The 72,089-nt window shown below is 51.3% G+C and overlaps 1 protein-coding gene across 1 annotated transcript; it reads left to right on the forward strand.

The window, feature by feature from the left end:
• Positions 1–10,978: 10,978 nt before the first annotated feature.
• ACADVL (acyl-CoA dehydrogenase very long chain) lies at positions 10,979–57,275 on the forward strand. Its single transcript, XM_073654629.1, has 20 exons — positions 10,979–11,104; positions 24,000–24,042; positions 24,122–24,199; positions 38,762–38,834; positions 38,932–38,996; positions 39,331–39,465; positions 53,235–53,379; positions 53,463–53,592; positions 53,825–53,947; positions 54,875–55,073; positions 55,160–55,264; positions 55,345–55,431; positions 55,550–55,612; positions 55,734–55,835; positions 55,937–56,034; positions 56,345–56,417; positions 56,512–56,584; positions 56,661–56,733; positions 56,902–56,977; positions 57,046–57,275. Exons 1-20 carry the CDS (start codon positions 11,046–11,048, stop codon positions 57,184–57,186), a joined length of 1,941 nt encoding a protein of 646 aa, XP_073510730.1. The 5' UTR covers positions 10,979–11,045; the 3' UTR covers positions 57,187–57,275.
• Positions 57,276–72,089: the final 14,814 nt, after the last annotated feature.

Consider the following 72,089-nt stretch of genomic DNA (forward strand, 5'->3'; position numbering starts at 1 on the left):
CGTCTCCTCTCCTGTCAGGTGTATGTTATGTCAGTGTACACGGTGACTGCAGCCCTCACACACAGCACAGCCGTCTCCTCTCCTGTCAGGTGTATGTTATGTCAGTGTACACGGTGACTGCAGCCCTCACACACAGCACAGCCGCCTCCTCTCCTGTCACGTGTATGTTATGTTAGTGTACACGGTGACTGCAGCCCTCACATACAGCACAGCCGTCTCCTCTCCTGTCAGGTGTATGTTATGTCAGTGTACACGGTGACTGCAGGCCTCACACAAAGCATAGCCATCTCCTCTCCTGTCAGGTGTATGTTATGTCAGTGTACACGGTGACTGCAGCCCTCACACACAGCACAGCCGTCTCCTCTCCTGTCAGGTGTATGTTATGTCAGTGTACACGGTGACTGCAGCCCTCACACACAGCACAGCCGTCTCCTCTCCTGTCAGGTGTATGTTATGTCAGTGTACACGGTGACTGCAGCCCTCACACACAGCACAGCCGTCTCCTCTCCTGTCAGGTGTATGTTATGTCAGTGTACACGGTGACTGCAGCGCTCACACACAGCACAGCCGCCTGCTCTCCTGTCAGGTGTATGTTATGTCAGTGTACACGGTGACTGCAGCCCTCACACACAGCACAGCCGTCTCCTCTCCTGTCAGGTGTATGTTATGTCAGTGTACACGGTGACTGCAGCGCTCACACACAGCACAGCCGTCTCCTCTCCTGTCAGGTGTATGTTATGTCAGTGTACACGGTGACTGCAGCCCTCACACACAGCACAGCCGTTTCCTCTCCTGTCAGGTGTATGTTATGTCAGTGTACACTGTGACTGCAGCCCTCACACACAGCACAGCCGTCTCCTCTCCTGTCAGGTGTATGTTATGTCAGTGTACACGGTGACTGCAGCCCTCACACACAGCACAGCCGTCTCCTCTCCTGTCAGGTGTATGTTATGTCAGTGTACACGGTGACTGCAGCCCTCACACACAGCTCAGCCGTCTCCTCTCCTATCAGGTGTATGTTATGTCAGTGTACACGGTGACTGCAGCGCTCACACACAGCACAGCCGCCTCCTCTCCTATCAGGTGTATGTTATGTCAGTGTACACGGTGACTGCAGCCCTCACACACAGCACAGCCATCTCCCCTCCTGTCAGGTGTATGTTATGTCAGTGTACACGGTGACTGCAGCCCTCACACACAGCACAGCCGTCTCCTCTCCTGTCAGGCGTATGTTATGTCAGTGTACACGGTGACTGCAGCCCTCACACACAGCACAGCCGTCTCCTCTCCTGTCAGGTGTATGTTATGTCAGTGTACACGGTGACTGCAGCCCTCACACACAGCTCAGCCGTCTCTTCTCCTGTCAGGGGTATGTTATGTCAGTGTACACGGTGACTGCAGCCCTCACACACAGCACAGCCGTCTCCTCTCCTGTCAGGCGTATGTTATGTCAGTGTACACGGTGACTGCAGCCCTCACACACAGCACAGCCGTCTCCTCTCCTGTCAGGTGTATGTTATGTCAGTGTACACGGTGACTGCAGCGCTCACACACAGCACAGCCGCCTCCTCTCCTATCAGGTGTATGTTATGTCAGTGTACACGGTGACTGCAGCCCTCACACACAGCACAGCCATCTCCCCTCCTGTCAGGCGTATGTTATGTCAGTGTACACGGTGACTGCAGCCCTCACACACAGCACAGCCGTCTCCTCTCCTGTCAGGCGTATGTTATGTCAGTGTACACGGTGACTGCAGCCCTCACACACAGCACAGCCGTCTCCTCTCCTGTCAGGTGTATGTTATGTCAGTGTACACGGTGACTGCAGCCCTCACACACAGCACAGCCGTCTCCTCTCCTGTCAGGTGTATGTTATGTCAGTGTACACGGTGACTGCAGCCTTCACATACAGCACAGCCGTCTCCTCTCCTGTCAGGTGTATGTTATGTCAGTATACACGGTGACTGCAGCCCTCACACACAGCACAGCCGTCTCCTCTCCTGTCAGGTGTATGTTATGTCAGTGTACACGGTGTCTGCAGAACTCACACACAGCACAGCAGTCTCCTCTCCTGTCAGGTGTATGTTATGTCAGTGTACACGGTGACTGCAGCCCTCACACACAGCACAGCCGTCTCCTCTCCTGTCAGGTGTATGTTATGTCAGTGTACACGGTGACTGCAGCCCTCACACACAGCACAGCCGCCTCCTCTCCTGTCAGGTGTATGTTATGTCAGTGTACACGGTGTCTGCAGCCCTCACACACAGCACAGCCGTCTCCTCTCCTGTCAGGTGTATGTTATGTCAGTGTACACGGTGACTGCAGCCCTCACACACAGCACAGCCGTCTCCTCTCCTGTCAGGTGTATGTTATGTCAGTGTACACGGTGACTGCAGCATTCACACACAGCACAGCCGTCTCCTCTCCTGTCAGGTGTATGTTATGTCAGTGTACACGGTGACTGCAGCCCTCACACACAGCACAGCAGTCTCCTCTCCTGTCAGGTGTTTGTTATGTCAGTGTACACGGTGACTGCAGCGCTCACACACAGCACAGCCGCCTCCTCTCCTGTCAGGTGTATGTTATGTCAGTGTACACAGTGACTGCAGCCCTCACACACAGCACAGCCGTCTCCTCTCCTGTCAGGTGTTTGTTATGTCAGTGTACACAGTGACTGCAGCCCTCACACACAGCACAGCCGTCTCCTCTCCTGTCAGGTGTATGTTATGTCAGTGTACACGGTGACTGTAGCCCTCACACACAGCACAGCCGTCTCCTCTCCTGTCAGGTGTATGTTATGTCAGTGTACACGGTGACTGCAGCATTCACACACAGCACAGCCGTCTCCTCTCCTGTCAGGTGTATGTTATGTCAGTGTACACAGTGACTGCAGCCCTCACACACAGCACAGCCGTCTCCTCTCCTGTCAGGTGTTTGTTATGTCAGTGTACACAGTGACTGCAGCCCTCACACACAGCACAGCCGTCTCCTCTCCTGTCAGGTGTATGTTATGTCAGTGTACACGGTGACTGCAGCCCTCACACACAGCACAGCCGTCTCCTCTCCTGTCAGGTGTATGTTATGTCAGTGTACACAGTGACTGCAGCCCTCACACACAGCACAGCCGTCTCCTCTCCTGTCAGGTGTATGTTATGTCAGTGTACACGGTGACTGCAGCCCTCACACACAGCACAGCCGTCTCCTCTCCTGTCAGGTGTATGTTATGTCAGTGTACACGGTGACTGCAGCATTCACACACAGCACAGCCGTCTCCACTCCTGTCAGGTGTATGTTATGTCAGTGTACACGGTGACTGCAGCATTCACACACAGCACAGCCGTCTCCACTCCTGTCAGGTGTATGTTATGTCAGTGTACACGGTGACTGCAGCATTCACACACAGCACAGCCGTCTCCACTCCTGTCAGGTGTATGTTATGTCAGTGTACACGGTGACTGCAGCATTCACACACAGCACAGCCGTCTCCACTCCTGTCAGGTGTATGTTATGTCAGTGTACACGGTGACTGCAGCATTCACACACAGCACAGCCGTCTCCTCTCCTGTCAGGTGTATGTTATGTCAGTGTACACGGTGACTGCAGCCCTCACACACAGCACAGCCGTCTCCTCTCCTGTCAGGTGTATGTTATGTCAGTGTACACGGTGACTGCAGCCCTCACACACAGCACAGCCGTCTCCTCTCCTGTCAGGTGTATGTTATGTCAGTGTACACGGTGACTGCAGCCCTCACACACAGCACAGCCGTCTCCTCTCCTGTCAGGTGTATGTTATGTCAGTGTACACGGTGACTGCAGCGCTCACACACAGCACAGCCGCCTGCTCTCCTGTCAGGTGTATATTATGTCAGTGTACACGGTGACTGCAGCCCTCACACACAGCACAGCCGTCTCCTCTCCTGTCAGGTGTATGTTATGTCAGTGTACACGGTGACTGCAGCGCTCACACACAGCACAGCCGTCTCCTCTCCTGTCAGGTGTATGTTATGTCAGTGTACACGGTGACTGCAGCCCTCACACACAGCACAGCCGTCTCCTCTCCTGTCAGGTGTATGTTATATCAGTGTACACGGTGACTGCAGCCCTCACACACAGCACAGCCGTCTCCTCTCCTGTCAGGTGTATGTTATGTCAGTGTACACGGTGACTGCAGCCCTCACACACAGCACAGCCGTCTCCTCTCCTGTCAGGTGTATGTTATGTCAGTGTACACGGTGACTGCAGCCCTCACACACAGCTCAGCCGTCTCCTCTCCTATCAGGTGTATGTTATGTCAGTGTACACGGTGACTGCAGCGCTCACACACAGCACAGCCGCCTCCTCTCCTATCAGGTGTATGTTATGTCAGTGTACACGGTGACTGCAGCCCTCACACACAGCACAGCCATCTCCCCTCCTGTCAGGTGTATGTTATGTCAGTGTACACGGTGACTGCAGCCCTCACACACAGCACAGCCGTCTCCTCTCCTGTCAGGCGTATGTTATGTCAGTGTACACGGTGACTGCAGCCCTCACACACAGCACAGCCGTCTCCTCTCCTGTCAGGTGTATGTTATGTCAGTGTACACGGTGACTGCAGCCCTCACACACAGCTCAGCCGTCTCCTCTCCTGTCAGGGGTATGTTATGTCAGTGTACATGGTGACTGCAGCCCTCACACACAGCACAGCCGTCTCCTCTCCTGTCAGGCGTATGTTATGTCAGTGTACACGGTGACTGCAGCCCTCACACACAGCACAGCCGTCTCCTCTCCTGTCAGGTGTATGTTATGTCAGTGTACACGGTGACTGCAGCGCTCACACACAGCACAGCCGCCTCCTCTCCTATCAGGTGTATGTTATGTCAGTGTACACGGTGACTGCAGCCCTCACACACAGCACAGCCATCTCCCCTCCTGTCAGGCGTATGTTATGTCAGTGTACACGGTGACTGCAGCCCTCACACACAGCACAGCCGTCTCCTCTCCTGTCAGGCGTATGTTATGTCAGTGTACACGGTGACTGCAGCCCTCACACACAGCACAGCCGTCTCCTCTCCTGTCAGGTGTATGTTATGTCAGTGTACACGGTGACTGCAGCCCTCACACACAGCACAGCCGTCTCCTCTCCTGTCAGGTGTATGTTATGTCAGTGTACACGGTGACTGCAGCCTTCACATACAGCACAGCCGTCTCCTCTCCTGTCAGGTGTATGTTATGTCAGTATACACGGTGACTGCAGCCCTCACACACAGCACAGCCGTCTCCTCTCCTGTCAGGTGTATGTTATGTCAGTGTACACGGTGTCTGCAGCCCTCACACACAGCACAGCAGTCTCCTCTCCTGTCAGGTGTATGTTATGTCAGTGTACACGGTGACTGCAGCCCTCACACACAGCACAGCCGTCTCCTCTCCTGTCAGGTGTATGTTATGTCAGTGTACACGGTGACTGCAGCCCTCACACACAGCACAGCCGCCTCCTCTCCTGTCAGGTGTATGTTATGTCAGTGTACACGGTGTCTGCAGCCCTCACACACAGCACAGCCGTCTCCTCTCCTGTCAGGTGTATGTTATGTCAGTGTACACGGTGACTGCAGCCCTCACACACAGCACAGCCGTCTCCTCTCCTGTCAGGTGTATGTTATGTCAGTGTACACGGTGACTGCAGCATTTACACACAGCACAGCCGTCTCCTCTCCTGTCAGGTGTATGTTATGTCAGTGTACACGGTGACTGCAGCCCTCACACACAGCACAGCAGTCTCCTCTCCTGTCAGGTGTTTGTTATGTCAGTGTACACGGTGACTGCAGCGCTCACACACAGCACAGCCGCCTCCTCTCCTGTCAGGTGTATGTTATGTCAGTGTACACAGTGACTGCAGCCCTCACACACAGCACAGCCGTCTCCTCTCCTGTCAGGTGTTTGTTATGTCAGTGTACACAGTGACTGCAGCCCTCACACACAGCACAGCCGTCTCCTCTCCTGTCAGGTGTATGTTATGTCAGTGTACACGGTGACTGCAGCCCTCACACACAGCACAGCCGTCTCCTCTCCTGTCAGGTGTATGTTATGTCAGTGTACACGGTGACTGCAGCATTCACACACAGCACAGCCGTCTCCTCTCCTGTCAGGTGTATGTTATGTCAGTGTACACAGTGACTGCAGCCCTCACACACAGCACAGCCGTCTCCTCTCCTGTCAGGTGTTTGTTATGTCAGTGTACACAGTGACTGCAGCCCTCACACACAGCACAGCCGTCTCCTCTCCTGTCAGGTGTATGTTATGTCAGTGTACACGGTGACTGCAGCCCTCACACACAGCACAGCCGTCTCCTCTCCTGTCAGGTGTATGTTATGTCAGTGTACACAGTGACTGCAGCCCTCACACACAGCACAGCCGTCTCCTCTCCTGTCAGGTGTATGTTATGTCAGTGTACACGGTGACTGCAGCCCTCACACACAGCACAGCCGTCTCCTCTCCTGTCAGGTGTATGTTATGTCAGTGTACACGGTGACTGCAGCATTCACACACAGCACAGCCGTCTCCACTCCTGTCAGGTGTATGTTATGTCAGTGTACACGGTGACTGCAGCATTCACACACAGCACAGCCGTCTCCTCTCCTGTCAGGTGTATGTTATGTCAGTGTACACGGTGACTGCAGCATTCACACACAGCACAGCCGTCTCCACTCCTGTCAGGTGTATGTTATGTCAGTGTACACGGTGACTGCAGCATTCACACACAGCACAGCCGTCTCCTCTCCTGTCAGGTGTATGTTATGTCAGTGTACACGGTGACTGCAGCCCTCACACACAGCACAGCCGTCTCCTCTCCTGTCAGGTGTATGTTATGTCAGTGTACACGGTGACTGCAGCATTCACACACAGCACAGCCATCTCCTCTCCTGTCAGGTGTATGTTATGTCAGTGTACACAGTGACTGCAGCCCTCACACACAGCACAGCCGTCTCCTCTCCTGTCAGGTGTTTGTTATGTCAGTGTACACAGTGACTGCAGCCCTCACACACAGCACAGCCGTCTCCTCTCCTGTCAGGTGTATGTTATGTCAGTGTACACGGTGACTGCAGCCCTCACACACAGCACAGCCGTCTCCTCTCCTGTCAGGTGTATGTTATGTCAGTGTACACAGTGACTGCAGCCCTCACACACAGCACAGCCGTCTCCTCTCCTGTCAGGTGTATGTTATGTCAGTGTACACGGTGACTGCAGCCCTCACACACAGCACAGCCGTCTCCTCTCCTGTCAGGTGTATGTTATGTCAGTGTACACGGTGACTGCAGCATTCACACACAGCACAGCCGTCTCCACTCCTGTCAGGTGTATGTTATGTCAGTGTACACGGTGACTGCAGCATTCACACACAGCACAGCCGCCTCCTCTCCTGTCAGGTGTATGTTATGTCAGTGTACACGGTGACTGCAGCCCTCACACACAGCACAGCCGTCTCCTCTCCTGTCAGGTGTATGTTATGTCAGTGTACACGGTGACTGCAGCCCTCACACACAGCACAGCCGTCTCCTCTCCTGTCAGGTGTATGTTATGTCAGTGTACACGGTGACTGCAGCCCTCACACACAGCACAGCCGTCTCCTCTCCTGTCAGGTGTATGTTATGTCAGTGTACACGGTGACTGCAGCGCTCACACACAGCACAGCCGTCTCCTCTCCTGTCAGGTGTATGTTATGTCAGTGTACACGGTGACTGCAGCCCTCACACACAGCACAGCCGCCTCCTCTCCTGTCAGGTGTATGTTATGTCAGTGTACACGGTGACTGCAGCACTCACACACAGCACAGCCGTCTCCTCTCCTGTCTGGTGTATGTTATGTCAGTGTACACTGTGACTGCAGCCCTCACACACAGCACAGCCGCCTCCTCTCCTGACAGGTGTATGTTATGTCAGTGTACACAGTGACTGCAGCCCTCACACACAGCACAGCCGCCTCCTCTCCTGACAGGTGTATGTTATGTCAGTGTACACGGTGACTGCAGCGCTCACACACAGCACAGCCGTCTCCTCTCCTGTCAGGTGTATGTTATGTCAGTGTACACGGTGACTGCAGCCCTCACACACAGCACAGCCGCCTCCTCTCCTGTCAGGTGTATGTTATGTCAGTGTACACGGTGACTGCAGCGCTCACACACAGCACAGCCGTCTCCTCTCCTGTCAGGTGTATGTTATGTCAGTGTACACGGTGACTGCAGCCCTCACACACAGCACAGCCGTCTCCTCTCCTGTCAGGTGTATGTTATGTCAGTGTACACGGTGACTGCAGCCCTCACACACAGCACAGCCGTCTCCTCTCCTGTCAGGTGTATGTTATGTCAGTGTACACGGTGACTGCAGCACTCACACACAGCACAGCCGTCTCCTCTCCTGTCAGGTGTATGTTATGTCAGTGTACACGGTGACTGCAGCCCTCACACACAGCACAGCCGTCTCCTCTCCTGTCAGGTGTATGTTATGTCAGTGTACACGGTGACTGCAGCACTCACACACAGCATAGCCGTCTCCTCTCCTGTCAGGTGTATGTTATGTCATTGTACACGGTGACTGCAGCCCTCACACACAGCACAGCCGTCTCCTCTCCTGTCAGGTGTATGTTATGTCATTGTACACGGTGACTGCAGCCCTCACACACAGTACAGCCGTCTCCTCTCCTGTCAGGTGTATGTTATGTCAGTGTACACGGTGACTGCAGCCCTCACACACAGCACAGCCGTCTCCTCTCCTGTCAGGTGTATGTTATGTCAGTGTACACGGTGACTGCAGCCCTCACACACAGCACAGCCGTCTCCTCTCCTGTCAGGTGTATGTTATGTCAGTGTACACGGTGACTGCAGCCCTCACACACAGCACAGCTGTCTCCTCTCCTGTCAGGTGTATGTTATGTCAGTGTACACGGTGACTGCAGCCCTCACACACAGCACAGCCATCTCCTCTCCTGTCAGGTGTATGTTATGTCAGTGTACACGGTGACTGCAGCCCTCACACACAGCACAGCCGTCTCCTCTCCTGTCAGGTGTATGTTATGTCAGTGTACACGGTGACTGCAGCCCTCACACACAGCACAGCCATCTCCTCTCCTGTCAGGTGTATGTTATGTCAGTGTACACGGTGACTGCAGCCCTCACACACAGCACAGCCGTCTCCTCTCCTGTCAGGTGTATGTTATGTCAGTGTACACGGTGACTGCAGCCCTCACACACAGCACAGCCATCTCCTCTCCTGTCAGGTGTATGTTATGTCAGTGTACACGGTGACTGCAGCCCTCACACACAGCACAGCCGTCTTCTCTCCTGTCAGGTGTATGTTATGTCAGTGTACACGGTGACTGCAGCCCTCACACACAGCACAGCCGTCTCCTCTCCTGTCAGGTGTATGTTATGTCAGTGTACACGGTGACTGCAGCCCTCACACACAGCACAGCCGTCTCCTCTCCTGTCAGGTGTATGTTATGTCAGTGTACACGGTGACTGCAGCCCTCACACACAGCACAGCCGTCTCCTCTCCTGTCAGGTGTATGTTATGTCAGTGTACACGGTGACTGCAGCCCTCACACACAGCACAGCAGTCTCCTCTCCTGTCAGGTGTATGTTATGTCAGTGTACACGGTGACTGCAGCCCTCACACACAGCACAGCCGCCTCCTCTCCTGTCAGGTGTATGTTATGTCAGTGTACACGGTGACTGCAGCATTCACACACAGCACAGCCGTCTCCTCTCCTGTCAGGTGTATGTTATGTCAGTGTACACGGTGACTGCAGCCCTCACACACAGCACAGCCGTCTCCTCTCCTGTCAGGTGTATGTTATGTCAGTGTACACAGTGACTGCAGCCCTCACACACAGCACAGCCGTCTCCTCTCCTGTCAGGTGTATGTTATGTCAGTGTACACGGTGACTACAGCCCTCACACACAGCACAGCCGTCTCCTCTCCTGTCAGGCGTATGTTATGTCAGTGTACACGGTGACTGCAGCCCTCACACACAGCTCAGCCGTCTCCTCTCCTGTCAGGTGTATGTTATGTCAGTGTACACGGTGACTGCAGCCCTCACACACAGCACAGCCGTCTCCTCTCCTGTCAGGCGTATGTTATGTCAGTGTACACGGTGACTGCAGCCCTCACACACAGCACAGCCATCTCCTCTCCTGTCAGGTGTATGTTATGTCAGTGTACACGGTGACTGCAGCCCTCACACACAGCACAGCCGTCTCCTCTCCTGTCAGGCGTATGTTATGTCAGTGTACACGGTGACTGCAGCCCTCACACACAGCTCAGCCGTCTCCTCTCCTGTCAGGTGTATGTTATGTCAGTGTACACGGTGACTGCAGCCATCACACACAGCTCAGCCGCCTCCTCTCCTGTCAGGTGTATGTTATGTCAGTGTACACGGTGTCTGCAGCACTCACACACAGCACAGCCGTCTCCTCTCCTGTCAGGTGTATGTTATGTCAGTGTACACGGTGTCTGCAGCACTCACACACAGCACAGCCGTCTCCTCTCCTGTCAGGTGTATGTTATGTCAGTGTACACGGTGACTGCAGCCCTCACATACAGCACAGCCGTCTCCTCTCCTGTCAGGTGTATGTTATGTCAGTGTACACGGTGACTGCAGCCATCACACACAGCTCAGCCGCCTCCTCTCCTGTCAGGTGTATGTTATGTCAGTGTACACGGTGACTGCAGTCCTCACACACAGCTCAGCCGCCTCCTCTCCTGTCAGGTGTATGTTATGTCAGTGTACACGGTGACTGCAGCCCTCACACACAGCACAGCCGTCTCCTCTCCTGTCAGGGGTATTAATGTTTTGGCTGACTGTCTCCACAGCGGCCTCGTCATGTGACTGCCGCAAAGCGCGGGGAACTGCTGCGGAGAATGACGGCGTTCACCGGGTTAATAATAGGCGAAGTCTCAGCCAGTGGAGGACTCGCGCACCCGCCTCCTGCTGCTGAAACTACAACTCCCACAATGCTCAGGGAGCAGACGTCACGTGGTGCCGGAAGTGGGGTGACCTTGCTGGACGTACAATATGACAGCTATGTTACTGGCCGTTGTGTCCCGAGGAGTCCTCCGTCATATCGGCCGGGGGTAAGTGACTGCCGGTACCTGGGCAGGAAGGTCGCCGAGGAGTCGCTGTCTGCTCATTGTGTGACCCACAGATAGTGTACAGTGGTACAGCCCGTGTGATGTGTGATGTGGACTGTACCATCGTCCTGAGGGTGGTGATGAGATTTGTAGAGCCCTTATTACTTACCCCTGTAATTATATATTGGCTGATCCGCGAGTGTACAGCGTGTACGGAGGGGCAAACCAATATACAGCGTGTACGGAGGAGCAAACCAATATACAGCGCGTACGGAGGACCAATATATAGCGCGTACGGAGGGGCAAACCAATATACAGCGCGTATGGAGGACCAATATATAGTGCGTACGGAAGGGCAAACCAATATACAGCATGTACGGAGGAGCAAACCAATATACAGCGTGTACGGAGGGGCAAACCAATATACAGCGTGTACGGAGGAGCAAACCAATATACAGCGCGTACGGAGGGGCAAACCAATATACAGCATGTACGGAGGAGCAAACCAATATACAGCGTGTACGGAGGGGCAAACCAATATACAGCGTGTACGGAGGAGCAAACCAATATACAGCGCGTACGGAGGACCAATATATAGCGCGTACGGAGGGGCAAACCAATATACAGCGTGTACGGAGGAGCAAACCAATATACAGCGTGTACGGAGGAGCAAACCAATATACAGCGCGTACGGAGGACCAATATATAGCGCGTACGGAGGGGCAAACCAATATACAGCGCGTACGAAGGACCAATATATAGTGCGTACGGAGGGGCAAACCAATATACAGCATGTACGGAGGAGCAAACCAATATACAGCGTGTACGGAGGGGCAAACCAATATACAGCGTGTACGGAGGAGCAAACCAATATACAGCGCGTACGGAGGGGCAAACCAATATACAGCATGTACGGAGGAGCAAACCAATATACAGCATGTACGGAGGAGCAAACCAATATACAGCGTGTACGGAGGGGCAAACCAATATACAGCGTGTACGGAGGAGCAAACCAATATACAGCGCGTACGGAGGACCAATATATAGCGCGTACGGAGGGGCAAACCAATATACAGCGTGTACGGAGGAGCAAACCAATATACAGCGCGTACGGAGGACCAATATATAGCGCGTACGGAGGGGCAAACCAATATACAGCGCGTACGGAGGACCAATATATAGTGCGTACGGAGGGGCAAACCAATATACAGCATGTACGGAGGAGCAAACCAATATACAGCGCGTACGGAGGACCAATATATAGCGTGTACGGACGGGCAAACCAATATACAGCGTGTACGGAGGACCAATATATAGCGTGTACGGAGGGGCAAACCAATATACAGCGTGTACGGAGGAGCAAACCAATATACAGCGCGTACGGAGGACCAATATATAGTGCGTACGGAGGGGCAAACCAATATACAGCATGTACGGAGGGGCAAACCAATATACAGCGTGTACGGAGGGGCAAACCAATATACAGCGTGTACGGAGGGAACAATATACAACGTGTATGGAGGGGCAAACCAATATACAGCGTGTACGGAGGAACAATATATAGCACGTACGGAGGGGAGGACCAATATACAGCGTGTACGGAGAACCAATATATAGTGCGTACGGAGGGGCAAACCAATATACAGCGTGTACGGAGAACCAATATATAGTGCGTACGGAGGGGCAAACCAATATACAGCGTGTACAGAGGACCAATATATAGCGCGTACGGAGGGGCAAACCAATATACAGCGTGTACGGAGGACAAATATATAGCGCGTACGGGGGGGCAAACCAATATACAGCGTGTACGGAGAACCAATATATAGTGCGTACGGAGGGGCAAACAAATATACAGCGTGTACAGAGGACCAATATATAGCGCGTACGGGGGGGCAAACCAATATACAGCGTGTACGGAGGAGCAAACCAATATACAGCGCGTACGGAGGGGCAAACCAATATACAGCGCGTACGGAGGGGCAAACCAATATACAGCGCGTACGGAGGGGCAAACCAATATACAGCGCGTACGGAGGGGCAAACCAATATACAGCGCGTACGGAGGGGCAAACCAATATACAGCGTTTACGGAGGAGCAAACCAATATACAGCGTGTACGGAGGGGCAAACCAATATACAGCGTGTACGGAGGGGCAAACCAATATACAGCGTGTACGGAGGAGCAAACCAATATACAGAGTGTACGGAGGACCAATATACAAGCGCGTACGGAGGGGCAAACCAATATACAGCGCGTACAGAGGAGCAAACCAATATACAGCGCGTACGGAGGAGCAAACCAATATACAGCGCGTACGGAGGGGCAAACCAATATACAGCGCATACGGAGGAGCAATATACAGAGTGTACGGAGGACCAATATACAGCACGTACGGAGGGGCAAACCAATATACAGCGCATACGGAGGAGCAAACCAATATACAGCGCGTACGGAGGGGCAAACCAATATACAGCGTGTACGGAGGACCAATATATAGCGCTTACGGAGGGGCAGACCAATATACAGCGCGTACGGAGGACCAATATATAGCGCGTACGGAAGGGCAAACCAATATACAGCGTGTACGGAGGAGCAATCCAATATATAGCGCGTACGGAGGACCAATATATAGCGCGTACGGAGGAGCAATCCAATATATAGCGCGTACGGAGGACCAATATATAGCGCGTACGGAGGGGCAAACCAATATACAGCGTGTATGGAGGACCAATATATAGTGCGTACGGAGGGGCAAACTAATATACAGCGTGTACAGAGGACCAATATATAGCGCGTACGGAAGGGCAAACCAATATACAGCGTGTACGGAGGAGCAAGCCAATATACAACGTGTACGGAGGACCAATATACAGTGCGTACGGAGGGGCAAACCAATATACAGTGCGTACGGAGGGGCAAACCAATATACAGTGCGTACGGAGGGGCAAACCAATATACAGCGCGTACGGAGGGGCAAACCAATATACAGCGTGTACGGAGGAGCAAACCAATATACAGCGTGTACGGAGGAACAATATACAGCGTGTACGGAGGACCAATATATAGCGCGTACGGAGGGGCAAACCAATATACAGCGTGTATGGAGGACCAATATACAGTGCGTACGGAGGGGCCAATATACAGCGTGTATAGAGGACCAATATACAGCGCGTACGGAGGGGCAAACCAATATACAGCGTGTGCGGAGTAGCAAACCAATATACAGCGTGTACGGAGGAACAATATACAGCGTGTACGGAGGACCAATATATAGCGCGTACGGAGGGGCAAACCAATATACAGCGTGTACGGAGGGGCAAACCAATATACAGCGTGTATGGAGGACCAATATACAGCGCGTACGGAGGGGCCAATATACAGCGCATACGGAGGGACAAACCAATATACAGCGCGTACGGAGGGACAAACCAATATACAGCGCGTACGGAGGGACAAACCAATATACAGCGCGTACGGAGGGACAAACCAATATACAGCGCGTACGGAGGGGCAAACCAATATACAGCGCGTACGGAGGGGCAAACCAATATACAGCGCGTGCGGAGGGGCAAAACAGTATACAGCGTGTACAGAGGGGCAAAACAGTATACAGCGCAAACGGAGGAACAATATACAGCGTGTACGGAGGGGCAAACCAGTATACAGCGCAAACGGATGAACAATATACTGCGTGTACGGAGGGGCAAACCAGTATACAGCAAGTACGGGGGAACAATATACAGCATTTACGGAGGGGCAAACCAATATACAACGCGTACGGGGGAACAATATACAGCGTGTACGGAGGGGCAAACCCATATACAGCGCGTATGGAGTGGCAAACCAATATACAGCGTGTACGGGGGAACAATATACAGCGCGTACGGAGAAACGATATACTGCGTGTATGGAGGGGCAAACCAGTATACAACGTGTACGGAGGGGGGACCAATGTACAGCGTGTACGGAGGGGGGACCAATGTACAGCGTGTACGGAGGGGGGACCAATGTACAGCGTGTACGGAGGGGGGACCAATGTACAGCGTGTACGGAGGGGCAAACCAATATACAGCGTGTACGGAGGGGCAAACCAATATACAGCGTGTACGGAGGGGCAAACCAATATACAGCGTGTACGGAGGGGCAAACCAATATACAGCGTGTACGGAGGGGCAAACCAATATACAGCGCGTACGGAGGGGCAAACCAATATACAGCGCGTGCGGAGGGGCAAACCAATATACAGCGCGTGCGGAGGGGCAAACCAATATACAGCGCGTGCGGAGGGGCAAACCAATATACAGCGCGTGCGGAGGGGCAAACCAATATACAGCGCGTGCGGAGGGGCAAACCAATATACAGCGCGTGCGGAGGGGCAAACCAATATACAACGCGTGCGGAGGGGCAAACCAATATACAGCGCGTGCGGAGGGGCAAACCAATATACAGCGCGTGCGGAGGGGCAAACCAATATACAGCGCGTGCGGAGGGGCAAACCAATATACAGCGCGTGCGGAGGGGCAAACCAATATACAGCGCGTGCGGAGGGGCAAACCAATATACAGCGCGTACGGAGGGGCAAACCAATATACAGCGCAAACGGAGGAACAATATACAGCGTGTACGGAGGGGAAAACCAATATACAGCGCGTACGGAGGGGCAAACCAATATACAGCGTGTACGGAGGGGCAAACCAGTATACAGCGCAACCGGAGGAACAATATACTGCGTGTACGGAGGGGCAAACCAGTATACAGCAAGTACGGGGGAACAATATACAGCGTGTACGGAGGGGCAAACCAATATACAGCGCGTATGGAGTGGCAAACCAATATACAGCGTGTACGGGGGAACAATATACAGCGCGTATGGAGAAACGATATACTGCGTGTATGGAGGGGCAAACCAGTATACAACGTGTACGGAGGGGGGACCAATGTACAGCGTGTACGGAGGGGGGACCAATGTACAGCGTGTACGGAGGGGGGACCAATGTACAGCGTGTACGGAGGGGGGACCAATGTACAGCGTGTACGGAGGGGGGACCAATGTACAGCGTGTACGGAGGGGGGACCAATGTACAGCGTGTACGGAGGGGGGACCAATGTACAGCGTGTACGGAGGGGGGACCAATGTACAGCGTGTACGGAGGGGGGACCAATGTACAGCGTGTACGGAGGGGGGACCAATGTACAGCGTGTACGGAGGGGGGACCAATGTACAGCGTGTACGGAGGGGGGACCAATGTACAGCGTGTACGGAGGGGGGACCAATGTACAGCGTGTACGGAGGGGGGACCAATGTACAGCGTGTACGGAGGGGGGACCAATGTACAGCGTGTACGGAGGGGGGACCAATGTACAGCGCGTACGGAGGGGCAAACCAATATACAGCGCGTGCGGAGGGGCAAACCAATATACAGCGCGTGCGGAGGGGCAAACCAATATACAGCGCGTGCGGAGGGGCAAACCAATATACAGCGCGTACGGAGGGGCAAACCAATATACAGCGCGTACGGAGGGGCAAACCAATATACAGCGCGTACGGAGGGGCAAACCAATATACAGCGCAAACGGAGGAACAATATACAGCGTGTACGGAGGGGAAAACCAATATACAGCGCGTACGGAGGGGCAAACCAATATACAGCGTGTACGGAGGGGCAAACCAGTATACAGCGCAACCGGAGGAACAATATACTGCGTGTACGGAGGGGCAAACCAGTATACAGCAAGTACGGGGGAACAATATACAGCGTGTACGGAGGGGCAAACCAATATACAGCGCGTATGGAGTGGCAAACCAATATACAGCGTGTACGGGGGAACAATATACAGCGCGTACGGAGGGGCAAACCAGTATACAACGTGTACGGAGGGGGGACCAATATACAGCGCGTATGGAGTGGCAAACCAATATACAGCGTGTACGGGGGAACAATATACAGCGCGTGCGGAGGGGCAAACCAATATACAGCGCGTACGGAGGGGAAAACCAATATACAGCGCGTACGGAGGGGCAAACCAATATACAGCGTGTACGGAGGGGCAAACCAGTATACAGCGCAACCGGAGGAACAATATACTGCGTGTACGGAGGGGCAAACCAGTATACAGCAAGTACGGGGGAACAATATACAGCGTGTACGGAGGGGCAAACCAATATACAGCGCGTATGGAGTGGCAAACTAATATACAGCGTGTACGGGGGAACAATATACAGCGCGTACGGAGAAACGATATACTGCGTGTACGGAGGGGCAAACCAGTATACAACGTGTACGGAGGGGGGACCAATGTACAGCGTGTACGGAGAGGGGACCAATGTACAGCGTGTACGGAGAGGGGACCAATGTACAGCGTGTACGGAGGTGCAAACCAATGTACAGCGTGTACGGAGGGGCAAACCAATAAACAACGTGTACGGGGGAACAATATACAGCGTGCAGGGAGGTGCAAACCAATATACAGCGTGTCCGGGGGACCAATATACAGCGTGTACGGAGGGGGACCAATATACCGCGCGTATGGAGGGGCAAACCAATATACAGAGTGTATGGGGGAACAATGTACAGCACGTGCGGAGGGGCAAACCAATATACAGCGCGTACGATGGAACAATCCAATATACAGCGTGTACGGAGGGACAAACCAATATACAGCATGTGCGGGGGAACAATATACAGCGCGTACGGGGGAACAATCAAATATACATCGTGTACGGAGGGCAATCCAATATACAGCGCGTACGAGGGAACAATCCAATATACAGCGTGTACGGAGGGGCAAACAAATATACAGCGTGTACGGAGGGGCAATCCAATATCCAGCGTGTACGGGGGAACGGTCCAATATACAGCGCGTACGGGGGGGACAGTCCAATATACAGCACATACGGGGGGGGGGGATCAGTCCAATATACAGCACGTACGGGGGACGACAGTCCAATATACAGCACGTACGGGGGACGACAGTCCAATGTACAGCACGTACGAGGGGGATCAGTCCAATATACATTGCGTACGGGGGGGATCAGTCCAATATACAGCATGTACGGGGGGGATCAGTCCAATATACAGCACGTACGGGGGGGAACAGTCCAATATACAGCGCGTCCAGGGGGGGACAGTCCAATATACAGCGTGTACGGGGGGGATCAGTCCAATATACAGCATGTACGGGGAACGACAGTCGAATATACTGCACGTATGGGGGGGAACAGTCCAATATGCAGCACGTATGGGGGACGACAGTCCAATATACAGCGCGTACGGAGGGGGGACAGTCCAATATACAGCGAGTACGGAGGGGAAAACCAATATACAGCGCGTACGGGGGGGGAACAGTCCAATATACAGCGCATACGGGGGGAGCAGTCCAATATACAGCACTTACGGGGGAACAGTTCAATATACAGCTTGTACGGAGGGGCAAACCAATATACAGCTTGTACGGAGGGGCAAACCAATATACAGCGCGTATGGAGGGGAAAACCAATATACAGCATGTACGGAGGGGCAAACCAATATACAGCGTGTACGGAGGGGCAAACCATTATACAGCGTGTATGGGGGAACAATCCAATATACAGCGCGTACGGGGGGGAACAGTCCAATATACAGTGCATACGGGGGGGAACAGTCCAATATACAGCACGTACGGGGGGGAATAATCCAATATACAGCGGGGGGGGGGGGACAGTCCAATATACAGAGGCTTGTAAAAGTATTCACCCCCTTGGCTTTTTTACCTATTTTGTTACATTACAACCTGTGTTTAAATACTTTTTGTGAGGACACGGCTCTTCTTCTTAATTGTGCCAGACATATTCAGTAAGCCGGGAGCCGTATGCTTTTATCTTCAGGTGACTTTTGCATTGGTGTTCTTCTTCTTTGGTTGATAACACAGACTATTGTTTGAATAATCCTGAATGTTGACACTTGAGTTGAGATGTCCTGTAACATATTGTCTGCAAATCTTGCAAGATAGAGACATGGAGCAATACTGTGATAATATGCTGATTACGTATTATACCAAATCATGCAAGTTGATTAAATGCTCAAACAATGAGTCATGAGCTCTTTCCACCTTGATCCCTGACCCTTGACCTGTGAATGATGGCTGCAAGGAAAACTGTGATCTATAAAAATGGGTCTCTGCCTTTATTCTGGGTCATTCTACAGCATGTCAGCTTAGGGGATTTCGGCCCCCAGCTGGGGGAATACAGATCGTCTTCATTGACCATTGCTGAACCCTCAGAGACGTCTTGAAGAATCCAGGTTGGGACAGTCAGGTCACCTGGCCCCAGACTTCACTGCCCTCGGCTAGTTTCCTAAGGTTGTCGTTACCTTCTCTCTTTGGGGGCCCGCCAAAATCGGCGGGCCACTGGTGGGGGTAGTCGGCCCTAGAAGCCCCGAAAACGCAGCTACTCTATTCTTGGCGGGCCAGCGGAATCCGGATAAGGACTGTGTAATGTTGCACCACGTGAGTAATTACTGGGACTGTTCTGTGTTTGTCACTTTGTGGTTCAATAGTATTGCCGCACTGTTTTACCTGCACCCTATGTTGTCTGAGTAGCGTTACGCCCACGGGAGATCCCAGGTCTTCACACTTTTGTAATCCGATTTGTGGGATGCATCAGCACTAGTGATGAGCGAGCGTTAGACAGCTGTCTAACAGATGTGACACATGCAACCGCGGCCGCTGCAACTGAAATGCCTAGCACGCCGAAACTGCTCGTCAAGTATCCGAGCGTGCTCGTTTAAAGGGTTAAATGAGCACGCTCGCTCATCTCTAATCAGCACTAAATAGAGTAAGTTGGTGAAGTAAAGTGAGAAAAATATAGGCATAAATTACATTTATGGGATCGAATAACTAAAAATTGTCATGTGCATATGTATTCACCCCTTTTGCTATGAAGCCCCTAAAAATTTCTGGTGCAAGCAGTTCCCTTCATAAGTCCCATGCTTAGTGATAGATTGCATACAGGTGGAGTGGATTTCCTAAGTGTCACATGTCTGTCAGGATATACACTTTACCTTGTCTGAAAGGCTACACCGCCGTGAAGGCCAAGGAGATCTCCAGAGGCCGCCGTGAAGGCCAAGGAGATCTCCAGAGGCCGCCGTGAAGGCCAAGGAGATCTCCAGAGGCCGCCGTGAAGGCCAAGGAGATCTCCAGAGGCCGCCGTGAAGGCCAAGGAGATCGCCAAACAAGTCAGGGACAAAGTTGTTGAGAAGCACAAGTCAGGGTTGGGTTATAAGGAAATCTCTCAATCTCTGATGATCCCCCGGAGCACCATCAAATCCATTATCATCAAGTTGAAAGAACATGGTACCACGACAAACCTGCCAAGAAGAGGGCGCCCACCAAAACACTCAGCCTGGGCAAGGAGGACATTAATTAGAGAGGCAGCACAGAGGTAACCCTGAAGGAGCTGCAGAGTTCCAAAGCAGAGACTGGAGTATCTGTCCATACGACCACAATAAGCCGTACACTCCATAGAGGTGGCCTTTATAGAAGAGTGGGCGGAAAAAAGCCTTTACTTCAACACACAAAAATTGTAAGGCTCATTTTGAGTTTGCAAAAAGGCATGCGGGAGACTCCCCAAATGTATGGAGGAAGGTGCTGTGGTCACATGAGACCAAAATTGAACTTTTTTGCTACCAAGGTAAATACTATGTCTGGCGCCAAACCCAAACAGCTCATCACCTCAAGAACACCAACCCCACAGTGAAACGTGGTGGCAGCATCATGCTGTGGGGATGTTTTTCGGCAGCAGAGACAGTGAAAATGGTCCAAGTCGAGGGAAAGATGGATGGTGCGAAATACAGGGATATTCTTGAGCAAAACCTGTTTGTCTGTCAGTGATTTGAGACTGGGACGGAGGTTCACCTTCCAACAAGACAATGACCAAAAGCAGACTGCTAAAGCAGCACTCGAGAGGTTTAATGGGAAACGTGTAAATGTTCTGGAGCGGCAGAGTCACGGCCCAGACCTTAGTCCAATGGAGAATCTGTGGTCAGACGTGAAGATTGCTGATCACCAGAGGAAACCATCTAACTTGAAGGAGCTCATGCTGTTTTGCCTTGAGGAATGGGCAAAAATCCTGGTGGAAAGCTCATAGAGACTTATCCAAAACAACTTGCAGCTGTAACTGGAGGCTCTACAAAGTACTGACTTTAGGGGGTGAATAGTTATGCTCACTGAAGTTTTCAGTTGTTTTGTCCTACTTGTCGTTTGCTTCACAATAAACAGAAAACCAAATGTTCACAGTTGTCGGCATCTTCTGTACATGAACTGATGCAAATACTAAAAAACCACAGTGAAATTCCAGGTTCAGGTAGCAAAACATGAAAAATACCTGGGGGAGGAGGGGTTAGGGTTCGGCTTTGCAGCGCTGGGGTTCTGGATTCAAATCCCACCAAGGACAACATCTGCAAGGAGTGTTTATCTTCTCCCCTTGTTTACGTGGGTTTCCTCCAGGCCTTCCGGTTTCATCCCACACTCTAAATACATACTGATAGGGAATGTAGATTGTGAGCCCCAATGGGGACAGAACCCAATATCTATAAATCGCTGTGAAATTAATTAATGGAGCTTTATAAGTGAGTAAAATCAATAAGGGTGGGGTGGTGAATACTTTTGCAAGCAACTGTACGACGTGCACGGGGAACAATTCAATATACAGGGGGGCCGATATACTGTGTGTATTCGGGGCCAGCGCCCTGCGTGTGCGGGAGAAGGGGAGGAGCGCTGCTGACCGCTTGTGGACAGCAGAATCACCGCTGACCTCCAGTAAACAGGGCACACACAGTATGTTGCGGGGCAGTCGGCAGAACCGGTGATATTTAGGAGTATAGGGGTGCTGCTCACCTGGTGAGGGGAAAGCACACAGACCTCTGGCATCGGCCCAGCAAGCTGTCAGGCCCGTGGAACTATGAAGACTTAGATTGCCTGCTGTTCACATTGCTGTTTTCCATCAATGGAGGACACTGTGGAAGCCACAGAAGCAGGAGAATAGAAGATGTAATGTGAACAGTCTCCAGTTACAGTTCAGGATGTTCACAGCAGGGAGTGGGTAAAATGGCAGCAGGTGCAGGCTTCAGTAATGGTCCAGGCGGTAGACTGCACGGGATGAGTTATCCGGCTGGAAGACGAAGAGTTCACAGAAGTCTGAGAAGACAGTAGGAACCAAGGACTTAGATGAAGTCTGAGTTCACACAGTTCTGGATTAACACTCAGACATGGGTGTGTCCAAACAGAAGGCCTAAGGAGATGATGCCTTGAAGACTCGCCTGGCAACTTGTAAAACTCGAGGTGGAGCATAGCAGAGAACAGCGGCCATTGGGGATGAAGGCAGTGCTGCCAAGCTGAGACAGGTGCGTGACAGTCTTCAAGACCCAGGACAGAGTGTATCTGGAAACACGGTGACAAGGAGTCATCTCATACACCCGTGGTGGTACAGGAGGATGGGTGGGGATGGGGAGTCCCCTCATAAACCCGCGGCCTTACAGCAGGACTGCAGGTGTCGGGGGTCTTCTCGTAGACTCAAATCAGGACTGCAGGTGATGAGGGTTCTCTCGTAGACACGTAATAGTACAGCAGGATTGGAGGTGACGAGGTGGTCCTCTCATAGACCCACTGCCGTATAGCAGGACTGGTGGTGGCGGGGGTACCCTCGTAAACCCACGGACGTACAGCAGTATTGCAGGTGTTAAGGGTCTTCTCTTAGACCCATAGCTGGACTGCAGGTGATGAGGGTCCGCTTGTAGACCCGCAATGGTACAGCAGGACTAGAGGTGGTGGTGGGGGGTCCCATCGTATACCCACAGCAGGACTTTAGGTCATGGGGGACCTTTGGTAGATCTGAGGCCGCACAGCAGGATTAGAAGTGGCGGGGGTCCTCTCATAGATCTACAGCAGGACTTCATGTGATGGTGATGGGGGTCCTTCTTGCAGACCCACAGTGGTACCCACCCCAATATATATATATAATGGGAGTACATACGGGGCATGTATCCGGGGTGAGGTATGTCTGAGGTGTGTGCGGGTGAAAGGGGGGGCACATTATTATTACACCCCATTATTCCTTGTTACTGTCACGGGTGTGACAGACAGTCGCCCTGCAGTTGGTTGCAGTAGATCTCTTCGTTTGGCATTACAGACACCTTCTTAGAAGCTGTCTCTCTAGGACCCAGCAGCTACCTTCCTCTGGCTCATTAACACAGTGGCCTGGGTGTATAAATACCTGGTGTTTTCTAGAGGGAGGTGCCGGCAATACTCATATGACCCCTTGTGAAGGCTTTGAGCAAGTGCAGTACTTCTTCCTCTCTGGTGTTAAGAGGACGTGTGTTCATCTCTCTTGACTAGCGCTCATTCCTTCCCTTCCTTAGCCAGGGCCAAACTCCAGGGAAAGACAGGGCGAGGTTTGCGTGCGGCGATTGGTGAGGAACCAATATAGGGACGTTAGTGGAGACAGGGTGATATAGGTCAGCCTAGGAGGTCTCCACTACCCCCTTTCCCTAGAGTCTGGGCCTCCTTCCCATCGTGCTGCACTTAGTCTTTCCTACATCCTTGCTTGACAGTTACTCTGTGAGTTGTGAGATCTGGGTGACACAGATGAGATGCCAGTGGTGTCCATTCTTAACCCTTTATGGAGTGTGGGCTTTTTCAGGGGTCCCTCCATATTCCACGCAGGACAGAGATGTGTGACCTCAGGATTGGGCAGAGCTGCTCTACGGGAGCAGCACACGCTTCTGGCAAGCCTGGAACAATATATCTGGGTGGGTGTTGTCCGTGTAATTTATGGGGGGGTGAATATTTCATTATACTGTACTTAGTGTCTCCCTGTGGGGTCATAGCTCTGTATCTGACGGATCTATGTGTATTACACAGGACCCAGGCTGGATGTGTCCGAGGGTACGCCCAATCTGCAGAGGTAATCACTGTCCTGCACCAGTCTGTGCCCCCCATCCCACTTGTGATACTTATCTTGTGTATTTCAATGTTTTCTTCAGACTGTTTTGGATAAAGATGGCGTGTCCGCCTCTGCGACCTCCTCCGGACATGTCTACGTGGCACAGAAGAGCTCTCCAGTAAGTTGTACTCCAATGATTGACTCATATATTTGCCACCCCTTGTTCTCTTGTGTATGAGGTGTCACAGTGAGTAGAGCCCATTTACAGTGTAGGAGAGCAAGTGTGAAGTGTCTACAGTGCAAGGACTGATACACCTGAGTATATAGTACTGCCAGGTGTAGTGTGTACAGTGGGAGCAGTCATACACCTGGGTATATAGTATTGGTGGGTGTAGTGTGTACAGTGGGAGCAGTCATACACCTGGGTATATAGTACTGCCGGGTGTAGTGTGTACAGTGCAAGCAGTCATACACCTGGGTATATAGTATTGGTGGGTGTAGTGTGTACAGTGCAAGCAGTCATACACCTGGGTATATAGTACTGCCGGGTGTAGTGTCTACAGTGCAAGGACTGATACACCTGAGTATATAGTATTGGTGGGTGTAGTGTCTACAGTGCAAGGAGTGATACTCCTGAGTATATAGTACTGCTGGGTGTAGTGTGTACAGTGGGAGCAGTCATACACCTGGGTATATAGTACTGCCGGGTGTAGTGTGTACAATGGGAGCAGTCATACACCTGGGTATATAGTACTGCCGGGTGTAGTTTGTACAGTGCGAGCAGTCATACACCTGGGTATATAGTACTGCCGGGTGTAGTGTGTACAGTGGGAGCAGTCATACACCTGGGTATATAGTACTGCCGGGTGTAGTGTGTACAGTAGGAGCAGTCATACACCTGGGTATATAGTACTGCTGGGTGTAGTGTGTACAGTGGGAGCAGTCATACACCTGGGTATATAGTATTGGTGGGTGTAGTGTGTACAGTGCAAGCAGTCATACACCTAGGTATATAGTACTGCCGGGTGTAGTGTGTACAGTGGGAGCAGTCATACACCTGAGTATATAGTACTGCCGGGTGTAGTGTGTACAGTGGGAGCAGTCATACACCTGGGTATATAGTACTGCTGGGTGTAGTGTGTACAGTGGGAGCAGTCATACACCTGAGTATATAGTATTGGTGGGTGTAGTGTGTACAGTGGGAGCAATCATACACCTGGGTATATAGTACTACCGGGTGTAGTGTGTACAGTGGGAGAAGTCATACACCTGGGTATATAGTACTACCGGGTGTAGTGTGTACAGTGGGAGCAGTCATACACCTGGGTATATAGTACTACCGGGTGTAGTGTGTACAGTGGGAGCAGTCATACACCTGGGTATATAGTACTGCCGGGTGTAGTGTGTACAGTGGGAGCAGTCATACACCTGGGTATATAGTACTGCTGGGTGTAGTGTGTACAGTGGGAGCAGTCATACACCTGGGTATATAGTATTGGTGGGTGTAGTGTGTACAGTGCAAGCAGTCATACACCTGGGTATATAGTACTGCCGGGTGTAGTGTGTACAGTGGGAGCAGTCATACACCTGGGTATATAGTACTGCCGGGTGTAGTTTGTACAGTGGGAGAAGTCATGCACCTGGGTATATAGTACTGCCGGGTGTAGTGTGTACAGTGGGAGCAGTCATACACCTGGGCATATAGTACTGCCGGGTGTAGTGTGTACAGTGGGAGCAGTCATACACCTGAGTATATAGTACTGATGGGTGTAGTGTGTACAGTTTGAGCAGTCATACACCTGAGTATATAGTATTGGTGGGTGTAGTGTGTACAGTGGGAGCAATCATACACCTGGGTATATAGTACTACCGGGTGTAGTGTGTACAGTGGGAGCAGTCATACACCTGGGTATATAGTACTGCCGGGTGTAGTGTGTACAGTGGGAGCAGTCATACACCTGGGTATATAGTACTGCTGGGTGTAGTGTGTACAGTGGGAGCAGTCATACACCTGGGTATATAGTATTGGTGGGTGTAGTGTGTACAGTGAGAGCAGTCATACACCTGGGTATATAGTACTGCCGGGTGTAGTGTGTACAGTGCAAGCAGTCATACACCTGGGTATATAGTACTGCCGGATGTAGTGTGTACAGTGGGAGCAGTCATACACCTGGGTATATAGTACTGCCGGGTGTAGTTTGTACAGTGGGAGAAGTCATGCACCTGGGTATATAGTACTGCCGGGTGTAGTGTGTACAGTGGGAGCAGTCATACACCTGGGCATATAGTACTGCCGGGTGTAGTGTGTACAGTGGGAGCAGTCATACACCTGGGTATATAGTATTGGTGGGTGTAGTGTGTACAGTGCGAGCAGTCATACACCTGGGTATATAGTACTGCCGGGTGTAGTGTGTACAGTGGGAGAAGTCATATACCTGAGTATATAGTACTGCTGGGTGTAGTGTGCACAGTAGGGGCAGTCATACACCTGAGTATATAGTACTGCCGGGTGTAGTGTGTACAGTGGGAGCAGTCATACACCTGGGTATATAGTACTGCCGGGTGTAGTGTGTACAGTGGGAGCAGTCATACACCTGAGTATATAGTACTGCTGGGTGTAGTGTGTACAGTGGGAGCAGTCATACACCTGGGTATATAGTACTGCCGGGTGTAGTATGTACAGTGCAAGCAGTCATACACCTGGGTATATAGTACTGCCGGGTGTAGTGTGTACAGTGGGAGCAGTCATACACCTGAGTATATAGTACTGCCGGGTGTAGTGTGTACAGTGGGAGAAGTCATGCACCTGGGTATATAGTACTGCCGGGTGTAGTGTGTACAGTGGGAGTAGTCATACACCTGGGTATATAGTACTGCCGGGTGTAGTGTGTACAGTGGGAGTAGTCATACACCTGGGTATATAGTACTGCCGGGTGTAGTGTGTACAGTGGGAGTAGTCATACACCTGGGTATATAGTACTGCCGGGTGTAGTGTGTACAGTGGGAGCAGTCATACACCTGGGTATATAGTACTGCCTGGTGTAGTGTGTACAGTGGGAGCAGTCATATACCTGAGTATATAGTACTGCTGGGTGTAGTGTGTACAGTGGGAGAAGTCATATACCTGAGTATATAGTACTGCTGGGTGTAGTGTGTACAGTGGGAGTAGTCATACACCTGGGTATATAGTACTGCCGGGTGTAGTGTGTACAGTGGGAGCAGTCATATACCTGAGTATATAGTACTGCCGGGTGTAGTGTGTACAGTGGGAGAAGTCATACACCTGAGTATATAGTACTGCTGGGTGTAGTGTGTACAGTGGGAGCAGTCATACACCTGAGTATATAGTACTGCCGGGTGTAGTGTGTACAGTGGGAGCAGTCATACACCTGGGTATATAGTACTGCCGGGTGTAGTATGTACAGTGCGAGCAGTCATACACCTGAGTATATAGTACTGATGGGTGTAGTGTGTACAGTTTGAGCTGTCATACACCTGAGTATATAGTATTGGTGGGTGTAGTGTGTACAGTGGGAGCAGTCATACACCTGGGTATATAGTACTGCCGGGTGTAGTGTGTACAGTGGGAGAAGTCATACACCTGGGTATATAGTATTGGTGGGTGTAGTGTGTACAGTGGGAGCAGTCATACACCTGAGTATATAGTACTGCTGGGTGTAGTGTGTACAGTGGGAGCAGTCATACACCTGGGTATATAGTACTGCCGGGTGTAGTATGTACAGTGCAAGCAGTCATACACCTGGGTATATAGTACTGCCGGGTGTAGTGTGTACAGTGGGAGCAGTCATACACCTGAGTATATAGTACTGCCGGGTGTAGTGTGTACAGTGGGAGAAGTCATGCACCTGGGTATATAGTACTGCCGGGTGTAGTGTGTACAGTGGGAGTAGTCATACACCTGGGTATATAGTACTGCCGGGTGTAGTGTGTACAGTGGGAGTAGTCATACACCTGGGTATATAGTACTGCCGGGTGTAGTGTGTACAGTGGGAATAGTCATACACCTGGGTATATAGTACTGCCGGGTGTAGTGTGTACAGTGGGAGCAGTCATACACCTGGGTATATAGTACTGCCTGGTGTAGTGTGTACAGTGGGAGCAGTCATATACCTGAGTATATAGTACTGCTGGGTGTAGTGTGTACAGTGGGAGAAGTCATATACCTGAGTATATAGTACTGCTGGGTGTAGTGTGTACAGTGGGAGTAGTCATACACCTGGGTATATAGTACTGCCGGGTGTAGTGTGTACAGTGGGAGCAGTCATACACCTGGGTATATAGTACTGCCGGGTGTAGTGTGTACAGTGGGAGCAGTCATACACCTGGGTATATAGTACTGCTGGGTGTAGTGTGTACAGTGGGAGCAGTCATACACCTGGGTATATAGTATTGGTGGGTGTAGTGTGTACAGTGCGAGCAGTCATACACCTGGGTATATAGTACTGCCGGGTGTAGTGTGTACAGTGGGAGAAGTCATATACCTGAGTATATAGTACTGCTGGGTGTAGTGTGCACAGTAGGGGCAGTCATACACCTGAGTATATAGTACTGCCGGGTGTAGTGTGTACAGTGGGAGCAGTCATACACCTGGGCATATAGTACTGCCGGGTGTAGTGTGTACAGTGGGAGCAGTCATACACCTGAGTATATAGTACTGCTGGGTGTAGTGTGTACAGTGGGAGCAGTCATACACCTGGGTATATAGTACTGCCGGGTGTAGTATGTACAGTGCAAGCAGTCATACACCTGGGTATATAGTACTGCCGGGTGTAGTGTGTACAGTGGGAGCAGTCATACACCTGAGTATATAGTACTGCCGGGTGTAGTGTGTACAGTGGGAGAAGTCATGCACCTGGGTATATAGTACTGCCGGGTGTAGTGTGTACAGTGGGAGTAGTCATACACCTGGGTATATAGTACTGCCGGGTGTAGTGTGTACAGTGGGAGTAGTCATACACCTGGGTATATAGTACTGCCGGGTGTAGTGTGTACAGTGGGAGTAGTCATACACCTGGGTATATAGTACTGCCGTTTGTAGTGTGTACAGTGGGAGCAGTCATACACCTGGGTATATAGTACTGCCTGGTGTAGTGTGTACAGTGGGAGCAGTCATATACCTGAGTATATAGTACTGCTGGGTGTAGTGTGTACAGTGGGAGAAGTCATATACCTGAGTATATAGTACTGCTGGGTGTAGTGTGTACAGTGGGAGTAGTCATACACCTGGGTATATAGTACTGCCGGGTGTAGTGTGTACAGTGGGAGCAGTCATATACCTGAGTATATAGTACTGCCGGGTGTAGTGTGTACAGTGGGAGAAGTCATACACCTGAGTATATAGTACTGCTGGGTGTAGTGTGTACAGTGGGAGCAGTCATACACCTGAGTATATAGTACTGCCGGGTGTAGTGTGTACAGTGGGAGCAGTCATACACCTGGGTATATAGTACTGCCGGGTGTAGTATGTACAGTGCGAGCAGTCATACACCTGAGTATATAGTACTGATGGGTGTAGTGTGTACAGTTTGAGCAGTCATACACCTGAGTATATAGTATTGGTGGGTGTAGTGTGTACAGTGGGAGCAGTCATACACCTGGGTATATAGTACTGCCGGGTGTAGTGTGTACAGTGGGAGAAGTCATACACCTGGGTATATAGTATTGGTGGGTGTAGTGTGTACAGTGGGAGCAGTCATACACCTGAGTATATAGTACTGCTGGGTGTAGTGTGTACAGTGGGAGCAGTCATACACCTGGGTATATAGTACTGCCGGGTGTAGTATGTACAGTGCAAGCAGTCATACACCTGGGTATATAGTACTGCCGGGTGTAGTGTGTACAGTGGGAGCAGTCATACACCTGAGTATATAGTACTGCCGGGTGTAGTGTGTACAGTGGGAGAAGTCATGCACCTGGGTATATAGTACTGCCGGGTGTAGTGTGTACAGTGGGAGTAGTCATACACCTGGGTATATAGTACTGCCGGGTGTAGTGTGTACAGTGGGAGTAGTCATACACCTGGGTATATAGTACTGCCGGGTGTAGTGTGTACAGTGGGAGTAGTCATACACCTGGGTATATAGTACTGCCGGGTGTAGTGTGTACAGTGGGAGCAGTCATACACCTGGGTATATAGTACTGCCTGGTGTAGTGTGTACAGTGGGAGCAGTCATATACCTGAGTATATAGTACTGCTGGGTGTAGTGTGTACAGTGGGAGAAGTCATATACCTGAGTATATAGTACTGCTGGGTGTAGTGTGTACAGTGGGAGTAGTCATACACCTGGGTATATAGTACTGCCGGGTGTAGTGTGTACAGTGGGAGAAGTCATACACCTGAGTATATAGTACTGCTGGGTGTAGTGTGTACAGTGGGAGCAGTCATACACCTGAGTATATAGTACTGCCGGGTGTAGTGTGTACAGTGGGAGCAGTCATACACCTGGGTATATAGTACTGCCGGGTGTAGTATGTACAGTGCGAGCAGTCATACACCTGAGTATATAGTACTGATGGGTGTAGTGTGTACAGTTTGAGCAGTCATACACCTGAGTATATAGTATTGGTGGGTGTAGTGTGTACAGTGGGAGCAGTCATACACCTGGGTATATAGTACTGCCGGGTGTAGTGTGTACAGTGGGAGAAGTCATACACCTGGGTATATAGTATTGGTGGGTGTAGTGTGTACAGTGGGAGCAGTCATACACCTGGGTATATAGTACTGGTGGGTGTAGTGTGTACAGTGGGAGCAGTCATACACCTGGGTATATAGTACTGCCGGGTGTAGTGTGTACAGTGGGAGAAGTCATACACCTGGGTATATAGTACTGCTGGGTGTAGTGTGTACAGTGGGAGCAGTCATACACCTGGGTATATAGTACTGCTGGGTGTAGTGTGTACAGTGGGAGCAGTCATACACCTGGGTATATAGTACTGCCGGGTGTAGTGTGTACAGTGGGAGCAGTCATACACCTGGGTATATAGTACTGCTGGGTGTAGTGTGTACAGTGGGAGCAGTCATACACCTGGGTATATAGTATTGGTGGGTGTAGTGTGTACAGTGCAAGCAGTCATACACCTGGGTATATAGTACTGCCGGGTGTAGTGTGTACAGTGGGAGCAGTCATACACCTGGGTATATAGTACTGCCGGGTGTAGTGTGTACAGTGGGAGCAGTCATACACCTGGGTATATAGTATTGCCAGGTGTAGTGTGTACAGTGGGAGCAGTCATACACCTGGGTATATAGTACTGCCGGGTGTAGTGTGTACAGTAGGAGCAGTCACACACCTGGGTATATAGTACTGCCTGGTGTAGTGTGTACAGTGGGAGCAGTCATATACCTGAGTATATAGTACTGCTGGGTGTAGTGTGTACAGTGGGAGCAGTCATACTCCTGGGTATATAGTATTGGTGGGTGTAGTGTGTACAGTGCGAGCAGTCATACACCTGGGTATATAGTACTGCCGGGTGTAGTGTGTACAGTGGGAGCAATCATACACCTGGGTATATAGTACTGCCGGGTGTAGTGTGTACAGTGCAAGCAGTCATACACCTGGGTATATAGTACTGCCGGGTGTAGTGTGTACAGTGGGAGCAGTCATACACCTGAGTATATAGTACTGCCGGGTGTAGTGTGTACAGTGGGAGCAGTCATACACCTGAGTATATAGTACTGCCGGGTGTAGTGTGTACAGTGGGAGAAGTCATGCACCTGGGTGTATAGTACTGCCGGGTGTAGTGTGTACAGTGGGAGTAGTCATACACCTGGGTATATAGTACTGCCGGGTGTAGTGTGTACAGTGGGAGTAGTCATACACCTGGGTATATAGTACTGCCGGGTGTAGTGTGTACAGTGGGAGTAGTCATACACCTGGGTATATAGTACTGCCGGGTGTAGTGTGTACAGTGGGAGTAGTCATACACCTGGGTATATAGTACTGCCTGGTGTAGTGTGTACAGTGGGAGCAGTCATATACCTGAGTATATAGTACTGCTGGGTGTAGTGTGTACAGTGGGAGAAGTCATACACCTGAGTATATAGTACTGCTGGGTGTAGTGTGTACAGTGGGAGTAGTCATACACCTGGGTATATAGTACTGCCGGGTGTAGTGTGTACAGTGGGAGCAGTCATATACCTGAGTATATAGTACTGCCGGGTGTAGTGTGTACAGTGGGAGAAGTCATACACCTGAGTATATAGTACTGCTGGGTGTAGTGTGTACAGTGGGAGTAGTCATACACCTGGGTATATAGTACTGCCGGGTGTAGTGTGTACAGTGGGAGCAGTCATATACCTGAGTATATAGTACTGCCGGGTGTAGTGTGTACAGTGGGAGAAGTCATACACCTGAGTATATAGTACTGCTGGGTGTAGTGTGTACAGTGGGAGCAGTCATACACCTGAGTATATAGTACTGCCGGGTGTAGTGTGTACAGTGGGAGCAGTCATACACCTGGGTATATAGTACTGCCGGGTGTAGTATGTACAGTGCGAGCAGTCATACACCTGAGTATATAGTACTGATGGGTGTAGTGTGTACAGTTTGAGCAGTCATACACCTGAGTATATAGTATTGGTGGGTGTAGTGTGTACAGTGGGAGCAGTCATACACCTGGGTATATAGTACTGGTGGGTGTAGTGTGTACAGTGGGAGCAGTCATACACCTGGGTATATAGTACTGCCGGGTGTAGTGTGTACAGTGGGAGAAGTCATACACCTGGGTATATAGTACTGCTGGGTGTAGTGTGTACAGTGGGAGCAGTCATACACCTGGGTATATAGTACTGCCGGGTGTAGTGTGTACAGTGGGAGCAGTCATACACCTGGGTATATAGTACTGCCGGGTGTAGTGTGTACAGTGGGAGCAGTCATACACCTGGGTATATAGTACTGCCGGGTATAGTGTGTACAGTGGGAGCAGTCATACACCTGGGTATATAGTATTGGTGGGTGTAGTGTGTACAGTGCGAGCAGTCATACACCTGGGTATATAGTACTGCTGGGTGTAGTGTGTACAGTGGGAGTAGTCATACACCTGGGTATATAGTACTGCCGGGTGTAGTGTGTACAGTGGGAGTAGTCATACACCTGGGTATATAGTACTGCCGGGTGTAGTGTGTACAGTGGGAGTAGTCATACACCTGGGTATATAGTACTGCCGGGTGTAGTGTGTACAGTAGGAGCAGTCACACACCTGGGTATATAGTACTGCTGGGTGTAGTGTGTACAGTGGGAGCAGTCATACACCTGGGTATATAGTATTGGTGGGTGTAGTGTGTACAGTGGGAGCAGTCATACACCTGGGTATATAGTAATGCCGGTTGTAGTGTGTACAGTGGGAGCAGTCATACACCTGGGTATATAGTACTGCCGGCTATAGTGTGTACAGTGGGAGCCGTCTTACACCTGGGTATATAGTATTGGTGGGTGTAGTGTGTACAGTGGGAGCAGTCATACACCTGGGTATATAGTACTGCCGGGTGTAGTGTGTACAGTGGGAGCCGTCTTACACCTGGGTATATACAACCCCTGGCAAAAATTCTGGAATCACCGGGCTCAGAGGATGTTCATTCAGTTGTTTAATGTTGTTGAAAAAAAGCCGATCACAGACATGGCACAAAACTAAAGTCATTTCAAATGGCAACTTTAGGGCTTTAAAAAACACTAAAAGAAATCAAGATTAAAAATGTGCTTCTCAGTAAGGGTAATTTTTTCAGACCAAGCAGAGGAAAAAATTATGGAATCACTCAATTCTGAGGAAAAAATTATGGAATCACCCTGTAAATTTTCATTTCCAAAATTAACACCTGCATCAAACTAGATATTTTCGTTAGTCTGCATCTAAAAAGGAGTGATCATTAGTGTTGAGCCGAGTATGTTCTGTTCCGAGTATGCTCGGGCAAGCTCTGAGTATTTACAGCCGCTCGATGATATGGTTGAATCGCTCCCGTGTGCATGATTTGCAACTGTTTGACAGCTTTATTACATGTGAGGAATGTGTAAGAAATAGACATTCCCCACATGTAATAAAGCTGTCAAAAAGTCGCAAATCATGCACACGGAAGCCATTCAAACACATCACCGAGCAGCTGTAAATACTCGGAGCTCGTCCCGAGCATGCTCAGCGAAAGGGTTAACAGAACATACTCGCTCAACACTAGTGATCATACCTTGGAGAGCTGTTGCACCAAGTGGACTCACATGAATCATGGCTCCAACACGAGAGATGTCAATTGAAACAAAGGAGAGGATTATCAAATTCTTAAAAGAAGGTAAATCATCACGCAATGTTGCAAAAGATGTTGGTTGTTCACAGTCAGCTGTGTCTATAATCTGGACAAAATACAAACAACATGGGAAGGTTGTTAAAGGCAAACATACTGGTAGACCAAGGAAGACATCAAAGCGTCAAGACCGGAAACCTAAAGCAAAATGTCTCCAAAACAGGAAATGCCCAACAAAACAAATGAGGAACGAATGGGAGGAAACTGGAGTCAATGTCTGTGACCGAAACGTAAGAAACCGCCTAAAGGAAATGGGATTTACATACAGAAAAGCTAAACATAAGCCATTATTAACACCTAAACACAAAAAAACAAGGTTACAATGGGCTAAGGAAAAGCAATCGTGGACTGTGGATGACTGGATGAAAGTCATATTCAGTGATGAGTCGCGAATCTGCATTGGGCAAGGTGATGATGCTGGAACTTTTGTTTGATGCCGTTCCAATGAGATTTATAAAGATGACGGCATGAAGAGAACATGCAAATCTCCACAGTCATTGATGATATGGGGCTGCATGTCAGGTAAAGGCACTGGGGAGATGGCTGTCCTTACATCTTCAATAAATGCCCAAGTTTACATTGATACTTTGGACAGTTTTCTTATCCCATCAATTGAAACGATGTTTGGGGATGATGACATCATTTTTCAAGATGATAATGCATCCTGCCATAGAGCAAAAACTGTGAAAACATTCCTTGAAAGAAGACACATAAGGTCCATGTCATGGGCTGCAAATAGTCCGGAGCTCAATCCAATTGAAAATCTTTGGTGTAAGTTGAAGAAAATGGTCCATGACAAGGCTCCAACCTGCAAAGCTGATCTGGCAACAGCAATCAGAGAAAGTTGCAGCGAGATTGATGAAGAGTACTGTTTGTCACTCATTAAGTCCATGCCTCAGAGACTGCAAGCTGTTATTAAAGCCAGAGGTGGTGCAACAAAATACTAGTGATGTATTGGAGTGTTCTTTTGTGTGTTTGTTTTTCATGATTCCATAATATTTTCCTCTGCTTGGTCTGAAAAAAATTACCCTTACTGAGTACCACATTTTTAATCTTGATTTCTTTTAGTGTTTCTTAAAGCCCTAAAGTTGCCATTTGAAATGACTTTAGTTTTGTGCCATGTCTGTGATCTGCTTTTTTTCAACAACATTAAACAACTAAATGAACATCCTCCGAGCCCGGTGATTCCATAATTTTTGCCAGGGGTTGTAGTACTGCTGGGTGTAGTGTGTACAGTGGGAGCCGTCATACACCTGAGCATATAGTACTGCCGGGTGTAGTACGTACAGTTTGAGCAGTCATACACCTGGACATATAGTACTGCCGGGTGTAGTGTGTACAGTGGGAGCAGTCATACACCTGTGTATATAGTACTGCCGGGTGTAGTGTGTGCAGTGGGAGCAGTCATACACCTGGGTATATAGTACTGCCGGGTGTAGTACGTACAGTTTGAGCAGTCATACACCTGGGCATATAGTACTGCCCAGTGTAGTGTGTACAGTGAGAGCAGTCATACACCTGAGTATATAGTACTGCCGGGTGTAGTGTGTACAGTGGGAGCAGTCATACACCTGAGTATATAGTACTGCCGGGTGTAGTGTGTACAGTGGGAGCAGTTATACACCTGGGTATATAGTACTGCCGGGTGTAGTGTGTACAGTGGGAGCAGTCATACACCTGGGTATATAGTACTGCCGGGTGTAGTACGTACATTTTGAGCAGTCATACACCTGGGCATATAGTACTGCCCAGTGTAGTGTGTACAGTGAGAGCAGTCATACACCTGGGTATATAGTATTGGTGGGTGTAGTGTGTACAGTGGGACCAGTCATAGACCTGGGTATATAGTACTGCCGGGTGTAGTGTGTACAGTGGGAGCAGTCATACACCTGGGTATATAGTACTGCCGGGTGTAGTGTGTACAGTGGGAGCAGTCATACACCTGGGCATATAGTACTGCCGGGTGTAGTGTGTACAGTGGGAGCAGTCACACACCTGGGCATATAGTACTGCCGGGTGTAGTGTGTACAGTTGGACCAGTCATACACCTGGGCATATAGTACTGCCGGGTGTAGTGTGTACAGTGGGAGCAGTCACACACCTGGGCATATAGTACTGCCGGGTGTAGTGTGTACAGTGGGAGCAGTCATACACCTGGGCATATAGTACTGCCGGGTGTAGTGTGTACAGTGGGAGCAGTCATACACCTGGGTATATAGTACTGCCGTGTGTAGTGTGTACAGTGGGAGAAGTCATGCACCTGGGTATATAGTACTGCCGTGTGTAGTGTGTACAGTGGGAGAAGTCATGCACCTGGGTATATAGTACTGCTGGGTGTAGTTTGTACAGTGGGAGCAGTCATACACCTGGGCATATAGTACTGCCGGGTGTAGTGTGTACAGTCATACACCTGGGCATATAGTACTGCTGGGTGTAGTGTGTACAGTGCGAGCAGTCATACACCTGGGTATATAGTACTGCCGGGTGTAGTGTACATTGGGAGCAGTCATACACCTGGGCATATAGTACTGCAGGGTGTAGTGTGTACAGTGGGAACAGACATACACCTGGGCATATAGTACTGCCGGGTGTAGTGTGTACAGTGGGAGCAGTCATACACCTGGGCATATAGTACTGCCGGGTGTAGTGTGTACAGTGGGAGCAGTCATACACCTGGGTATATAGTACTGCTGGGTGTAGTTTGTACAGTGCGAGCAGCCATACACTTGGGTATATAGTACTGCCGGGTGTAGTGTATACAGTGGGAGTAGTCATACACCTGAGTATATAGTCTTTCCGGGTGTAGTGTGTACAGTGGGACCAGTCATACACCTGGGTATATAGTACTGCCGGGTGTAGTGTGTACAGCTTGAGCAGTCATATACCTGAGTATATAGTACTGCTGGGTGTAGTGTGTACAGTGGGAGCAGTCATACACCTGAGTATATAGTACTGCTGGGTGTAGTTTGTACAGTGGGAGCAGTCATACACCTGGGCATATAGTACTGCCGGGTGTAGTGTGTACAGTGGGAGCAGTCATACACCTGGGCATATAGTACTGCCGGGTGTAGTGTGTACAGTGCGAGCAGTCATACACCTGGGTATATAGTACTGCCGAGTGTAGTGTGTACATTGGGAGCAGTCATACACCTGGGCATATAGTACTGCCGAGTGTAGTGTGTACATTGGGAGCAGTCATACACCTGGGCATATAGTACTGCCGGGTGTAGTGTGTACAGTGGGAGCAGTCATACACCTGGGTATATAGTACTGCCGGGTGTAGTGTGTACAGTGGGAGCAGTCATATACCTGAGTATATAGTACTGCTGGGTGTAGTGTGTACAGTGGGAACAGACATACACCTGGGCATATAGTACTGCCGGGTGTAGTGTGTACAGTGGGAGCAGTCATACACCTGGGTATATAGTACTGCTGGGTGTAGTTTGTACAGTGCGAGCAGCCATACACCAGGATATATAGTACTGATGGGTGTAGTACGTACAGTTTGAGCAGTCATACACCTGGGCATATAGTACTGCCGGGTGTAGTGTGTACAGTGGGACCAGTCATAGACCTGGGTATATAGTACTGCCGGGTGTAGTGTGTACAGTGGGAGCAGTCATATACCTGAGTATATAGTACTGCCGGGTGTAGTGTGTACAGTGGGAGCAGTCATACACCTGGGCATATAGTACTGCCGGGTGTAGTGTGTACAGTGGGAGCAGTCATACACCTGGGTATATAGTACTGCCGGGTGTAGTGTGTACAGTGGGAGCAGTCATATACCTGAGTATATAGTACTGCTGGGTGTAGTGTGTACAGTGGGAACAGACATACACCTGGGCATATAGTACTGCCGGGTGTAGTGTGTACAGTGGGAGCAGTCATACACCTGGGTATATAGTACTGCTGGGTGTAGTTTGTACAGTGCGAGCAGCCATACACCAGGATATATAGTACTGATGGGTGTAGTACGTACAGTTTGAGCAGTCATACACCTGGGCATATAGTACTGCCGGGTGTAGTGTGTACAGTGGGACCAGTCATAGACCTGGGTATATAGTACTGCCGGGTGTAGTGTGTACAGTGGGAGCAGTCATACACCTGGGTATATAGTACTGCCGGGTGTAGTGTGTACAGTGGGAGCAGTCATACACCTGGGTATATAGTACTGCCGGGTGTAGTGTGTACAGTGGGACCAGTCATAGACCTGGGTATATAGTACTGCTGGGTGTAGTGTGTACAGTGGGACCAGTTATACACCTGGGTATATAGTACTGCCGGGTGTAGTGTGTACAGTGGGAGCAGTCATACACCTGGGTATATAGTACTGCCGGGTGTAGTGTGTACAGTGGGAGCAGTCATACACCTGGGTATATAGTATTGCCGGCTGTCTGTGTTGACTGACTGTTGTTCTTCGTTCGTCTCCAGGAATCTCTGTCATTTGCGGTGGGGATGTTCAGCGGATTGATTCACACACAGCAAGTCTTCCCATATCCCTCAGGTAAGATACCAGCAGGACTGTGGATGTCCATGTATCTGACACCGTCTGGCCTCTGTGTGAGTCCTGTCCACTCTCATTTTATCTTCTCTACTTGTAGTGTTGAGTGAGGATCAGGCGCAGTTCCTCAGTGAGTTGGTCAGTCCGGTGTCCAGATTCTTCCAAGTAAGGAAACCGCGTGATATGTAGATTAGATCAAGAGGGGAATGGACGAGCGGATGGGAAAGGGGGTCAAGAAAGAAAAAGACCTAGGATGACGCAAGACGACGCGGGAGGGGAGGCGGGGGGCTTAGGAAAAGGACCTGAGGCGACGTAGAATGTCAGACATAGTAAATCATTGAGGAGCTGTTTGGAAAGTTGTGAAGACTGAAGGCCATAATTGGCTGCCATGAGGATGGGGTAATGACTGGATGTTGCTCCTTGAGGATGGGGTATTAATTTGTGCAGGACATCCTGGAGGACCATGTGTAAGATTTCTTTCTGTGTCTTCCTGTTTTAGGAGGTTAATGATCCTGCCCTGAACGACGACCTCCAGAGAGTAGATGACAAGTCCATGTTGGCTCTGAAAGAGCTTGGGGCGTTTGGTCTGCAAGTGCCGGTGGAGCTGGGAGGGTTAGCACTGAATAACACACAGGTACTGTGGCGGGGACTGGTGGCGAGTGCGCTGCGGTGACAGGGTTGTCTGGATGTGTTACCGGTGTTGCTGTGTGTGCCAGCTGAGCCCCGGCCCTCGCTGCTGGTCTGTGGTGGTTCGTGCACCGTGTGCAGAGTTACCAGCCGTGTGGAGGTCACCAGATCACCATTCTCTGCAGCTTTCCCACCACCTGTATAATTCTGAATGCTGATTGGATGAAGCCTATCAGGTGATATGTGTTTGTATAATGAGGGGGCATCCCCTCAGAATTACCCTGCTTTTTATCGGGGGGTGTACAGAATTATTAGCAGCTTGTTCTCAAGCAAAATGGCCAAAAAGAGATTTCCCGACTCCTAGATTGTGCCCAGTCTACAGAGGACGCAGTTCACAGAACCAGCACCATAGAGACACGGCCGCACCGAGGAGGCTGACCCCGACCGCCACTGAGTAAGACACAGAAGTGGAAACATCAGGCCTGGGCCCAGAAATATCTGAGCCAGATTGTTCACAGGTTGTATGGACTGATGAGATGAGAGCGACTCTGGATGGAGCAGGTGGATGGGTCGTGGCTGGATCAGTGCCGAGCGCAAACCTCCACTTTCCCTCAGAACCCAGCAAGGTGGAGGTGGGCACTGCTATGGGTGGGATTATTTCAGAGGAGCTCGCTGGACCTTTTCAGAATGAAGATGGATCACAATCACCTCCCAAACCTCCTGCCGGTGATTAGAAGACACTTTCTTTCAGCAGTGGAACAGGAAAAAGATGAAAGTTTTACAATGGCCCTCACAGTCCCCGGATCTAAACATCATTGAAAATCTGTGGCTAGACCTCAAAATAGCAGAGCGTGCAAGACAAGACAGGAATCTCACAGAACTGGAAGAAGTCTCCAAGGAAGAACGGAGGAAAATCCCTCAAACCAGAAGTGAAAGCAGAGCGTGCACGGCGGGTGTGGGTTATGCTGCTAACCGCCGCCATTAGGGGGCCGAAGTCCTCAGTGCCTCTTTTCCCTGACGCTGAGAAATAAACGGATAGCGCCTCCCAACAAGCAAAAAGTGCCGCAGGTGTCTGCCGTAAGTGACCGCTGCCATCCTGCAGCATCGCTCCCCATCAGGGTTGTAACCAATCAGGGCTTATTAACCTGGGGGGGTTACAATATCGCGGCCCCTCAAAGTCCCTTCAACACTGAACAGATCCAGAAATAAATTTTGTAATTTTTCTTGAAAAAAAAATGAAAAATTGCTGCTAAATTTTAACCTTTCAATCATCGTAGCGAAATAAAGGGACGTCTGAAAAATGAGGCTGAGAGCGAGTAGACACCTGGGACATGGGCCGCTGTGGGGCGACCGGTGCGGGTGGAGGCGAGCACTCACTGTCCGAAAAAGAAACGCTTTGCATTCTCAGATCTTTTCACAGAAAAACTTATGAGCCTAAATTTACCACGAACATAAAGTACAATGTGTCACGAAAAACAGTCAGAGTACCCAGAAGCTCCCGAATTCTCACCACATAAAGTGATGCTCGTCCGATGTGAGAAACGGGGCTCCGTCATTGAGGGGTTACAGCACCGTGTGTCCAGACGTGTACGTCAGTGCCCAGGTCGGAAAATACCGACAGAACAGATCCAAATAGTGCCCAAAGCCACAGAGAATGGGCGGCCATATTACTATATATTACTATATCACCTCTGAGGAGAAGGGCAGCCATATTACTATATATTACTATATCACCACTGAGGAGAAGGGTGGCCATATTACTATATCACCACTGAGGAGAAGGGTGGCCATATTACTATATCACCACTGAGGAGAAGGGTGGCCATATTACTATATAACCACTGAGGAGAAGGGCGGCCATATTACTATATATATTACTATATCACCACTGAGAAGGGCGGCCATATTACTATATATTACTATATCACCTCTGAGGAGAAGGGCAGCCATATTACTATATCACCACTGAGGAGAAGGGCGGCCATATTACTATATATATTACTATATCACACTGAGGAGAAGGGCAGCCATATTACTATAAATATTACTATATCGCACTGAGGAAAGGGGCAGCCATATTACTATATATATTACTGTATCACACTGAGGAGAAGGGCGGCCATATTACTATATCACCTCTGAGGAGAAGGGCGGCCATATTACTATATATTACTATATCACCTCTGAGGAGAAGGGCGGCCATATTACTATATCACCTCTGAGGAGAAGGGCGGCCATATTACTATATATTACTATATCACCTCTGAGGAGAAGGGCAGCCATATTACTATATATTACTATATCACCACTGAGGAGAAGGGTGGCCATATTACTATATCACCACTGAGGAGAAGGGTGGCCATATTACTATATCACCACTGAGGAGAAGGGTGGCCATATTACTATATAACCACTGAGGAGAAGGGCGGCCATATTACTATATATATTACTATATCACCACTGAGAAGGGCGGCCATATTACTATATATTACTATATCACCTCTGAGGAGAAGGGCAGCCATATTACTATATCACCACTGAGGAGAAGGGCGGCCATATTACTATATATATTACTATATCACACTGAGGAGAAGGGCAGCCATATTACTATAAATATTACTATATCGCACTGAGGAAAGGGGCAGCCATATTACTATATATATTACTGTATCACACTGAGGAGAAGGGCGGCCATATTACTATATCACCTCTGAGGAGAAGGGCGGCCATATTACTATATATTACTATATCACCTCTGAGAAGGGCGGCCATATTACTATATATTACTATATCACCACTGAGAAGAAGAGCGGCCATATTACTATATATTACTATATCACCACTGAGGAGAAGGGCGGCCATATTACTATATATATTACTGTATCACACTGAGGAGAAGGGCGGCCATATTACTATATCACCTCTGAGGAGAAGGGCGGCCATATTACTATATATTACTATATCCCCTCTGAGGAGAAGGGCGGCCATATTACTATATATTACTATATCACCACTGAGGAGAAGGGCGGCCATATTACTATATATATTACTATATCACACTGAGGAGAAGGGCGGCCATATTACTATATCACCTCTGAGGAGAAGGGCGGCCATATTACTATATATTACTATATCACCACTGAGGAGAAGGGGGGCCATATTACTATATATTACTATATCACCACTGAGAAGAAGAGCGGCCATATTACTGTATATTACTATATCACCACTGAGGAGAAGTGCAGCCGTATTACTATATATTACTATATCACCACTGAGGAGAAGGGCGGCCATATTACTATATATATTACTATATCACACTGAGAAGGGCGGCCATATTACTATAACACACTGAGAAGAAGAGCGGCCATATTACTATATATTACTATATCACCACTGAGGAGAAGGGCGGCCATATTACTATATATATTACTGTATCACACTGAGGAGAAGGGCGGCCATATTACTATATCACCTCTGAGGAGAAGGGCGGCCATATTACTATATATTACTATATCCCCTCTGAGGAGAAGGGCGGCCATATTACTATATATTACTATATCACCACTGAGGAGAAGGGCGGCCATATTACTATATATTACTATATCACCTCTGAGGAGAAGGGCGGCCATATTACTATATCACCTCTGAGGAGAAGGGCGGCCATATTACTATATATTACTATATCACCACTGAGGAGAAGGGCGGCCATATTACTATATATTACTATATCACCACTGAGAAGAAGAGCGGCCATATTACTGTATATTACTATATCACCACTGAGGAGAAGTGCAGCCGTATTACTATATATTACTATATCACCACTGAGGAGAAGGGCGGCCATATTACTATATATATTACTATATCACACTGAGAAGGGCGGCCATATTACTATAACACACTGAGGAGAAGGGCGGCCATATTACTATATATTACTATATCACCACTGAGGAGAAGGGCAGCCATATTACTATATATTACTATATCACCACTGAGGAGAAGGGCGGCCATATTACTATATATTACTATATCACCACTGAGAAGAAGGGCGGCCATATTACTATATATTACTATATCACCACTGAGAAGAAGAGCGGCCATATTACTGTATATTACTATATCACCACTGAGGAGAAGTGCAGCCGTATTACTATATATTACTATATCACCACTGAGGAGAAGGGCGGCCATATTACTATATATATTACTATATCACACTGAGAAGGGCGGCCATATTACTATAACACACTGAGGAGAAGGGCGGCCATATTACTATATATTACTATATCACCACTGAGGAGAAGGGCAGCCATATTACTATATATTACTATATCACCACTGAGGAGAAGGGCGGCCATATTACTATATATTACTATATCACCACTGAGAAGAAGGGCGGCCATATTACTATATATTACTATTTTACCACTGAGGAGAAGGGCGGCCATATTACTATATCACCACTGAGGAGAAGGGCGGCCATATTACTATATATATTACTATATCACACTGAGAAGGGCGGCCATATTACTATAACACACTGAGAAGAAGAGCGGCCATATTACTATATATTACTATATCACCACTGAGGAGAAGGGCGGCCATATTACTATATATATTACTGTATCACACTGAGGAGAAGGGCGGCCATATTACTATATCACCTCTGAGGAGAAGGGCGGCCATATTACTATATATTACTATATCCCCTCTGAGGAGAAGGGCGGCCATATTACTATATATTACTATATCACCACTGAGGAGAAGGGCGGCCATATTACTATATATTACTATATCACCTCTGAGGAGAAGGGCGGCCATATTACTATATCACCTCTGAGGAGAAGGGCGGCCATATTACTATATATTACTATATCACCACTGAGGAGAAGGGCGGCCATATTACTATATATTACTATATCACCACTGAGAAGAAGAGCGGCCATATTACTGTATATTACTATATCACCACTGAGGAGAAGTGCAGCCGTATTACTATATATTACTATATCACCACTGAGGAGAAGGGCGGCCATATTACTATATATATTACTATATCACACTGAGAAGGGCGGCCATATTACTATAACACACTGAGGAGAAGGGCGGCCATATTACTATATATTACTATATCACCACTGAGGAGAAGGGCAGCCATATTACTATATATTACTATATCACCACAGAGGAGAAGGGCGGCCATATTACTATATATTACTATATCACCACTGAGAAGAAGGGCGGCCATATTACTATATATTACTATATCACCACTGAGGAGAAGGGCGGCCATATTACTATATCACCACTGAGGAGAAGGGCGGCCATATTACTATATATTACGATATCACCTCTAAGGAGAAGGGCGGCCATATTACTATATATTACTATATCACCACTGAGGAGAAGGGCGGCCATATTACTATATATTACTATATCACCACTGAGGAGAAGGGCGGCCATATTACTATATATTACTATATCACCACTGAGAAGAAGGGCGGCCATATTACTATATCACCACTGAGGAGAAGGGCGGCCATATTACTATATATATTACTATATCACACTGAGAAGGGCGGCCATATTACTATATCACACTGAGGAGAAGGGCGGCCATATTACTATATATTACTATATCACCACTGAGGAGAAGGGCAGCCATATTACTATATATTACTATATCACCACTGAGAAGAAGGGCGGCCATATTACTATATATTACTATATCACCACTGAGGAGAAGGGCGGCCATATTACTATATATTACTATATCACCACTGAGGAGAAGGGCGGCCATATTACTATATATTACGATATCACCACTGAGGAGAAGGGCGGCCATATTACTATATCACCACTGAGGAGAAGGGCGGCCATATTACTATATATTACTATATCACCACTGAGAAGAAGGGCGGCCATATTACTATATATTACTATATCACCACTGATGAGAAGGGCGGCCATATTACTATATATTACTATATCACCACTGAGGAGAAGGGCGGCCATATTACTATATATTACTATATCACCACTGAGAAGAAGAGCGGCCATATTACTGTATATTACTATATCACCACTGAGGAGAAGTGCAGCCGTATTACTATATCACCACTGAGGAGAAGGGCGGCCATATTACTATATATATTACTATATCACCACTGAAGAGAAGAGGGGCCATATTACTATATATATTACTATATCACCACTGAAGAGAAGAGCGGCCATATTACTATATATTACTATATCACCACTGAGAAGAAGAGCGGCCATATTACTGTATATTACTATATCACCACTGAGGAGAAGTGCGGCCATATTACTATATATTACTATATCACCACTGAGAAGAAGAGCGGCCATATTACTGTATATTACTATATCACCACTGAGGAGAAGTGCAGCCGTATTACTATATATTACTATATCACCACTGAGGAGAAGGGCGGCCATATTACTATATATTACTATATCACCACTGAAGAGCAGAGCGGCCATATTACTATATATTACTATATAACCACTGAGAAGAAGGGCGGCCATATTACTATATATTACTATATCACCACTGAGGAGAAGGGCGGCCATATTACTATATATTACTATATCACCACTGAGGAGAAGGGCGGCCATATTACTATATATTACGATATAACCTCTAAGGAGAAGGGCGGCCATATTACTATATATTACTATATCACCACAGAGAAGGGCGGCCATATTACTATATCACCACTGAGGAGAAGGGCGGCCATATTACTATATATTACTATATCACCACTGAGGAGAAGGGCGGCCATATTACTATATATTACTATATCACCACAGAGAAGGGCGGCCGTATTACTATATATTACTATATCACCACTGAGAAGAGCGGCCATATTACTATATCACCACTGAGGAGAAGGGCGGCCATATTACTATATATTACTATATCACCACTGAGAAGAAGGGCGGCCATATTACTATATATTACTATATCACCTCTGAGGAGAAGGGCGGCCATATTACTATATATTACCACAGAGAAGGGCGGCCGTATTACTATATCACCACTGAGAAGAGCGGCCATATCACTATATATTACTATATCACCACTGAGGAGAAGGGCGGCCATATTACTATATATTACTATATCACCACTGAGAAGAAGGGCGGCCATATTAATATATATTACTATATCACCACTGAGGAGAAGGGCGGCCATATTACTATATCACCACTGAGGAGAAGGGCGGCCATATTAATATATATTACTATATCACCACTGAGGAGAAGGGCGGCCATATTACTATATATATTACTATATCACATTGAGGAGAAGGGCGGCCATATTACTATATATATATATATATATATATTACTGTATCACACTGAGGAGAAGGGCGGCCATATTACTATATATATTACTATATCACCACTGAGGAGAAGGGCAGCCATATTACTATATATATATTACTATATCACCACTGAGAAGAAGGGCGGCCATATTACTATATATTACTATATCACCTCTGAGGAGAAGGGCGGCCATATTACTATATATTACTATATCACCACTGAGAAGGGCGGCCATATTACTATATCACCACTGAGGAGAAGGGCGACCATATTACTATATCACCACTGAGGAGAAGGGCGGCCATATTACTATATATTACTATATCACCACTGAGGAGAAGGGCGGCCATATTACTATATATTAATATATCACCACTGAGAAGAAGGGCGGCCATATTACTATATATTACTATATCACCTCTGAGGAGAAGGGCGGCCATATTACTATATATTACTATATCACCTCTGAGGAGAAGGGCGGCCATATTACTATATCACACTGAGGAGAAGGGCGGCCATATTACTATATATATTACTATATCACCACTGAGGAGAAGGGCGGCCATATTACTATGCCACCACTGAGGAGAAGGGCGGCCATATTACTATATATTACTATATCACCACTGAGGAGAAGGGCGGCCATATTACTATATCACCACTGAGGAGAAGGGCGGCCATATTACTATATATTACTATATCACCACTGAGAAGGGCGGCCATATTACTATATCACCACTGAGGAGAAGGGCGGCCATATTACTATATCACCACTGAGGAGAAGGGCGGCCATATTACTATATCACCACTGAGGAGAAGGGTGGCCATATTACTATATCACCACTGAGGAGAAGGGTGGCCATATTACTATATCACCACTGAGGAGAAGGGTGGCCATATTACTATATCACCACTGAGGAGAAGGGTGGCCATATTACTATATAACCACTGAGGAGAAGGGCGGCCATATTACTATATACACTGCTCAGAAAAATAAAGGGAACACTTAAATAACAGAATATAACTCCAAGTAAATGAAACTTCTGTGAAATCAAACTGTCCACTTAGGAAGCAACACTGATTGACAATCAATTTCACATGCTGTTGTGCAAATGGAATAGACAATAGATGGAAATTATTGGCAATTATCAAGACCCCCTCAATAAACGAGTGGTTCTGCAGGTGGGGACCACAGACCACATCTCAGTACCAATGCTTTCTGGCTGATGGTTTGGTCACTTTTGAATGTTGGTTGTGCTTTCACACTCGTGGTAGCATGAGACGGACTCTACAACCCACAGAAGTTGCTCAGGTAGTGCAGCTCATCCAGGATGGCACATCAATGCAAGCTGTGGCAAAAAGGTTTGCTGTGTCTGTCACCGTAGTGTCCAGAGGCTGGAGGCGCTACCAGGAGACAGGCCAGTACACCAGGAGATGTGGAGGGGGCCGTAAGAGGGCAACAACGCAGCAGCAGGACCACTACCTCCTTCTTTGTGCAAGGAGGAACAGGAGGAGCACTGCCAGAGCCCTGCAAAATGACCTCCAGCAGGCCACAAATGTGCATGTGTCTGCACAAACGGTTAGAAACCGACTCCATGAGGGTGGTATGAGGGCCCGACGTCCACAGATGGGGGTTGTGCTCACAGCCCAACACCGTGCAGGACGCTTGGCATTTGCCACAGAACACCAGGATTGATAAAGTCTCCACTGGCGCCCTGTGCTCTTCACAGATGAAAGCAGGTTCACACTGAGCACATGTGACAGACGTGACAGAGTCTGGAGACGCCGTGGAGAGCGATCTGCTGCCTGCAACATCCTTCAGCATGACCGGTTTGGCAGTGGGTCAGTAATGGTGTGGGGTGGCATTTCTTTGGAGGGCTGCACAGCCCTCCATGTGCTCGCCAGAGTAGCCTGACTGCCATTAGGTACCGAGATGAGATCCTCAGACCCCTTGTGAGACCATATGCTGGTGCGGTTGGCCCTGGGTTCCTCCTAATGCAGGACAATGCCAGACTTCATGGATGTTTGTGGCCTGCTGGAGGTCATTTTGCAGGGCTATGGCAGTGCTCCTCCTGTTTCTCCTTGCACAAAGGAGGAGATGGAGGTCCTGCTGCTGGTTGTTGCCCTCCTACGGCCCTCTATCACACTGAGATCTGTAGAAATGTCAGAAATGGATTTTGTATGTTGATATTTGCTTCTTTTTGTTACTGTAACAAATGGAAAGAAACAAGTGAGATGGAATTTCTGTTTCTAATTTTTCGTCAATAATTCTGTACTCAGAAATTCTCCGGAGACTCATCCGCGCTGTGACTTCTTCTACTCAGGATCCTTCACCTTTTGGACTAACGACATCGAAGATGATCAGTAATAATCATTAGTGACTCGGAGAGCTGATAACTTTGTACATAGTATACTGTGACCACCAGTCCGGCCCTAACCACCACTACTGCTCTATGGTAGTCTCGTACTGTGACCACCAGGCCCAGCCCTGACCTTCACTACTGCTCTATGGTAGTCTCGTACTGTGACCACCAGTCCGGCCCTAACCACCACTACTGCTTTATGGTAGTCTCGTACTGTAACCACCAGGCCCAGCCCTGACCTTCACTACTGCTCTATGGTAGTCTCGTACTGTAACCACCAGGCCCAACCCTGACCTTCAGTACTGCTCTATGGTAGTCTCGTACTGTGACCAATGGGCCAACCCTGACCTTCAGTACTGCTCTATAGTAGTCTCGTACTGTGACCAATGGCCCAACCCTGACCTTCATTACTGCTCTATGGTAGTCTTGTACTGTGACCACCAGGCCCAACCCTGACCTTCACTACTGCTCTATGGTAGTCTCGTACTGTGACCACCAGGCCCAGCCCTGACCTTCACTACTGCTCTATGGTAGTCTCGTACTGTGACCACCAGTCCGGCCCTAACCACGACTACTGCTCTATGGTAGTCTCTTACTGTGACCACCAGGCCCAGCCCTGACCTTCACTACTGCTCTATGGTAGTCTCGTACTGTGACCACCAGGCCCAACCCTGACCTTCACTACTGCTCTATAGTAGTCTCGTACTGTGACCAATGGGCCTACCCTGACCTTCACTACTGCTCTATGATAATCTCCACTTTTAATTTCTCATTAACACTTGCAGCATGCTTACTTATACCCGAACAGTTATAGCTCCAATAATCTTTTCTCTCCTTCGCTATCCCCAAACACCCTCACTCTCTTCCCTTTTACCTTCCCATCTGACCTCATCCGCTGACCTGCTCCTCAATGTCACTTCTCTCCTACAGAAACACAATAAAAGCCAGGCTCTCTCATCCTCCTTTTGCTTGCTCTCTGTTTACTTCTCCTCACAGCTGGTGACATACCCAATCCTGGACCTCCACGGCTGATACCCCCCATTATTTCTCCCTCCTATCACTGTACAACTGCTAATAACTACCGCAATCTTTCAGATATAAAACCCATTCCGCCGCTCCCTCTGTCTGGAGCACTCTGGAAGCTCCACATCATTCATGACCTCCTTCACCTCTCGCAACCTTTATTCCTGGGCCTCATGGTTGACACCCTCTAACACTGCCTCCACTGCTGCTCTATGCTATGGCGGCCTTCACTTCACCAACACTCTACGCCCTTGCTACAGATATGGTGGAGGAGAGGGTCTTTTCCTTTCTAACACCTGCACATTCAGCCCCACTCCCCCTCCAGCCTCCCTTATCCTCCCATCTTTTGAAGTGCATTCTGTCTGCATCAACTTTCCCTCCAACCTCCAAGTAGTTGTCATATACCAAACTCTGGGCCTGGTCACTCCCTTTATTCACCAATTCTCCACCTGGCTTCTACACTTTCTCTCTGCTGACATTCCCGCCATCATCATGGGTGGCTTCAACATCCCCACCGACACCCACCAGTTGGCAGCCGCTAAACTCCTATCACTTGCTTCATCCTTTGGCCTCACTCAGTGGTCCTCTTCAACCACCCACACAGATGGACATACATTATCCCTGACCTTTTCCAGCCTCTGCCCCCTATCTAACCTCACTATTTCACCTCTTCCCCTATCTGACCACCATATACTTAAATTCTCTTCCCTGTCCTCTTCGCCTGCCACTTAAGTCCAACAGCTAGATCACCCCCGCAGAAACCTCACAGACGTAGACACCCTCACGCTCTCTAACTCTATTCTACCACTGTCCTCCATATCTTCACTCCTTGACACAAACAGCGCCACTGCTTCCTACAATGCTACACTCACATCAGCTATTGACGTAGTCGCCCCTCTCGTGCATGGCAAAGTGGGATGAATCAATAGACCGACAACCCTGGCACACCAGCCTCACTAAAAAGCTGCTGGGAGCTTCCAGGGTTGCAGAGTGGCGCTGGAAGAAAACACATTCACAGGAAGACTTCACCACTTTCATATAAGCAACTTTCACATTCAAGTCGGCCCTCACCTCTGCTAAACAGGACAACTTCACAACCCTCATATCTTCTCTATCCCACAACCCCAAACAGTTATTTAACACGTATAACTGCCCCCTCCAACCTCCCTAATTTCTGCTGAAGACTTTTCCATACACTTCAACAACAAGATAAACCAAATTTTGCCAGTCTTTACTACTTAACCACCACAACCCCTATGTATACCTAGACCACTACCCTCCCCCACTAACCTTCCTCCCCACCATCCGTGAAGGAGAGCTTACTCCTCTCCTCTCAAAATCACACCTCACACTTGTGCATTCCATCCCATCCCATCTCCTCACCACCAGGCTTTTCCTAGCCCTAACCCATCTCTCAACCTATCGGTAACTTCTGGTACCTTCCCCCCTGCTTTAAAACATGCCACAATTACACCTATCCTGAAGAAGCCATCCCTCGACTCAACTGCTATGTCCAGCTATCGGTCCATATCACTGCTCCCGTTCTCCTCCAAACTCCTTGAAAAGCAAATCCACACTGCACTTTCCCTCCACCTCTCATCTAACTCTCTCTTTGGCAACCTTCAATCCGGCTTCCGCCCCCACCATTCCACCGAAACTGCCCTAACCAAAATCACTAACGACTTACTGCCAAAGCTAACAGACATTTCCCTATACTCCTCCTTCTAGATATGTCCTCTGTCTTTGACAGTCGACCACTGCCTCCTAGTACCGATCCTTTCTTCCCTTGGTATCACAAACCTTGCCCACTCCTGGATCTCCTTATACCTCTAACCGTACATTTAGTGTCTCCCACTCCCACACTACCTCTTCATCCCATCCTCTCTGTCAGAGTCCCTGAAGGCTCTGTCTTAGGACCTCTTCTCCATCTATACCTTTTAGCCTGTGAAAATTAATAAAGTCCTATGGCTTCCAGTACCATCTATACGCTGATGACACCCAGATCTACCTCTCTAGCCCAGACGTCACCTCTAGGCTGTCCAGAATCCTGGAGTGTCTATCAGCCATATCCTCCTCCTCATCTTGCCTCTTAACTCTAAATGTAGACAAAACTGAACTCCTCAACTTTCCTCCATCTCGCCTTCCTTCCTTACTTGATCTTTCTTTCACCATAAATGACATCACTCTTTCCCCTGTACCGGAAATCTGCTGCCTTGGAGTAACCCTCGACACTGCCCTGTGTCCTTTCCTCAACCATCAATCTACTAAACTGCTTGTGCACGCCCTCATCATCTCCCGCCTCGACTACTGCAACATCCTCCTCTATGGCCTACCTGATAACACTCTCGCACCCCTCCAGTCCATCCTCAACTCTGCTGCCCGACTGGTCCATCTCTCTCCACTGCTTCTCCCCTCTGGAAATCCCTTCATTGTCTCCCAATTCCAGAATGTATCCCCTTCAAACTAACGCTGACCTACAAAGCCGCCCATAACCTGTGTCCTCCCTATATCTCCGAACTAATCTCCCGATACATTCCCTCACGTAACCTCCGGTCCTTCCAAGACTTTCTTCTCTCCTCCACACTCATACGTTCCTCACCCAATCGCCTTCTCCCAAGTATCCCCCATCCTCTGTAATTCTGTGCCCCCCAAAACTTCAGATTATCCCCTACATTCGGAACTTTCAAGAGGAACCCATCTCTTCAAAACAGCTTACAGCCTGCCATGACATCTCTGCAACTTCACCAATACCAGAGCCTTTGCTTCACCAACACTGGAGCAGTCAAAACCTCCGATCCCACAGTTTCCTTCCCCATCATCCTGTAGAATGTAAGGCGACAAGGCCAGGGTCCTCTCCCCTCATGTACAGCACCATGGAATCAATGGTGCTATAGAAATAATAATACTAATAATAATCTCGTAGTGTGACCATCGGACTGAGCCTGGCCACCACTACTGCTTTTTGGTGGTCAAGTACTGTGACCACCAGGATGACCCTATCTCGAGTTATTGTGTTCTTCTTTTCTTTCCTGCTCAGTATGCCCGGTTGGTGGAGGTCGTGGGGCAGCACGACCTTGGTGTTGGTATCACTTTAGGTGCTCATCAATCCATTGGGTTTAAAGGGATCCTCCTGTATGGCACTGAGGAGCAGAAGAAGAAGTATCTGCCGCGTCTTGCTTCAGGTGAGGCTGGAGGACGAGGGCTTGGAGGATCTCAGACATCTGGAAGCATTACAATCATATTTTTGTCTTATTCAATAATACAGGTGAAATTATTGCTGCGTACTGTCTTACCGAGCCAACCAGTGGATCCGATGCCGCCTCTATCAGATCCACTGCCAAGAAGAGCCCCTGTGGAAAGTATTACACCCTGTCTGGGGGCAAGCTATGGATCAGGTGAGGCCGGGTGAGAGGAAAACCACCGAGAACAAGCAGAGATCCCCATAGTATCTGCACTCATATGAGGGTCTCCGCGCCTCCAACTTCAGTAGTTTCTGTTGTCACACCCACATCATAACCAGTTATCCCAGCACCCATGTAACCACAAAGACCCCCCTTATTGTCCTGTGTCCATGGAGACCCCCTTATTGTCCTGCCCCCAGAGTAACATCTGTCCATTATTTCGCAGTAATGGGGGCATCGCGGACCTGTTCACGGTGTTTGCAAGGACTGAGGTTCGGGACGCGACAACTGGAGAGATGAAAGATAAGATCACGGCTTTTATCGTGGAGCGAGGAGAAGGGGTGACTAGGTGAGGATCCGGAAAGAGGGCGAATAGGTGGGGATCGGGGAGGCGGGTGAGGATCGGGGGAGGGGGGTGAGCAGGTGGGGATCGGGGAAGGGGGTGAGGATCGGCGAAGAGGGTGACTAGGTGAGGATCCGGAAAGAGGGCGAATAGGTGGGGATCGGGGAGGGGGCTGAGGATCGGGGGAGGGGGGTGAGCAGGTGGGGATCGGGGAAGGAGGTGAGGATCGGGGAATAGGGTGAGCAGATGGGGATCTGGAAAGAGGGTGAGCCGGTGGGGATCGGGGGAGGGGGGTGAGCAGGTGGGGATCGGGGAAGGGGGTGAGCAGGTGGGGAAGGGGGTGAGCTGGTGGGGATCGGGGAAGGTGGTGAGCAGGTGGGGAATGTGCAAGAGGAAGAGCAGGTGAGGATCTGGAAGGGGGGGTGAGCAGGTGAGGATCGGGGAGGGGGGTGAGCAGAATAGAATCGGGGAGGGGGGTGAGGATCGGGGAGGGGGGTGAGGATCGGGAAGGGAGATGAGCAGAATAGGATCGGGGAGGGAGGGTGAGCTGAACAGGATCGGGGAGGGGGGTGAGCAGGTGAGGATCGGTGAGGGGGGTGAGGATCGGGGAGGGAGAGTGAGCAGAATAGGATCGGGGAGGGGGGTGAGCAGGTGAGGATCAGGAAGAGAATGAGCAGAATAGGATCGGGGAAGAGGGTGAGCAGGTGGGGAAGAGGGTGAGCAGAATAGGATGGGGGAAGGGGGGGAGCAGAATAGGAAGGGGGAGGGGGGTGAGCAGGTGAGGATTGGGAAGGGAGGTGAGCCGATGAGGATCAGGGAGGGGGGTGAGGATTGTAGAGAAGATGAGCAGGTGAGGATCAGGGAGGGAGTGAGCCATGTGCGTCTGCTGCTGGGGGTCCATAACATCTCCCCTCTTCATGTCCTCCACTGCAGCGGACCCCCGGACAAGAAACTGGGCATTCGGGCCAGTAATACGGCTCCTGTGTACTTTGATGAGGTCCGTGTCCCAGCAGAGAATGTCCTGGGGGGCGAAGGCAACGGCTTTAAGGTGGCCATGAACATACTGAACAACGGGCGGTTTGGGATGGCTGCGGCCATGTCTGGTACCATGAAGGGACTGATCCACAAAGCTGTAAGTGCAGGGACCGTTACTAGAGGGGGGACAGAGCCGCATGGAGTGTGAACCATGCCTTACACCGCAGTCCTATTTCTCATCAGGTGGAGCACGCCACAAATCGCTCCCAGTTTGGAAATAAACTTCATAACTTTGGCGTCATCCAGGAGAAGCTGGCCCGCATGGCGGTCCTGCAGTATGTGACGGAGGTAACCTGGGGTGAGCGGGGAGTGAAGCGGCGTCATGGGGAAGTCGCTCCGTATAACCGGCTCCGCTTTTTATTTTCTAGTCAATGGCGTACATGATCAGCGCAAACATGGACTCCGGGGCCAAGGACTTTCAGGTAGAAGCCGCCATTAGCAAAATCTTTGGCTCGGTGAGTATGGCTCGCTGCTGACAATCAGCGGTCATGAATGGATCTGCCACCTCCCGGCGGTCATGTCATCGGCAGCTGGACCTTTCTGGTCTCTCTGACGTCCTTCTGTTCCCCGCAGGAGGCGGCCTGGACAGTGGCCGATGAATGCATCCAAGTTCTGGGAGGAAACGGCTTCATGAAGGTAATGAGTGCTGGTTCCTACTCCGGTGCCAGGGGTGTGAGGTAGCGCCACTTGTCGCCGGCTGGGTGATGGCACCATAACTGGTCCAGGCTGCTGGTAATGCTGGCTTCTCTCATGGCAGGACGCCGGGGTGGAACGTGTTCTCAGAGACCTGCGCATTTTCCGCATCTTTGAAGGCGCCAATGATATTCTCCGCCTCTTCGTGTCCCTGTATGGACTGCAGGTACCTGTGCCTGTAGAAAGCACTGACAACTCTCATCAGCGCTGACAACTCTCATCAGAGCTAACAACTCTCATCAGAGCTAACAACTCTCACCTTACTAGAGTGCCGGGAAGGAGCTGAAATCCCTGCAGAAAGCGCTGAGCAGCCCCCTGAGCAACACGCCATTACTGGTGAAGGAAGGTCTGCGGAGGGCAAGGAGGTGAGGTCAGGGGACGAGAGGGTCGAGCCTGAGCCGATGAGGGGGGGGGGGGGGGTCGAGCCTGAGGCGACGGCCGCGAGGGTCGAGCCTGAGGCGACGGCCGCGAGGGTCGAGCCTGAGGCCGTATGGATGGAAGGGTGGTGTGGGGAGAGGGTGGGTGAGCAGATATAGGTGGGGTGGACAAGGTTGGAGGAGGACAGGCAGCTGGAGGAGGGGATACGGGCAGAGTGTGGACAGGGTGGGGAAGGACGTGTTGTGGGAAGTGTTGGGGTGCAGACTATTACCCCCCAGTGTTTTCTCCTGTCTGCAGGAAGGCTGGACTGGGCACGGGGCTCACACTGAAAGGCCAGGTGCACCCGGAGGTGGAGAAGAGCGCGGAGCTGGTGAGTGGGGTGCAGGCCTCGTAGTCTATAGGTCTGTGACGCCATATCCATGGTGAGCAGCGTTCACATGTCTGCGGCTTTACTTCCACTGCAGGCAGTTTGCGCTATTGAGGATTTCGGCAGTGCAGTAGAGGAGCTGCTTATCAAGTACGGCAAGAGGATTGTGGGTAAGACGGCTCCCCTACGTCCCGCTGCCCGCCGTCTGTGCTGCGCCACCAGTAACGCGTCTCGTGCTTCTTCCAGATGAACAGTACGTGCTGCAGAGGGTGGCGGACTGCGCCATCGATCTCTACGCCATGGTGGTGGTGTTATCCAGGTGAGCACATGGCTGCCATGTCTTATCCCTTGGACTCGTCTGGTGCCCACCTGCACACACTATGCGGCTTCTGAGCCGATAAGCCATTCATTAGTCATGAGAGTGTATGGACCGCCTCTGCCCATCAGGGGGAGCCTCAGTTTTCATTCCTTTGGCTTTTTCTGGCAGGTCCTCCAGTGCTCTGGCCCAGGGACTCCCGACTTCCGCTCACGAGAAGGTTCTGTGTGACATCTGGTGCGCTGAAGTAAGTGAACCCTCGTGAGACTGCTCGTCTACGTGCAGGACCGGTGCTCACAGATCTCTGTATTACAGGCGTCCGCTCGCGTGCGCGACAGACTGAGGAGTTTACGGAGTGGAGGAACTGGAGCAACTTTATTTAGGAACCTGCGCTCCGCATCGGCGGCCCTGGTGGAGAACGGCAGTGTGGTGGCCTCGCATCCATTAGGGTTCTAGGTTTATCCTCGCACTAGAAGGCTCCAATGATTGTATGTATAACCCTGCCTTACACCAACGTGCCAGAAATAAAGCCGTGGACAAGCGCTGCCGATGTGCACTCATTACCGGGCCGGGGCTGAAGCCATCTGCAAAGTCCGTGGGGGAAACCGCCCCCTCTTCTGCCTCCAGCAGACCCTACACTGCTTCCAAATTATTATACACATTGGTGGTCAGTGTCATAAAGAAGTAACTTTGGGTTTTTCCCATAAAATTATGGATGGTTTGTCTTTCGGGGTCTTTGGATCACTGACATCAATCTCAGACCCCTGTGATAATTAGTTGCCAGGTGCCCAATTAAAGGAAAGCTTCTTAAAGGAGTTGTCACATTGATGCCCTGTCCGCAGCCTGCACCACCGCCGATCAGCTGTTATCGGTGCTGGCGGCAGCAGGCCGGAAGTCCTTACCTGCGGTGCTTGGCCGCCATCTGTAGTGGCCATCGCGGGTACTGCACATCCGCCTCCCATTCAAGCGCCGGTCACTACAACTTGACGGCCAAGTACCGCAGGTAAGGACTTCCAGCACCGATAACAGCTGATTGGCGGTGGTGCCGCGTGCGGGACCCCGGCTGATCATACATTGATAGGGCATCAATGTGAAAGTAGTGGACAACTCCTTTTAAGAAGGACGTTCCCCATTATTAAGCAGCCGCAGGTTTCAGGCAATATGGGAAAGAAAAAAGGATCTCTGCTGCCAAAAAGCGTCACACAGTGCAATGTCTCGGGCAAGGTATGAAAACATTAGATATTTCATGGAAACATAAGTGTGATCAATCGTACTGTGAAGAGATTTGTGGCTGATACAGAGCGCAGACGGCATCGTGCAGATAAAGGCATAATGAAGGTTTGTGCAGATAAAGGAACGATGAGAAGTTTGTGCAGATAAAAGGCACAATGAGAAAGGTTTCTGCCAGACAAATTCATCGGATTAAGAGAGGAGCAAACAGGTCTATGAAGCTGCTGGTGCCTCTCGTGTCCATGAACCTCGAGGTGTAGGATCCTCCAGAGGCTGCGGTTGTGCATAATTCTACTATTCGGCTGCCCCTAAACAGCGCTCACAAGCAGAGACGGCTGCCGTGACCCCGATATACATGAAGGCTGGATGCAGAATTGTGGAGGTGAAATCACAGACGCTCCGATGTTACATGGACCTCGGCCTGTGATGATTGGACATTATATGACTCTTCACCCAGAATTCAGGAAAATCAGAAGAAAATGGCATCTGTGGAATATTGTGCAACGCGGTGTATATACATCTAGGAGAGGGGAAATAAAGCATGTAAAAAATGGGCAGTTTAAGAGGAGCCAAGCGCTAGGAGCGTATGCATGGTCTTCGGAGTGGTGGGCAGGGGGGTTGCTGTGGTTAGTGATGTTGTCTTCCGGCCTGACCAGTACTGGAAGCATCCTGGATCAGCTGCATTGTGGTCTGGATAACCCCATATTTTTTTTAGGTCTGGTCCATGCGCAGCTCTGCTGGCTTTGGATGCAGGCAGCATTGCCAAGATGGGAAGGTGCGTGCAGTAGGGTGAGAAGAATCCATCTGCGCCACCCATAAAGTAGGGATCGAGCGGTGGCTGGAGGATCTGAACTGCAGAGATTCATTGAAAAAGAAAGAACTGGAGTAACGCCTCTCTGGCTTCTGTTCATGTAGCCACGCAGCGTCCACAAAAAAAGACTTCATGGCTTCCCATTTTCTCCTCAACCCCTTGCAATCACTGACTAAGGGCTGGATGTCAGCATTGACTGATTTACACTCTCTTAGGTCTGAGTTGTGGCTCCGGCGCCGACTCACTCGGTACTGGGTTGTGGCTCCGGCGCCGACTCGCTCGGGACTGGGTTGTGGCTCCGGCGCCGACTCGCTCGGGACTGGGTTGTGGCTCCGGCGCCGATTTGCTTTGGACTGGGTTTGTCGTCAAGCACCGACTCTCTCAGGACTGGGTTGTGGCCCCAGGACTGGATTGTGGCCCCAGCACTAGTTAAGGGATTTCCTTGCATGAAAATCAAAAGGGTTTTATTTTTCCAGACCTCCCAAACGTTGTAGTCGTGCCCCTTTTCTCCCAGAAGTCAATTCTATCAGGTTTTGATGAAACATTGAAGAACTAGAAGGAAAAAAAGCAGGAACCTAAATCTGAGACTTCTCCAAAAAGAAAACCTCAGCGATGACGGAATATGAATTGATACGCCTGTACCGGGTGGTGGTCCTACCTCGGCCGGTCAAAAACCATTCAGCCTTGTATTCGGGAGCTGTGAATCGTTCCTCCAGACTGACATTAGATGTTGAAGTAGAGCTCCATCCTCTTTACAAAACATTGAGGGTTTCTCCAGATGCGGGGCGTTGGGGTTCACCACAGACCTTACAATGATCACCTTTGCACGAGCCGTCAGCAGTTTGTCACCCTCCAGCTTCTCACCTCCCCATAGACTAAGCCCTCAATGAAGACCGATTTGAGCAGTTTGAGGGTTCATTCTGTGCCGGAGCTAAGAAGTGGCTGATAATCAGAGAAAGAAGCTCCTCGTCCATCACTGCCGTCTACCAGCCTGTGTATCGTGTGTGAAGTTGTCACTCCTGCCCCTGGTGATGACATCATCGATATAATGACCTAATCAGACATGAGACCACATTCATACCACAGGACCAACTCCATCTATTACTGCTGACAACCAGCCTGAATATGGTGTGTGAGCGGTTAAGCCCCGTCCCCTGGCAATGACATCACTGATAAAGCATAACGACGCGTTTCACACACCTTTTACTACAATGTCACCAATAGACCTGGCTCCATCAGATCAGAGGCTAGGAGCAGTATATCACCGCCGTAACTGAAGTAGGTTATCTGATGGAGAGCAGACATGGAGGGTGTACACAGAGGAATTAAGATGTACAATACAAAGTTATATTGTGATACCGTGTTAGCCAGAAAAATTGATATAAATACTTTTATGCCCAAAAATGACAAAAGTTTATTTTTTTTATTTGTAATATTTCCTGAAGAAGGGACCTCTGTGCTCTGAAACCTTTGCATATATATTTTTTTCTCTGGTCAGCCAATAAAGGTATTACTCCGAGAATACTTTTGTCATTTTTGGGCATAAAAGTATTTACACAGAGGAGTTAACAAATGGGTGACAGTTGGAAGGGCAAACTGTCACTGGACATCCTAATTACTAAAGAGGTGCTAATCAAAGTGATGAATCCTGCCCTGAAGGAAGACCGCGTGGCTCCATACCAGAGACCTCACACGGCAATACAAGTACCATATTGTCCATGACGTATTGATAAAATCTGACTGACACAATCCATGGATATATCCATGATCTGAGAGCAGATTTGCATCTGTGGGTCAAATCGCAAAAGTTTTGATACCTGGCAACCCACAGGAGCGTGATATCCCCCTGAATTATGGATCTACCAGTAAAATGACTGCCATACTGTTTGTCTAGGAAGTTCCTAGGGGGGACTATGACCCACAGTAGAAATTAGGGACAGAACTAAGGTTTAATTGCATCCAATCAGCTGAGGAAGGATTGAGGGGTCCGGCGAGACCCTTTTATAACATCTCATCTAACCAATACCATTGTCAGACCCCCAGAGAAGCAATGAGTATTACAGATCTGTCCAGGTTTCTCCGCCAGAAGTTCTCACAGGTCCAGTTCCTCGGCTCTATCTGTGCTTTATCCCTTTTATCGCTGTTTTTGGCTCTTTATTGTTTCATCTTTTGAAGCATTTTTAAGTGCTGTACTTTTTTGTATATTAAATGTTTGTTCCTCGCTGTTCTAAACGTCCCCAGAGACCCTGAAGGGGGCGAGGATCGCTTGGTCATGTTACCCTTTATATGCCATAGAGCAAGAAGAGCATCCATCACTGAGTGTGGGAAGCCGAGTTCACCTGTACGGTAGTGTCCGAGGCACGCGTGTCGCGAATAAATGGTGTCCATGATGAATTGGTGGAAGCTGTTGGATAATTTTTTATTAGAGCAGTAAGTGCCTGAATTATTTGTTTAAAGGGGTTATCTGTAACAGAGTGCCCCACCTCAGCCTGTTTTCATGGACCATACTGGACTCAGGCCTATATTAGCAGTTCCTGTCCTGCATCTAGTGGGGGCACGGGGGTCTTTGTTCCTCTCTGCTGGGGGCTTCTCTTAAATACACAACGCTGCAGACCTGCTGGAGACTGGAGTTCTAGAAGATTCCTCATTCTTTGAGTTACATGTAGTATATGGTTAAGGGGGTGCAGTGTTTGTTCTCCTTCTCTTGGGATCAGCCCCCAGGTTGGGTAAAGATACAATCAGCCACATGTTTGGAGTTAGTTGGTGCTGTGCGGTGTGAAGGGCTAGGACCTGTGCTGAGGCCAGATCCCGGTGCCGTGTATGGACTATTGGAGATCAGTTGGGACTATTGGAGATTGGAGATCAGCTGCCACGTGGGATTGTGATGTCTTGCCACCCTGCTGGATTTAAGGACTTAGTCTGAGACTGTTGTTGCATTGTCCTTGGCGTTGGATTACCGGGTGGCGCCCCCAGATTTGTCCCTTTCTGTGTTACTGACTCTAAGGAACTACAGCTACGTTTGGTGTTATATTCTCTGTCTCATTGAAGGTTGTGGGATTGTTCATCAGCCGGCTGTCTGTGCCTGCTCCATCTCACACCCCGTCACAAACTGGTTGGCAGCGGCGGGATCAAAGCAGAGGGAATGGATAACAGCGGCCCGGCAACGAATGGAGCCAGAACCTCAGGATACAGGAACTGGACTCTGGGGAATCTACAAACAAAGGCCCGTGAATTAGGGGTCAGTTACAAAAGACTGTCCAAAGAGCAACTAACTGAGCCTTTGAAAGGAGCCAGTCTTCAAGAAGGCACTGAAGGTAGATTCCCAGATCAAGTGGAGGTAAATGCCCAGAAAAGTCAGTGGGTTGTGTGGTAGGAGGAGGAGATGGCATTGCTTGGGGGTGAAGCCACCATAGAAGATAAGAGGGAGGCCATTCGCAGAGCTCATGAAAGGCAGCTCGCTGTGGAAGCAGCTAGAAGCCCCAGGCAGACATTAACCACCACACCCACCATGAAGGAAACTCCAAGAGTGTCCAGTAAGGACTTTAAGCTGTTTAATGAGGCTTCCAAGACTTTGAACATCAATGTCAGTTAATGGAAGTTCCAGAAATGGAGCCGGTCAGACATCTGGTGGGCTCTTAGAGGGTGTAGCTGCGGAAGCGAATCGAGCTTTGGAGCCATGTTGGAACCGTGATTATGAGGACATTAAAGAAACCATCCTGGAACATTGTGCGGTTACTCCAGACACTTATAGGACTCAGTTATGCTCTTCAGCCTGTAATGGGGATCAAACAGGTGTTATCGCTGACTGGAAGGAGAGGGTACCTTAACTTGGGAGACCATCCTCCAGGTTGTCCTAAAAGAACAGTTCTTTGTCAAATGCCCCTCTGAGATCAGGGAATGGGGAAAGAAAACCAGCGACCGTAGAACGAGCTGCCGCTTTAGCTGATGAGGTTCTCACCATCAAGCCCCAGTGGAAAAAGCTGCTGGTGGCTGGAGAAAAAACTACCAACACTTCAGTCCCCAACGTTTGCTGTCCAACTAGACCACCTCATGTTGATACCCATGTCAATCATCTTCCAGCTAGTCCTACCTCATCCTCTGGAATGCGACAAGGAGGGAATGTAGTAGAGCACAGGTGTTATGGCTGTGGGCATCTGCAGGCCACATGCCCAGCTACCAAGTGGAGGAATCATCCTCAACCCCAACAACCACCTCATGTACAGTATAGACCAAAAGTTTGGACACACCTTCTCCTTTAAAGATTTTTCTGTATTTTCATGACTATGAAAATTGTACATTCACACTGAAGGCATCAAAACTATGAATTAACACATGTGGAATTATATACTTACCAAAAAAGTGTGAAACAACTGAAAATATGTCTTATATTCTAGGTTCTTCAAAGTAGCCACCTTTTGCTTTGATGACTGCTTTGCACACTCTTGGCATTCTCTTGATGAGCTTCAAGAGATAGTCACCGGAAATGGTTTTCACTTCACAGGTGTGCCCTGTCAGGTTTAATAAGTGGGATTTCTTGCCTTATAAATGGGGTTGGGACCATCAGTTGTGTTGTGCAGAAGTCAGGTGGATACACAGCTGACAGTCCTACTGAATAGACTGTTAGAATTTGTATTATGGCAAGAAAAAAGCAGCTAAGTAAAGAAAAACGAGTGGTCATCATTACTTTAAGAAATGAAGGTCAGTGAGTCCGAAAAATTGGGAAAACTTTGAAAGTGTCCCCAAATGCAGTTGCTAAAACCATCAAGCGCTACAAAGAAACTGGCTCACATGAGGACCGCCCCAGGAAAGGAAGACCAAGAGTCACCTCTGCTTCTGAGGATAAGTTTATCCGAGTCCCCAGCCTCAGAAATCGCAGGTTAACAGAAGCTCAGATTAGAGACCAGGTCAATGCCACACAGAGTTCTAGCAGCAGACACATCTCTTCAACAACTGTTAAGAGGAGACTTTGTGCAGCAGGCCTTCATGGTAAAATAGCTGCTAGGAAACCACTGCTAAGGACAGGCAACAAGCAGAAGAGACTTGTTTGGGCTAAAGAACACAAGGAATGGACATTAGACCAGTGGAAATCTGTGCTTTGGTCTGATGAGTCCAAATTTGAGATCTTTGGTTCCAACCACCGTGTCTTTGTGCGACGCAGAAAAGGTGAACGGATGGACTCTACATGCCTGGTTCCCACCATGAAGCATGGAGGAGGAGGTGTGATGGTGTGGGGGTGCTTTGCTGGTGACACTGTTGGGGATTTATTCAAAATTGAAGGCATACTGAACCAGCATAGCTACCACAGCATCTTGCAGCGGCATGCTATTCCATCCGGTTTGCGTTTAGTTGGACCATCATTTATTTTTCAACAGGACAATGACCCCAAACACCCCTCCAGGCTGTGTAAGGGCTATTTGACCAAGAAAGAGAGTGATGGGGTGCTACACCAGATGACCTGGCCTCCACAGTCACCAGACCTGAACCCAATCGAGATGGTTTGGGGTGAGCTGGACCGCAGAGTGAAGGCAAAAGGGCCAACAAGTGCTAAGCATCTCTGGGAACTCCTTCAAGATTGGTGGAAGACCATTTCCGGTTACTACCTCTTGAAGCTCATCAAGAGAATGCCAAGAGTATGCAAAGCAGTCATCAAAGCAAAAGGTGGCTAATGTGAAGACCCTAGAATATAAGACATATTTTCAGTTGTTTCACACTTTTTTGTTAAGTATATAATTCCACATGTGGTAATTCATAGTTTTGATGCCTTCAGTGTGAATGTACAATTCTCATAGTCATGAAAATGCAGAAAAATCTTTAAATGAGAAGGTGTGTCCAAACTTTTGGTCTGTACTGTATCTATATATCGCCATCTCTCTATGAAGCCGGGGAATCACAGACCGGAGCAGGCGGAGAGGCCGGGGGAAATCACAGACCGGAGCAGGCGGAGAGGCCGGGGGAAATCACAGACCGGAGCAGGCGGAGATGCCAGGGGAAATCACAGACCGGAGAGGCCGGGGGGAAATCACAGACCGGAGAGGCCGGGGGAAATCACAGACCGGAGCAGGCGGAGAGGCCAGGGGAAATCACAGACCGGAGCAGGCGGAGAGGCCGGGGGAAATCACAGACCGGAGCAGGCGGAGAGGCCAGGGGAAATCACAGACCGGAGCAGGCGGAGAGGCCGGGGGAATCACAGACCGGAGCAGGCCGGGGGAATCACAGACCGGAGAGGCCGGGGGAATCACAGACCGGAGAGGCCGGGGGAAAACACAGACCGGAGCAGGCGGAGAGACCGGGGGAAAACACAGACCGGAGCAGGCGGAGAGACCGGGGGAAAACACAGACCGGAGCAGGCGGAGAGACCGGGGGAAAACACAGACCGGAGAGGCTGGGGGAATCACAGACTGGCGGTAGGCGGAGAGGCCGGGGGAAACACAGACCGGAGAGGCCGGGGGAATCACAGACCGGAGCAGGCGGAGAGGCCGGAGGAATCACAGACCGGAGCAGGCGGAGAGGGTGGGGGAATCACAGATTGGCGGTAGGCGGAGAGGCCGGGGGAAATCACAGACCGGAGAGGCCGGGGGAAATCACAGACCGGAGAGGCCGGGGGAAATCACAGACCGGAGAGGCCGGGGGAAATCACAGACCGGAGAGGCCGGGGGAAATCACAGACCGGAGAGGCCGGGGGAAATCACAGACAGGAGCAGGCGGAGAGGCCCGGGGGAAATCACAGACCGGAGCAGGCGGAGAGGCCCGGGGGAAATCACAGACCGGAGCAGGCGAAGAGGCCGGGGGAAATCACAGACCGGAGCAGGCGGAGAGGCATCCCAGACCGGAGCAGGCCGGGGGGAATCCCAGACCGGAGCAGGCCGGGGGGAATCCCAGACCGGAGCAGGCCGGGGGGAATCCCAGACCGGAGCAGGCCGGGGGGAATCCCAGACCGGAGCAGGCCGGGGGGAATCACAGACCGGAGCAGGCGGAGAGGCCGGGGGAAATCACAGACCGGAGCAGGCGGAGAGGCCGGGGGAAATCACAGACCGGAGCAGGCGGAGAGGCCGGGGGAAATCACAGACCGGAGCAGGCGGAGAGGCCGGGGGAAATCACAGACCGGAGCAGGCGGAGAGGCCGGGGGAAATCACAGACCGGAGCAGGCGGAGAGGCCGGGGGAAATCACAGACCGGAGAGGCCGGGGCAATCACAGACCGGAGAGGCCGGGGCAATCACAGACAGGAGAGGCCGGGGCAATCACAGACCGGAGAGGCCGGGGGAATCACAGACCGGAGAGGCCGGGGGAATCACAGACCGGAGCAGGCGGAGAGGGTGGGGGAATCACAGATTGGCGGTAGGCGGAGAGGCCGGGGGAATCTCAGACTGGCGGTAGGCGGAGAGGCCGGAGGAATCACAGACCGGAGCAGGCGGAGAGGCCGGGGGAATCACAGACCGGAGAGGCCGGGGAAATCACAGACCGGAGCAGGCGGAGAGGCCGGGGGAAAACACAGACCGAAGCAGGCGGAGAGACCGGGGGAAATCACAGACCGGAGCAGGCGGAGAGGCCGGGGGAATCACAGACCGGAGCAGGCGGAGAGGCCGGGGGAATCACAGACCGGAGAGGCCGGGGGAAAAACAGACCGGAGAGGCCGGGGGAATCACAGACCGGAGCAGGCGGAGAGGCCGGAGGAATCACAGACCGGAGCAGGCGGAGAGGGTGGGGGAATCACAGATTGGCGGTAGGCGGAGAGGCCGGGGGAAATCACAGACCGGAGAGGCGGAGAGGCCGGGGGGAAATCACAGACCGGAGCAGGCGGAGAGGCCGGGGGGAAATCACAGACCGGAGCAGGCGGAGAGGCCGGGGGGAAATCACAGACCGGAGCAGGCGGAGAGGCCGGGGGGAAATCACAGACCGGAGCAGGCGGAGAGGCCGGGGGGAAATCACAGACCGGAGCAGGCGGAGAGGCCGGGGGGAAATCACAGACCGGAGCAGGCGGAGAGGCCGGGGGGAAATCACAGACCGGAGCAGGCGGAGAGGCCGGGGGGAAATCACAGACCGGAGAAGGCGGAGAGGCCGGGGGGAAATCACAGACCGGAGCAGGCCGGGGGGAATCCCAGACCGGAGCAGGCCGGGGGGAATCCCAGACCGGAGCAGGCCGGGGGGAATCCCAGACCGGAGCAGGCCGGGGGGAATCCCAGACCGGAGCAGGCCGGGGGGAATCCCAGACCGGAGCAGGCCGGGGGGAATCACAGACCGGAGAGGCCGGGGGAATCACAGACCGGAGAGGCCGGGGGAATCACAGACCGGAGAGGCCGGGGGAATCACAGACTGGAGCAGGCGGAGAGGGTGGGGGAATCACAGATTGGCGGTAGGCGGAGAGGCCGGGGGAAATCACAGACCGGAGAGGCCGGGGGAAATCACAGACCGGAGAGGCCGGGGGAAATCACAGACCGGAGAGGCCGGGGGAAATCACAGACCGGAGCGGCCGGGGGAAATCACAGACCGGAGCAGGCGGAGAGGCCGGGGGAAATCACAGACCGGAGAGGCCGGGGGAAATCACAGACCGGAGAGGCCGGGGGGAAATCACAGACCGGAGAGGCCGGGGGGAAATCACAGACCGGAGAGGCCGGGGGAAATCACAGACCGGAGCAGGCGGAGAGGCCGGGGGAAATCACAGACCGGAGCAGGCGGAGAGGCCGGGGGAAATCACAGACCGGAGAGGCCGGGGGGAAATCACAGACCGGAGAGGCCGGGGGGAAATCACAGACCGGAGCAGGCGGAGAGGCCGGGGGAAATCACAGACCGGAGAGGCCGGGGGGAAATCACAGACCGGAGCAGGCGGAGAGGCCGGGGGAAATCACAGACCGGAGAGGCCGGGGGAAATCACACACCGGAGAGGCCGGGGGGAAATCACAGACCGGAGCGGCCGGGGGGAAATCACAGACCGGAGCGGCCGGGGGAAATCACAGACCGGAGCGGCCGGGGGAAATCACAGACCGGAGCGGCCGGGGGAAATCACAGACCGGAGCAGGCGGAGAGGCCGGGGGAAATCACAGACCGGAGCAGGCGGAGAGGCCGGGGGAAATTACAGACCGGAGAGGCCGGGGGAAATCACAGACCGGAGAGGCCGGTGGAAATCACAGACCGGAGAGGCCGGGGGAAATCACAGACCGGAGAGGCCGGGGGGAAATCACAGACCGGAGAGGCCGGGGGGAAATCACAGACCGGAGAGGCCGGGGGGAAATCACAGACCGGAGAGGCCGGGGGGAAATCACAGACCGGAGAGGCCGGGGGGAAATCACAGACCGGAGAGGCCGGGGGGAAATCACAGACCGGAGAGGCCGGGGGGAAATCACAGACCGGAGAGGCCGGGGGGAAATCACAGACCGGAGAGGCCGGGGGGAAATCACAGACCGGAGAGGCCGGGGGGAAATCACAGACCGGAGAGGCCGGGGGGAAATCACAGACCGGAGAGGCCGGGGGGAAATCACAGACCGGAGCAGGCGGAGAGGCCGGGGGAAATCACAGACCGGAGAGGCCGGGGGAAATCACAGACCGGAGAGGCCGGGGGAAATCACAGACCGGAGAGGCCGGGGGAAATCACAGACCGGAGAGGCCGGGGGGAAATCACAGACCGGAGAGGCCGGGGGGAAATCACAGACCGGAGAGGCCGGGGGGAAATCACAGACCGGAGAGGCCGGGGGGAAATCACAGACCGGAGAGGCCGGGGGGAAATCACAGACCGGAGAGGCCGGGGGGAAATCACAGACCGGAGAGGCCGGGGGGAAATCACAGACCGGAGAGGCCGGGGGGAAATCACAGACCGGAGAGGCCGGGGGGAAATCACAGACCGGAGAGGCCGGGGGGAAATCACAGACCGGAGAGGCCGGGGGGAAATCACAGACCGGAGCGGCCGGGGGAAATCACAGACCGGAGCAGGCGGAGAGGCCGGGGGAAATCACAGACCGGAGCAGGCGGAGAGGCCGGGGGAAATCACAGACCGGAGCAGGCGGAGAGGCCGGGGGAAATCACAGACCGGAGAGGCCGGGGGGAAATCACAGACCGGAGCAGGCGGAGAGGCCGGGGGAAATCACAGACCGGAGCAGGCGGAGAGGCCGGGGGGAAATCACAGACCGGAGCAGGCGGAGAGGCCGGGGGAAATCACAGACCGGAGAGGCCGGGGGGAAATCACAGACCGGAGCAGGCGGAGAGGCCGGGGGAAATCACAGACCGGAGAGGCCGGGGGAAATCACAGACCGGAGAGGCCGGGGGAAATCACAGACCGGAGAGGCCGGGGGGAAATCACAGACCGGAGAGGCCGGGGGGAAATCACAGACCGGAGCAGGCGGAGAGGCCGGGGGAAATCACAGACCGGAGCGGCCGGGGGAAATCACAGACCGGAGCGGCCGGGGGAAATCACAGACCGGAGCAGGCGGAGAGGCCGGGGGAAATCACAGACCGGAGCAGGCGGAGAGGCCGGGGGAAATCACAGACCGGAGAGGCCGGGGGAAATCACAGACCGGAGAGGCCGGGGGAAAATCACAGACCGGAGAGGCCTGGGGAAAATCACAGACCGGAGAGGCCGGGGGGAAATCACAGACCGGAGCAGGCGGAGAGGCCGGGGGAAATCACAGACCGGAGAGGCCGGGGGAAATCACAGACCGGAGAGGCCGGGGGAAATCACAGACCGGAGAGGCCGGGGGGAGATCACAGACCGGAGAGGCCGGGGGGAAATCACAGACCGGAGAGGCCGGGGGGAAATCACAGACCGGAGAGGCCGGGGGAAATCACAGACCGGAGAGGCCGGGGGGAAATCACAGACCGGAGAGGCCGGGGGGAAATCACAGACCGGAGAGGCTGGAGGGAAATCAGACCGAAGCAGGCGGAGAGGCCGGGGGAAATCACAGACCGGAGAGGCCAGGGGAAATCACAGACCGGAGAGGCCGGGGGAAATCACAGACCGGAGAGGCCGGGGGGAAATCACAGACCGGAGAGGCCGGGGGGAAATCACAGACCGGAGAGGCCGGGGGGAAATCACAGACCGGAGAGGCCGGGGGGAAATCACAGACCGGAGAGGCCGGGGGGAAATCACAGACCGGAGCAGGCGGAGAGGCCGGGGGAAATCACAGACCGGAGAGGCCGGGGGGAAATCACAGACCGGAGAGGCTGGAGGGAAATCAGACCGAAGCAGGCGGAGAGGCCGGGGGAAATCACAGACCGGAGAGGCCAGGGGAAATCACAGACCGGAGAGGCCGGGGGAAATCACAGACCGGAGAGGCCGGGGGGAAATCACAGACCGGAGAGGCCGGGGGGAAATCACAGACCGGAGAGGCCGGGGGGAAATCACAGACCGGAGAGGCCGGGGGGAAATCACAGACCGGAGAGGCCGGGGGGAAATCACAGACCGGAGCAGGCGGAGAGGCCGGGGGAAATCACAGACCGGAGCAGGCGGAGAGGCCGGGGGAAATCACAGACCGGAGCAGGCGGAGAGGCCGGGGGAAATCACAGACCGGAGAGGCCGGGGGGAAATCACAGACCGGAGCAGGCGGAGAGGCCGGGGGAAATCACAGACCGGAGAGGCCGGGGGGAAATCACAGACCGGAGCAGGCGGAGAGGCCGGGGGAAATCACAGACCGGAGCGGCCGGGGGAAATCACAGACCGGAGCGGCCGGGGGAAATCACAGACCGGAGCAGGCGGAGAGGCCGGGGGAAATCACAGACCGGAGCAGGCGGAGAGGCCGGGGGAAATCACAGACCGGAGAGGCCGGGGGAAATCACAGACCGGAGAGGCCGGGGGAAAATCACAGACCGGAGAGGCCGGGGGAAAATCACAGACCGGAGAGGCCGGGGGAAAATCACAGACCGGAGAGGCCGGGGGAAAATCACAGACCGGAGAGGCCGGGGGGAAATCACAGACCGGAGAGGCCGGGGGGAAATCACAGACCGGAGCAGGCGGAGAGGCCGGGGGAAATCACAGACCGGAGCAGGCGGAGAGGCCGGGGGAAATCACAGACCGGAGCAGGCGGAGAGGCCGGGGGAAATCACAGACCGGAGCAGGCGGAGAGGCCGGGGGAAATCACAGACCGGATCAGGCGGAGAGGCCGGGGGAAATCACAGACCGGAGAGGCCGGGGGGAAATCACAAACCGGAGCAGGCGGAGAGGCCGGGGGAAATCACAGACCGGAGAGGCCGGGGGGAAATCACAGACCGGAGAGGCCGGGGGGAAATCACAGACCGGAGAGGCCGGGGGGAAATCACAGACCGGAGAGGCCGGGGGGAAATCACAGACCGGAGAGGCCGGGGGGAAATCACAGACCGGAGAGGCCGGGGGAAATCACAGACCGGAGAGGCCGGGGGGAAATCACAGACCGGAGAGGCCGGAGGGAAATCAGACCGGAGCAGGCGGAGAGGCCGGGGGAAATCACAGACCGGAGCAGGCGGAGAGGCCGGGGGGAAATCACAGACCGGAGAGGCCGGGGGAAAATCACAGACCGGAGAGGCCGGGGGAAAATCACAGACCGGAGAGGCCGGGGGAAAATCACAGACCGGAGAGGCCGGGGGAAAATCACAGACCGGAGAGGCCGGGGGAAAATCACAGACCGGAGAGGCCGGGGGGAAATCACAGACCGGAGAGGCCGGGGGGAAATCACAGACCGGAGCAGGCGGAGAGGCCGGGGGAAATCACAGACCGGAGCAGGCGGAGAGGCCGGGGGAAATCACAGACCGGAGCAGGCGGAGAGGCCGGGGGAAATCACAGACCGGAGCAGGCGGAGAGGCCGGGGGAAATCACAGACCGGATCAGGCGGAGAGGCCGGGGGAAATCACAGACCGGAGAGGCCGGGGGGAAATCACAAACCGGAGCAGGCGGAGAGGCCGGGGGAAATCACAGACCGGAGAGGCCGGGGGGAAATCACAGACCGGAGAGGCCGGGGGGAAATCACAGACCGGAGAGGCCGGGGGGAAATCACAGACCGGAGAGGCCGGGGGGAAATCACAGACCGGAGAGGCCGGGGGGAAATCACAGACCGGAGAGGCCGGGGGGAAATCACAGACCGGAGAGGCCGGAGGGAAATCAGACCGGAGCAGGCGGAGAGGCCGGGGGAAATCACAGACCGGAGCAGGCGGAGAGGCCGGGGGAAATCACAGACCGGAGCAGGCGGAGAGGCCGGGGGGAAATCACAGACCGGAGAGGCCGGGGGGAAATCACAGACCGGAGCAGGCGGAGAGGCCGGGGGAAATCACAGACCGGAGCAGGCGGAGAGGCCGGGGGAAATCACAGACCGGAGAGGCCGGGGGGAAATCACAGACCGGAGAGGCCGGGGGGAAATCACAGAC

Source organism: Phyllobates terribilis, unplaced genomic scaffold (genome assembly GCF_046119375.1).
Source record: "Phyllobates terribilis strain yellow unplaced genomic scaffold, ASM4611937v1 Scaffold_11__3_contigs__length_659146591, whole genome shotgun sequence".
NCBI lineage: Eukaryota > Metazoa > Chordata > Amphibia > Anura > Dendrobatidae > Phyllobates > Phyllobates terribilis.

Coding starts and splice junctions, on each gene's coding strand:
- ACADVL (XM_073654629.1), top strand. CDS start 11,046: ATGACAGCTATGTTACTGGCCGTTGTGTCCCGAGGAGTCCTCCGTCAT. Junction 38,835..38,931: donor AGTCTTCCCATATCCCTCAG/GTAAGATACCAG, acceptor CTCTACTTGTAG/TGTTGAGTGAGGATCAGGCG. Junction 55,432..55,549: donor TTAGCAAAATCTTTGGCTCG/GTGAGTATGGCT, acceptor TGTTCCCCGCAG/GAGGCGGCCTGGACAGTGGC.